This window comes from Dipodomys ordii, unplaced genomic scaffold (assembly GCF_000151885.1).
Source record: "Dipodomys ordii isolate 6190 unplaced genomic scaffold, Dord_2.0 Scaffold20, whole genome shotgun sequence".
NCBI lineage: Eukaryota > Metazoa > Chordata > Mammalia > Rodentia > Heteromyidae > Dipodomys > Dipodomys ordii.
Genome location: NW_012267236.1, coordinates 102,495 through 174,583, shown reverse-complemented (window position 1 = coordinate 174,583; position 72,089 = coordinate 102,495). Strand labels below are relative to the sequence as shown.

The following is a 72,089-nucleotide window of genomic DNA, read 5'->3' as shown; positions in this document are numbered from 1 at the left end:
CCGGAGACACGCCACCGACACGGCCGGAGCCCTCGCCTCTGGCTCCGTGGACCGAAGTGTCTGCGTTCACCGTGCTCCGCGTTTCCGCCTTGTCCGCCGTTACCCTCGCGGGTGGACCCCTGCCACCGAAGGGGTGTGCAGCCGGCGATCGCCGGACCTCGGCCACCCCGGGCGTGGAAGCAGGGTGACCCTGAGGGTCAGCGGGGGGGGGGGTCGCAAGGCTGTCATCCGTGAAGAAAAGCCGTGGTCGCCGCCACCACACATTCTCCCCGTCAACGTTCTGCCCCCCGAAGTACTTAAGTAAAATGCATGGAAGCCTTCGGAGGTACTGTACTCAACCATCGCTGGGCTCTAGGCTTAAAGGTCAAGAGGACAACTTCTGAGAAGAGAAAGAAAATAAATCGAACTGTGCCCCTATTTTTTTTGTACCAACTCATCCATCTTCATAGATACGTGAACATTTGCAGTGAAGAAAGAAGTCGATCAATTGATTGATTGTTAATTGATATTGATTGGTTGATTGATATGATTGATTGCAGTGGTAGGAATTGAACCCAGGGCCTTGTGCATGCTAAACACATACTCCACCACTAACTGCATCTACAAACACTCAGAGAGTAGAATTTTGAAATAAGTTATATTAAAGCTGGGACGGTAAAATTGTGTATGATGTTAATCTACTTGAAAGCTATTTTTAAAAGGACATTTCTGACCTTCACAGGAATTGGAAGCTGTTAATATCCAGCAGCATCTGATTTAGTTTCATTCTTTTTTATGCTGTTACCATTCAATCAATCAGTTATGCATCTTGATTAATGTCAACCCTAGCCATTCTTTTATCATAAGATGGAAAGTAGATTCACTCCTGTATCCTCTTTTTAAAGAACTTCCTTTCTGTCCCTTCACTCTCCTCCTACTTTTTTTCCTTTCAATTCCCAGCAGAAATGTTAGCCTAGCCCAAATATTCTGTTCTTGCAAGATTTCCAGGATCTTGTTGGAGTAGTTTGCAACCAATCTCAGCTCATAATTGACTTCCATTTTCTTTTGGGGTTCTTAAAGAGATGCAGGTACACTTCTTAGAAGTAACTTGTCTAAAGGAATTCAATTGTGATTTTTTTAAACTGAGATTTAAGTATTTGTGTATGAATAAGAATAGATACACATTTACATATATTACACTGCATTGTATTCCTACCATTCTGCTGCTCTTTAAAAATAAAATTGTATTCCCTGCTTTAGTAGGGAACACATTTAAGCATAAGACTATCTTTGTACTTGTAGTAGGTCTCTCGCTTGGCATGAAGGATAGTTTCCACAAGACTTCCATACCTACTTTAAGAGCATTAAAGAGATAAAGATAAAGTTTCATAAGTAATGTATTATATCCTAAAGATAAAATGTGATCTTAATGATCAAGATGGGAAGGAATACTCTGTGGTGATTTTTTTTAATGGAAATAAGAACTTACAATCTTTCCTTTCTTCAGCAGCAATTCTGAAGCTTCTGTCTCCTGTTTACTGCCCCATACTTAATGACGTACGCATAATCTTTCACAGATGTTCCTGAATATAAACAAAGATGGTTGACGCTGTTGTAACTTGAAGATAGCAGAGCTACCGATGCAGATTCCTAAATGCATGATTTGTTAAGAACCAGCTAGAAAAAGAAATTTCCTTAAACTCCAATTTTGGGTTTTGTTTGTAGAATGTGGTAACTGGAAATGTAATTTGAGTTTCTTTTTCTGTGATCATTGAAATGATATTTGAATGTTTCAACACAGAGTTACTAAAATAAGGGAGACAATGCTTCAGGATCTAGTGTAGACACACTAAGTGTAGTCTTCAGAACATTCTCCTGCTTAGCATAATGCTATATGGCTGTACTCCTAGCACTTAGGAAGCTGGGACAGGAGGCTCAAGGCTGGTCTCACTGTACTCTGAGATCCTATCTCAAATAATAACAACAAGAATAATCCTCACCCTGTCACAGTTTTTAACACCAGACCCTAGTCAGGGTCTCAAGCTATAGTGCTGCAGTTAGTTGGTCTCCTTTTAGTGTAGCTCAGACTGTTACATCTGGTAACACATTCATGATAGTTACGTACATCACTGTCTTTGATTTGCAGGCTGTGAGTAATTGTTCTGTATCTCATAGCCTTTGATAGACAATTCTCATCTAATTTGTTACCTTTCATTGAGTGTACATTAAGATCTACTGGGTTCTCTCTCTCAATTTACCCCCCCCCTTTTCCCCAATGAGTTTGTGGGAAACCATGTCTTGTTTGCATTTACTTATCATGTACCATAGTGCTAAGTAAATTTTTATTGAATTGGTGAATTTTTTTCAATGTATCTTGATTGGACTGGTTAGACTAGTAGTCCTAAACTATTACATGTTGAACTCAGCAACTGCCTACTAGCCTACTAACCATTTTTCTGCTTGGATAGGAAGGCTATGAATAATAGCTGTCATTAGTTGAAAACCAGCCTTGAGTCAGACACAGTTGCTCAGTTTTATACAGCTTTCCCTGTCAATTCTACATAATTTATCTTGTTAAAATTTGCAGTTATTTAGCTGTATATAATTACATTCATTATAATTTAATAACTACATTTTAAATTTGTTATATTTTGTTTCACTTAATTTTTTGTGTAATAACATACCCACATATATATTATATATATGTTGAGCATTTTTTACATATATGTATATATGTCCTACAGAACACATATATGCCACTAACACATATTATATATAAAGTATATAATATATAACACAAAAGGCATATAACATATGCCACACATACTATATATGTGATTATATATATGGTTATATATATGACATAGTCACAAAGGTATGATATGAAATTTTTACTTAAGAAAAAAAGATTTACTTAGGAAAAAAAGATAGAGATTACTGCATATACTCCAGCTAGGATTTAACAAGGTAAAAGTGAACATTCAGGCAACTTGTACTTTTAAAAAATAGGTATCTCTCCTACCATCAATAATTCTTGTTTATCTTTGTGGCGCTGAAATAGGTTTCTCCAGGAAATAGAAAATAATTCATAAATGTGGGTTTAGAATGGTGTTAAAATGGGCGTTTAGAATACCTTTGATCTATGGAGTAATTATCAGGATTATTCAGGATTTCATTTGAATAGTCATTCTAAAATTCTTTTGGAAAATGTAAACTAGTTACATTTTAAAATACAACTGAAACTCCTTGAGAAAAACAGCCTAGATGTCAATGTCATCACTGCAATAAAGTTCCACTGAGTATATTTCAATATGTATCAAACTCATGTGATATTAGTAAATTCATTGACTATTTAAAGCACATTATCTCTGTGCCCTGAACTTGCTCTGAAGGATGACAGCATGGCTGATACCTTTCAAATATACTACATTGCACAAGGACTAAGCAGAGCTAAAGGCATTCAAGACTCAGAGATGCAAAAAGAGATTTCTACCTTGATTTATCTGCCTTAAAACAAAGCAAGATTGCCCTAGGAGGAAGCTGACCCCAGTTTTCCTCCACCTGAACAAGAAAGAGGATGATGGCTCCCATGGGAGGCAAAAGTAACAAGATGAGTTTGGACTAACAGGCCTTACTAGGTCATCCCCATCTTCCATAACTTCATTCACAGATTTCTAATCTTGATATTCAAAGGCAGTTAAACAGAATATATATTTAGTTTAAAGATCTAATTCCCCTCCTGGGCTCATTTCAAAGTTTTCTTGCATGATTAACACACAGGGGACTTTCCTATGCTGGCTCAGGTAAGCTATTGAGATCCTTTTGTAATTGGTTGCTGCAAATCTCCAGATTAGGGAGAAACTGACTGGTTTCAAAGTTTGGTTATATGGTATCAGGTTCTGGCAAGTCCATTACCTTTTGGCTGATTCAAAAAATGGCCCCTATAACTGGTTAACAAGATCAACCCTTTTCCTTATTTCCTACGGCATAAACTGTGGGTTTGTCCAATTCTTTCTTACTCTATCTTTCTGTCCCACCCTTTTCTTTTTTTCCTTTCCTTTCCCTTTTCCCTTTCCTTTCCTGTCCTTCCTTCCATCTTTTCCTTCCTTCCTCCTTCCCTCCCTCCCTCCATCTCTCCTTTCCTCCTTCCCTCTGTCCCTTCCACCTTCCCCTTCCTTCCTTCCTTTCTTCCTTCCTTCCTTCTTTCCTCCCTCCCTCCCTTCCTTCCTTCCTTCCTTCTTTTTCTTCCTTTTTGAGACAGAGTCTTCCTCTGGAACCCTCCTCTTGCCTAGGCTTCCTGAGTGTTTGGATTATAGTCATACACTGACTAACCTATTGTACTTGACTAACTTCAAAACTTCAAATGCCTCCTGAAAAAATTCTGACTATATTAGACTTGAAGTTGTCTCAGTTTTTTGATGGTGGCTAATTTAGCTGAAGTCTAATTGAGTTTAATTTAGCTCATTTGTTTTCTCCCACTCCTTGGATTCCTCTTGAGACTTTTTACAGTCTTTGATTTATTGATTCCCTAAACATTTCTGAGAGGTATTTTTCCTCTCAAATATTTGTGCAAGGCATTTGTTGGAATGTACGGGTGAAACAACTCTTGTTCTCAGGAGCATAAACGTTACTAAGATATGAAAAAACCTATAATATATGGAAGAGTAAAAAAATAAGTAGGAGGCAAAACAAAGGGCTAAATAATATCAGAGAATTGTATCTTGTGTTTGTGACTATGTTGGTGTCAACAAATCTATTGCTTTGTGAGTTCTATAAAAGTATAGAAAATTTAGTCATTTACAGTCTATAATACTTGAATGATAAATGATTACTCTGTATTTGCTACACTATTTAACTCTTTCCTTGTTTACTGGTGCTGAGGATTAAACCTAAGGCCTCATACAAGTAAGTACATGTGCTACCATTGAACTTTACTCCTAATTCTCACTGTATATGTTAATTTAGAGTGTACTTCTACTTATTAAAAAAAGTTTACTGTAAAAGTATGTATTGTTTCACTAACAGTAATCTCACACATCTCATATTTACAGTCTCTCAATGGTGTAGTTTTCTCTTGAGTTTCATTTCATCGCCTATTATTTTGTTCATTATAGCCCTAGAGTCTATACCAAATCTATCCCATATAAGCTAAACATGTAATAGGCTTTACTACCTACTTGTGTAGGTACTCTATGACATTTGTACAATGACAAAATTGCCTAATTCTAGAATGCATCCTCCTCATTAAACAACACAGAATTATATTTATATGCTTAAGATATATGTGTTCAGTGAGACCAAAGGCGGGTAGTCTTAGGAGAGGATCACAAAGTCCCAATAGCTATGCGCATATGATCATATAAAATGACGTTTAGCAAAATGAACTCCAAGAAATAGAAATGAGGTTTTTTTGTTATTTTACTTTTGTGGATTTATTTTTGTTGTTTATTTTTTCCCTTTTTGATTTCTGTACATTTTGTCTTATATGTAAGTTTATCTATTTGGGGAGGGTACGAGGAAGCACAGAAATAGTGGGCAAAAGGTGAACTAATTCGGCAGTGATACTCACAAGACACTGTTGAAAATGAACTATGCAACTTGTGGGGGAGGGGGATCAAGAGGAAAAAACTGGGAGAAAAACAGGGAAGAGGTGACACTGTTCAAAAAGAGATATACTCCTTACCTGACCTATGTAATCTAACCCCTCTGTGCATCACCTTTACAATAAAAATAAATTTTAAAAAAGATGTGCATGCTATATAAAGTAATAGTATTTTGCAACTAGCTGCATGATTTCATAGTCACATGAGTTGTAGCACACACAGATGTAAGTAGTCAGGTTATAGTTTAGCCACAATTCCACATTTCCCCCTCTTTTCAGTCTTTAAAAGTACTAAATAAAGCCAGGCGCCAGTGGCTCATGCCTGTAATCCTAGCTACTCAGGAGGCTGAGATCTGAGGATTCAAAGCCAGCCCAGGCAAGAAACTCTGTGAGACTCTTATCTCCAATAAACCACTCAGAAGACCAGAAGTGGCGCTGTGGCTCAAGTGGTAGGTAGAGCGCTCCCCTTGAGCTGAAGAGCTGAGGGACAGTACCCAAGCTCAGAGTTCAAGCCCCATGACTGACAAAAAAAAAAAGTACTGAATGATATCTTTTATTAAATCTTCTATGTATAGATTGTTCATGGGTGGCATCCATTTTTCTGTCTAAGCTACTACTTTGTTTTCTTGTTCAGGTTCATTTTTTTCTAAAAGAAGTATCAAAAGGAGACTATTTTGCTTTTTTTCATTTAAATTTTATTGTAAAGGTGATATACAGAGGGGTTACAGTTAGGTGAGTAAGGTAATGAGTACATTTCTTTTTGAACAGTGCTACCCCCTCCCTGACCCCCTCCTCCCGCAAGCTGTAAAGTTCATTTCCAACGTAGCATATTTGGCTTTAGAGTAGAATGAAGATGCCTGTGGTGCAACATGCCTTTCATAGCCGGGCGCTGGTGGCTCACGCCTGTAATCCTAGCTACTCAGGAGGCTGAGATCTGAAGATCGCGGTTCAAAGCCAGCCCGGGCAGGAGAGACCATGAGACTCCTATCTCCAATAAACCACCAGAAAACCGGAAGTGGCGCTGTAGCTCAAGTGGTAGAGCGCTCGCCTTGAGCTGAAGCGCTGAGGGACAGCGCCCAGGCCCAGAGTTCAAGCCCCACGACTGACAAAAAACAAAAAACAAAACAAAACAAAAACATGCCTTTCATCCCAGATACTTAGGAGGCAGAGACATGAAGATCATGAGTTCAAAGCTGGCTGGGGCAAGGTTATTGAGACCTTATCTCATCAACAAAATAAAACAACCAAAACAGATGGAGCCATAGCTCAAGTGATGAGCACTTGCTTAGCAATTAAGAGTGTCTGTGTATAAGCTTTGTGAGGCTACCATTGGCAAAACATAATATATCACTTAACATTAAACTTTTAATATATGTGTATTTATATATTATATACAAATGTGTATATAATATACATTTAAAATATAGTTATATAAATATATTTATATGCAAATTTATGTACATATTTGTGGACATGTGAATTATTTCTGTAACATATTTACATATACATAAATATATTCATATAAAGTTATATACATATATTTTGTGCTTACATATATACATATATATGAATGCATTCTACAATATTACTGGTTCAATTCCCTGCACTGTGATTTAAAGAAAATAAGCACAGTTTTTCTATGATTATTCCCTTTTGTGTATGAAATTTCCTCCTAGATACTTCTTAAAATTACTGTCTTCCTGATTCGCAACACAGGTATAACTCTTTTAGAGGGATTTTCCTGGAAGACCAAAGATATATATTATGAAATGCAACTAATCAACTTCTTTTTTGCTGTGTCACAGATCTCTAAATTCCAACTGTTGTGTTCCCCTTTAATAGGTAAGTGACTTACTGAATAAAAATCATCAAAGACCAAACATTGGCTAGTAACAGAAGGGGATTAATCTTGATAAAACTGTATGCTGAAATTTAAGCTTCTTTTTCAGTGGGGAAAATTCAGGCACACTCTTGTTGATGATGATATCAACTGAAATGCCTTTTTAGACATTAAAATTGAAGATGGATTAGTTCATCTAAGTCATTAAATGAGTAATGGGAGTGTATCTAAACTGAAAGGAATTTTTTATGACCCCATTCTGCTGTTTTAGTATTACTAAAACACTCAAAATACTTTACTATTTTTTCAGATATATAAACAAAATAAACAGCATAAAGTTAGCCTAAATTTAAATCTATCTTAAATCTTTGTATCATCTATTTATATATGAACAGATATGGTTAGAGGCAGAATTTGCGTTATGGAATTATGTTGCAAATTTCTAACTCATTATTATTAGTAGTAGGTATGTGTAACATAGCCAACGTTTTTAAAAATAACTTTTGCTATTTTCTGTGAATTCCTGATATTTTTGTTTGTTTGTTTGGTGGTAAGGATTGAGCCAAGGGCCTCAGACAGGCTAAACATGTGCTTTACCACTGAGCTACACTCTTAACCCATATTTATTTGCTTGCTTAATATTCTATTTTTGCACCTTGTGGAAAGAGAGGTTTAGAGCCTTTCTTCCTCTTTCACCTGAGATGTCTCAGCCTAACATACATCTTAAAAACAAGCATTTTGGCTTGGTGCTGGTAGCTCATGCCTGTATTCCTAGCTACTCAGGAGGCTGAGGTCTGAGGATTCAGGTTCAAAGCCAACCTGGGCAGGAAAGTCTGTGAGACTCATATCTTCAGTTAACCACCAGGAAACCAGAAGTGGTGCTATGACTCAAGTGGTAGAGCACTAGCCTTGAGCTGAAGAGCTGAGGGACAGCACCCAGGCCCAGAGTTCAAGCCCCATGACCGCCAAAAACAAAAAAAAAAACAAAAAACAAAAAACAAAAATTGAGCATTGGGATGGAGGTGGAGTTATGATTTCAAAATTATACTTAGAGTGATCTTTTAGAAAGTTACTAATTAACAATCATAGTTTATATCAATCCAAGATTACAAGATTGAGAGAGAGACCATTTTTGCAGTAAAAAACTTCACAATTAGAACATAGATAAATAGGATATAATACTTAGAAAATTTGCAAATGATTCCAAGGCAAAAGAACTGAATGCCTCAGTATTGTCTCTAGATAACGTTAATTTATAGTTTGGTATTATTTTGAAAAAAATCTTTCCCTTTCCTTATACACTTGATGGACATCTGATTAAAGGAAAGCACACAATGAAAAAGGGAATATTCTGCTAAGAATCTGGAAATAAAATCAGTTCAGAAGTATCTAGTTTTCCCTTTAGTGAAAACTTACCATAGCATATTGGACTTTAGATTTTAAGGGCTACTTAGAATTCTCCCTTAAAACTATAAATAGCTATAGAATTGCTTTGGTTTGTCCCCACAAGGGTTCACGTATTGGAATTTTGGTCACCAGCGGGCAATATGAGTCTTGGTAGAAGATGATAAAGGTCATTGAGAGGAGTACTCTGGGGAGGAATTAATGTGATCAGGGTAGAGTCTTGTTTGTTTTTTGTTTGGTGCTTTTGAATGTGATCTGTCTTTCAGGTAAGCTTCTACTATGAAGGCAATCAACATGATGTAATGAAGTTAGGTGGAGGGCCCTACCACCAGCTCCATTGGACTATGAGTTAAACTCACTAACTTCAGCTTTCTTTATGAGCTAGATTCAGGTATTTTGTTATAGCAATGGAAAACAGCCTAAAAGTAGAGTTAAATCAGCTTTGTTTGGCCCTTGACATATTACTTAATTTCCTTTGCCTTAATTTTATTGTCATTGACAATGATGATAATGTTACTAATATACTAATGCATAGAATTAAAGTCTTTAGAAACACACTATTATTGACACACTCAATTTTCCTGATAAGATTTTCAATCACCTCATAAAACTTTTGCTTATAATTCTAAATGGACAATATTCTTGAAATAACTCAGTTTGTCTTTCAGGTACTAACATAAATCTATTACAGAAATTGATGCTTTGTCATTTTATTTATTTATTTATTTTTGTGCTAGAATTGGGGCTTGAAATCAGGACCGGGAGCTATCCTTTAGTTTTTCCACTCAAAGCTGGTGCTCTACCACTTGAGCCACTCACCATTTCTGGCTTTTAGGTCGTTATTTGCAGATAGAAGTCTTATAGGCTTTCCAGCTGGGGTTGGCTTCAAACCTTGATCTGCAAATGTCAGCCATCTGAATAGCTAGGATTACGGAAGTGAGCTATTAGCTCTTGGTTCTGTCATTTGATCTCAAAAGATTAAAAAAAAATCGTAACAATATAGGTGGAATTTCTTAACTGAAAAGTCAGCATGCATATACATAGATGTATATACACATACTTAGACTAGTGTGTAAGTGTGTGTGTGTGTGTGTGTACTTAGACTATGTGTATGCTTATTCCTTATACACAGTTGATTGAAATTTCACATACAGTCATTTTTGTTGCATAGTTCAGAACAGTCTAGTCTTCAAATAGTGAGGCTTTTCTTTGCTTCTTCATCTTTGATCTTTCTGTGCCCATCTCCTTGAGTGCAGAGATATTTGGCTCCTGAATTTTTTTTTGTTTTTACAGAACTCTCAGAGAAAAACTGATTTTATTTTAGAAAAAAAACCAACAACAACAGTACAAAATTAGTAAAGGGGTAAAAGGTTCATGTTGGTGAAAGGAACCAGACTGTACCTTTCTCTCCCTGAGAAGAGAGTGAGTATTATTCTAAAAGGCTGAGAAGGAAGAAGGCCAGAAACATCAAAGGAGTAAAGGAGACTTTCTCCCCCCTAACCTTATTGCCATTTAATCTAACCTCTAGTCATATGAAAGGAGTTGGGAAAATTTATAGGAAATCTGGATTCCTGCGATTAAAAAAAAAATCTGTAGGAGCAAACCTTTTTAATTTTTCACATCATTTTTTAAAAGAGTGGCAGGCAGATTTGGACAGGGATAAACTGGGAGTCTCTAATTTTCTGTGAATAATAAATGAGCAAAGGGTAGGATGTGTCAGTTTCAGGCTTGCAGGGGCAAAATTAGGCAGGGAAAGTAGAGGATTATGTAAAGAGTTTTCAATCTAAGCTGCTTAAAAATTTGTCTAGTACTGGCCCACTCTCCTGATCTTTTTACTCTTACTCTCAGGGCCTTACAAAATAACTACCAAGCGACAAGATGACTGATGTTATCCGTAATCTGATTATATGACTTTCACTAATGCATTTCTCACAGTATGTGGCTTACTACAGTGGTTCTTAGTTTTGGCTTCACATTAGAATCACCTGGGGAGCTTTTAAGCAATCCAGTATGCAGACCACACAGAAGACATCTTTATTGTTTAAAAAAGCTTTTAAATAATTCCAATGTGTATCTATAGCTAGAGCCATCAGCATAATCTATTACATCTCCTAGGTAAACGAGATTTAACAAAGCTTTTCTCAAATGTTGTGGTCTTAGGACTCTACATTAATGATCATTATTCAGGATCGCTATTAACTTTCATTTATGTGGATTATATCTGTCTATATATTGTACTGAAAATAAAAAGCACTTTATAAATATTTAATTATTGATTTATTTAAAAATCAGTAAATAGATGGGGTTCGGAAAGATGGGTAAGAAAGACAGGAGAGATGACACTGACGAGATACATTGAACTTACAAACTGATTTGTTGAGTTGAATCCCCTTTGTACAACTACAGATATGAAGAAAAATCAATAAATGCATTTCACATTGTTAATGAAAACATGACTTCTTTCTTTTTCTTTTTGTGATATTGGGATTTGAACTAAGGCTCTCATTCTTTCTAGGCAGGTGCTCTAACATGTGAGCTATGTCCCCAGCTCTGTTTTGCTTTAGTTGGTTTTTAGTCTCGAATTTTTGCCTTGACTGGCCTCAGATCTCAATCTTCCTATCTGTACCTTCTATGTTGCTGGAATTACAAGTATGAACCACCTATTACACTCAGTTACTGATTGAAGCCTAGGTAAGTTTTTCTTCTGGCTGGCCTCAAACTTTAATCCTCCCCATGTTTTCCTCTCTACTAGCTCGGATTACATAATTGAGCTACCATCTTCAGCCCTGAAAACACTAAATTTTTGTTTGTTTGTTTCCCGTTGTGGGGCCTGAACTCTGGGCCTGGGCGCTGTCCCTCAGCTCTTTAGCTCAAGGCTAGCGCTCTACCACTTGAGCCATAACGCCACTTCCGGCTTTTTTCTTTTTGCTTATGTGGTGCTGAGGAATTGAACCCAGGGCCTCATGCATGCAAGGCAAGCGCTCTACCACTGAGCCACCTTCCCAGCCCCTAAAATTTTTTTTAAATAAAAAGATTTCCATAAAAACATTGGCACTGTTGCCTATTTTTTTTAAAGTTCTTTAATGTCTAACTTCTTAGAAGACAACTAGATACTCACTCATACATTTGGTCTATTATAATGTTATTTTTATTTAAGTATATAAATAAAAGTTGGCCTCACACAGACATCTAGTAGGATAAGGGGACAGCCCTTTCACATTATTGTTGATCATCTTTGTTATCAAATTAAAACACATAATATATTAGTGTCCTAAGTGTCAGTTGAATTTAGAGTCTAAAACCATGTGAGTAAATGCTTTTACTCCATCACATTAAAATCATAGTATTGCATGAAAAGTATTCTCACATATACTTTGAGTGGATCTTTTTTCTTTGTGTTTTTGTATCATAAAGAATTGAGAATTAGGGGCTGGGAAGGTGGCTCAGTGGTAGAGCACTTGCCTTGCATGCATGAGGCCCTGGGTTCGATTCCTCAGCACCACATAAGCAAAAAAAGAAAAAAGCCGGAAGTGACGCTATGGCTCAAGTGGTAGAGCACTAGCCTTGAGCTGAAGAGCTGAGGGACAGCGCCCAGGCCCAGAGTTCAGGTCCCACGACCGGACCCCCCCCCCAAAAAAAGAATTGAGAATTTGAAAAATGTCATATCACTGAATTATTCAGATATTCCAGATGTTGGATGCTTTATTACATATAATAGTCACATTTATTAACACCATTTATTTCATCAGGGAAAAAATACTATTTAATGGGAAACTATCGAGTTTATAGTAGAACATACAGGTTTACCAAATCCAATTTTCCCTGAAAAGATCCAATTTTATCATTGGCAACAAAAGTTGTCATTTTCCTTGAAGGCATAGACACAGTCTATTCATTCTCAAATAAATGTCTGCCAGACATCCAAGTCTGAATACCCATCTTCTATCAGCTTTGGTTCTTTTAATAAAAAGTTGAGTTTCATGAACAACAAATAGTTTTCCCCACAACTCAAAGCATGGAACACCTGCTTTCCCATGAGACGACAATTGTCCTTTCGTGTTTGGCAGCAGACCCCTATTTGTTCCTCTCTTTAGTAATTTCAAACAGAAAAAAACCACACACTATCACTTTAAGCTTCCAGTTAAGATCAATCTTGATAAGCTTTTCATCCTTCAAAAAATTATCTGAAGTGATATGCAGCTATTGGAAGGCGTGTGTCTCAGGAGACTCATGACAAAAGGAAAAGAAAGGAAAGGAGCCCGATGTCCCCTTAGCTCACTTTGCTGAGAGAGTCCAGGAGGCAGAGAGGTTTGGGGGATTCCAGGGAATACCACATGGTTTCCATAAGATGAAGACAGTTGAAAACATGGGAAGGTCAGAAGAAAGTTAGAAGAGAGTTCCATGGAGACAGACAGACAGACACACACACACACACACACACTTACACACACACACACACACACACACACACACAGAGACAGAGAGAAAGAGCTTTAGAAATCAGTGAGATTACATGTCTCCAGCCTATCACTGACCAACACATTTGAGGATGCTGCTGAAGTACAGAAAGAGCTATGAAAAAGGAGCAGAAATAACCAGTGTTGGAACACAGATAGTGTTGGGAATATTTTATTTCCATCTGTCATAGTGAAAAACGGAAAGGGCAAATATTGAAATTCTCAGGACAGTATTACTCTCAGTAGTGGACCAGTTTAGTTCTGGATTACAGGCAGTTCTGCCATAGCCTAGCAGAAATTAAAAGCCAATTTCCCAAGGATAAAACTGTTTCTAGCTCAATCAACTCTGTCTCATTTGAAAATTAAGGGTACTAGAGGAACACACAAAAAATTCCCCAGTACTCATTCACAGTGTGTGATATGTATTAAAAAGCTACCCGATACGCAAAGAAACAGGAATGTAAAGCCCACAAAGAGGAGAAAAACAATCAGTAGAGAAAAAGATATAGACCCCAAAGACTCCATCTCTAAGCTCCTTAGAGCTTCTTGATAACTATGGCAAAGTAGCAGGATACAAAATTGACCCACAAAAAATCAGTAGCCTTTCTATACCAACAGCACACAAGCAGAGAGGGAAATCTGGAAAACAATTACATTTGCAATAGCCTAAAAAATATCTAGGAATAAACCTAACTAAAGAAGCAAAAGACTTTTATAGCAAAAACTATACAAATTTGAACAAGCCAGGCACCAGTGGCTCATGCCTATAATCCTAGCTACTCAGGAGGCTGAGATCTGAGGATCACGGTTCAAAGCCAGCCGGGGCAAGAACATCCGTGAGTTTCTTTTGTAGCTTTTTTTTTTTTTTCCCAGGGCCGGACGGGAGCCCTTCTGCTGGGCTAAACCCCAAGCTCCCCGTGAGACTCTTATCTCCAATTAACCACCAGAAAACCGGAAGTGGCACTATGGCTCAAGTGGTAGAATGCTAGTGTGAAGAGCTGAGGGACAGTGTCAGGCTCAGAGTTCAAGCCCCAAAACTGAAAAACACAAGAATGACATCAGGAAATGGAAAGGCCCGTTCACAGATAGGCAGAACACAAGAATGACATCAGGAAATGGAAAGGCCCGTTCACAGATAGGCAGAATTAATATTGTAAAAATGGCCATAGTGACAAAAATGATCTACAAATTTAATGCAATCCCCATAAAAATCCTGATGAAGTTCTTTTCTGAGATAGAGAAAACAAGCCAAAAATTCATATGGAACAACAAAAGACCTCGAATAGCCAAAACAATTCTAGACAAAAAGAAAGAAAGAAAGAAATGCAGGTAGTATCATAATCCCTAACCTCAAACCCTACTATTGAGCTACAGTAACAGAAACAGGTATTGGCACAAAAATAGACCTGAAAGTCAATGTAACAGACTAGAAGACCCAGAAATAAAACCATTTATCTGATAGTTAAAACCAGTTATCTGATATTGGATAAGGGAGCCAAAGACACACAATAATTGGTGTTAGGAAAACTGGGCATCCATATGCAGAAAGCTAAAAGTGGATTCCTGTTTGTCACCATGAACACATATCAACTCAAAGTAGATCAAAGTCAGATCTGAAACTTTGAAATTAATCTAAGAGGAAGCAACATTAGAATTCATAGGCAAAGGCAGAAACTTTTTGAAAAGGGTCCCAGGCACAGCAGAGAGAGAGAGATGGAATTACACTAAATTAAAAAGTTTCTGTACACCAAAGGACATAGTTACTAAATTAGAGAACAGCCAACAGTCTGGGAGATCTTTACCAACAATACATCAGACAAAGGAATAATGTCCAAGATACACATAGAGCTCAAGAAGACAACCATTCCCCAAACTAATAAACCAATTACTAACCGGACAAAAGAGCTAAGGAGAGACTTCTCAGAGGAAGAGGTAAGAATGGCAAAGACACACATAAGGAAATGTTCATCATCCCTGGCCATGAAAGAAATGCAAGTCTAAGTAATTCTTAGATTCCACTTCACCTCAGTTAGATTGGCCAACATTGTGAATTTGAACAGCAGGGGATGTGGTAGAAAAAGAATCCCATTGCACCTTTGGTGGACATGTAAACTATTACTACCACTCTGGTCAGCAGTCTGGAGGTTCCTCAAAAACATGAAGGGGCTGGGAAGGTGGCTCAGTGGTAGAGTGCTTGCCTTGCATGCATGAGGCCCTGGGTGCAATTCCTCAGCCCCACATAAGCAGAAAAAGCCAGAAGTGGTGCTGTGGCTCAAGTGGTAGAGTGCTAGCCTTGAGCTGAAAAGCTGGGGGACAGCACCCAGGCCGAGAGTTCAGGCCCCACAACCAAAAAAATCAACCAAACAAAAAACTAACTAATCATAGATCCTCTATATGACCCCACCACCGCTCCGGGGCATGTACCCAGAACATCACAAGCCAGGAAACCATGAAGAAACCTGCACATCCATGTTCATTGCTGCACTATTCACAATAGCCAAGATATGGAAACAGCCCAGATGCCCTAAAATAGATGAATGGATCCAAAAAACGTGGTACCTATATACAATGGAATTTTACACAGCCATTAGAAAGAATATTATTATGTCATATGCAGGGAAATGGATGGACCTAGAACAGGTCTTGTTCAGTGAGGTAAGCCAAGCTCAGGGAGACAAACAGCACCTGGTTTTGCTCATGTGTGGAAACTGGATCTAAAATATTGGCACAGAACAAATTATACAGGTCTTTCGGGATTCACACATAAGTGAGACCGAAGGAGGATACTCTTAGGAAAGGAACACAAAGTCTATGTGCAGCTGATCATGATGATCAGCACCACACTGGTGAAGGGGAAAGCACAGTTTTGAGCCAACAAATCTCAATATAGCTTGACAAGAGCACAGCAGTCCTATAACTCCTTGGTAGAGATCCATGGAAAAAAATAAAGGCTGGTACATCCCCACCCTCAAAGGAAGATGTCGAATCCTGGAGCGTTACCCCTTCCCTCCTTCCCCAGGCACCAGTAGGCCAATTACCTTTGAATGCTATATTTGGAGCTCATGATGCCTCTGTGGTTCCCCCCCGCCCCCCTGCCCCGCCTCATTTTTCTCCGACATGATAGCTCTGCCTATTGCGGGACAATGATGACTATTCTAAACAAAACAGAACGGTTTCAAGACTGACTACAGACCAACCAACCACCTTACTTGAACCTTTCTAGCAGGTATTCTTACAAAGAAACACTGGAGCCTCCTTATATTGCTGGGAACACAACTGTGCTCCAGACTACAGCCTCCTTACCCATCCTATGGATTTTTAATTTATTTTCTCTGATTTCATGTATACTGCTTCTGTTGGTTACAGCATAAGATGGATGTGTATGATAAAAATGTGTCATTGGGAAAACAATTACAGTTTGTTAATTTGAAAAGATGACTGACATGAACTCCAGGAAATGAAAACAGAAGGTTTTCTTTTTTGTCTTTTTTGCTGTTTTTTTCCTTTATTTTTTGGTTTGTTTGTTTATGTCTTTGGGAGTGTAAGGGGAAGTGGAGAATTAGAAGGACAAAGGGTGAACAATGCAGCAACGGTACTCTCTGCACACTAAAGTGAACTATACAACTTGTGGGTGGAAATGGGAAGGAAAAACAGAGAGAGAGCAAAGGAAGGGGCGACCTCATCCAAAAGAAATGTACTCATTATCTGACTTATGTAACTGTAATCCCTCTGTGTATCACCTTTCTAATAACAAAAAGTAATTTAAAAAAGAAAAAGACAAAGAAATGGCAAAGATGATAAATGAGAAGACAAGGAAAAACAGTTGTTGGAAACATAGATATGCAGGGAAAAACAAACTATATAAATAAGATCTAAATAAAACATGTAAAACCATATCTGTGAGGGAAAGAATTGTGGCTAATAAAAGATTAGGTTCTGCTCATTTCCTTACTTATGTAACTGTAGCCCCTCTGTACATCACCTTTACCACAAAGAAAGAATTTAAAAATTAAAAAAGGTTAGGTTCTGCAAAAAAAAAAGGTAAACTTAAAGACCTAGAAATAACATATAAATGAAAGAGACAAATAAAAAATAAAAAGTAAACAGAGACCAGTGCCCTACAGGAAAACTGCAAACACCTTAATATGCACGCATTTGGAGTCCTCAAAAGAATGCATGTATGAAGGGAGGGACAATGAGGAGAGTAAATATTTAAAGAAGCTGGTCACAACAGCTCAAATATGTAGTCCTAGTTATTTGGGAGGCAAAGAAAGGGGATTGATTTAGTCTAGATAAAAGCAGTTCTTGAGATACATCTTGACTAATGGCTGGGTACCATGGCATGCTGCTGTCATCTTGGTGACTCAGGGAAGCACCAAAAGGAGAATTGCAGTTCAGGCTGGCTCAGACATAAAACAAGACCCTATTTTGAAATTAACAAGTGCAAAAAAGTGCTGTCAGTGTGGCTCAAGTGGTAGAGCACTTGCCTAGCAAGTGCCTGCCTAGTCAGCACAAGTCCCTGAGTTCAAAGCCTAGTACCAACAACAAAAAAGTTGGAGTTTTAATTAATTACATTAGTGTGAGAAGAAAGTCAAAATGTTAGAGGAAATTATGCTTCAAAACAAGAATACAACCAAGTACAAATAGAACTGTTTTATAATTGCAAAGGGATCAATGATTTTTCAAAGCACATGTGCTCTGATCTCTTAAGTTGGGTTCTTTTTTACATTGCAGTCTTAAACATTTATACACTTATTAAGAAAGCTTAGAGATAATATGAAAATTGATTGAAATAAAAGTTTTTTTATGATTATAATTAGAGATTCCAGGGGCTGGGAAGGTGGCTCAGTGGTAGAGCGCTTGCCTTGCATGCATGAGACCCTGGGTTCGATTCCTCAGCACCACATAAGCAAAAAGAAAAAAGCCGGAAGTGGTGCTGTGGCTCAAGTGGTAGAGTGCTAGCCTTGAGCTGAAGAGCTGAGGGACAGCACCCAGGCCCAGAGTCCAGGCCACATGACCGGACCCAAAAAAAAAAATAATTAGAGATTCCAATACTACCTTTGTAATCAATAGAATGAATAGTCAGAAGATCAATTTTTTTAAATGGAAGATCCAGACAACACTATTTGCCACCTTGACCTATTTGACACAGAGCACTTCACCTAATAACAATAGAATATACTTGCTTTCCACATGCACAGGGAACATATACCAAGATGAATTATATTTTGAGAATAAGATAATTCTCAAAAAAAATGGATAAAGGCTCATCTTTGCAAGGCCTGACCATTACAGAATTAAATTTGAAACCAGTAACAAAAAGTTAGGGAAATCCTCAATTGTCTGAAAAATAAATAATATAATATAAATAATGAATGGGTAAAAGAAGAAACTAAAAGAAAACTGGAAGCTAGAAGGAAAGCTTACAAAGGAAAAAAACATTGGAGGTTGCAAATATATTCATTTTTTTTATTGTGGCTTCATAAGTATTTATGTGTGTTTAAATTCATCGTGTCATGTACTTAAATATGCATCATTAAATGTATATGGATTATAGCTCAATGAAGCTATTACAAATATCTGCCTCAGGGTCTGAGAATTTATAAAAATATTTTCATTACTGTATCAACTAATTCTTAAGTGGAATTGGCTGTTTTTATTTTCTTTTTCTTCAGTGCATGAAGAATACATAGCCACAAGTGTCCCTGACTCTCTCTTTCTCTCTCACACACATATACAAAACAACAACAACAAAAAACAAAACCAGAGTGTTGTTATCCCTCATTGCTTCTGCAGCATTAGTGAAATGTCAATATGGCCAGAAAACAAGACATATATATATATATATATATATATATATATATATATATATTATGTATCATTTTTGGGGGGGGTTATTGCTCATGGGTCTTGAACTCAAGGCCTGGGCACTGTCCTTGGGCTTTTTTGCTCAAGACTAGCACTCCACCATTTTGAGTCACAGTGCCACATCCAGTTTTTTGGTGGTTAATTGGACTTTCCTGCCTGGTCTGGCTTTGAACCATGATCCTTAGATCTTAGCCTCCTGAGTAAGCTAGTATTACAGGCAGGAGCCACCAAGGCCCAGCTTACTTTGAATTTGGTTTTGTTTTGGTGATACTGGAATTTGAACTCAGGGCCTTGATACTCCTTCAGCTTGTTTATTCAGCTACCTCTCTACCATTTGCGGCATACCTCCAGCCCAGCTTTTTGTTGACCATTTTGAAGATGGAGTCTTTTCTGTTTTTCTGCCCAGACTGGCTTTAAACCTCAGTTTCATGAGGAGCTAGGATTACAGGCGTGAGCCAATGGCACTTGGCTTGTTTTGATTTATTATAAAAATTAATTTGATTTTGGAGACATCCTCAAGGGCATCAGGAAATCCCCAGAGGTTCCACGGCCCACACTTTGAGAACTGCTTGTTTAATAGCACCTTTGGGTCATTCTTGCTTTAGAGTTACAATGTCATTTTCAAGATGGAAGTGTGCTTCAAGTCATGGGAGCTTGATGGGGAATGACTTTTTATTTTGGTAGGTTGGTCCATCATGCCTTTTATACTACTGTATTGAATTCATACTATACTGAAGTGTCATGGGTGTCATACCCACACTTTTGTGATCCATATTATTATTGCATATACAACTGCCTTCTTGCTCTATGATTAAAATTAAGTCTGGAACTTGAATTAAAATGCGAAAGTTATTAGTAATCTTCCATAGGAAGACTTGAGGGAAAGAAAGTAGAAGATGGATATTTAACGGATCAGGAAAATGTGAGTAAGGAAGATAAGGATACTTGTATTGTCCTAGACTTGTAGATTTATAGAAGTTGTTACAAAATCCCATATGGAATTAAAAAATAAAAAATGGATTTAAATAAGCTTCACTATGTGAAGTGTTTTGGGTTTGAATGAGATTTGTCCTGTATGATAGGTACAGACAGAGATATGCTGGTCAGATCTCCCTTCAGGAAAGAACTGTTGGAGTACAGGCCATTTGTAGGAAGTCCTTGCATCAAGGTGGGGGGAGGGAGTGAAGGGGAGAAGGGATAAAGGCCCAGTAATTCTGGACAATCATAGGATAACTATGACAGCTATTTCAGCTCCAAGGCTCCCTACGGGGCTTTGTGAGGCTGTGGATCCCACTTCTCAGCTAACTTCTCCCTCAGCCAGGTCCGGTTTCTTCTTCCCACAGGGCCTAGTCCCAAGGGCACTCCCTAATACACATCCTGCTTGCTAAACTGTCTGAGTCTGCTTCCTGTCCATGTCAAACTGCAACAGCATTTTTCTGACTGAAATATAACTGAAAATGGAGACCTTTAGGGGATGAAAACCATTATGTGTTAGCATGTTACCTTACGCATTCCTATATTTGTTATTTTAAATTGCTCATACTTAACATGATAATATAGCTCACCTATTTAGTTTTTTTTTTCACTCTCTTTTCTTACAGGAGTCCTATTGTGAAAATACAAAAAGATAACAGGGTAAGAAAACATTCTTTATTACTTAGCCACCCAGGAGCCTCAGCATTTCAAGGCTGGCTCAGCAGGAAGAAAAGAGATACATAGGGTCACGTGAGAGCTGTTCTTTTTTCTTTCTGTCTATTGAATCAATAGAAATTTTTGAACTGGCAAGATTATCAGAATAGTATCTGGAGTAATAAAATAAGCTATTTAACATTTAACCCTGGATAGTTTAGTTGTTATTCAATAATTGTCAGACAGGAGAGCAAGCAATTTTAAACAGAAGCACAAGAGAAACTTCCATCTTGTCTTTCCTTGTGGCTCCAGAGGGGGGCAGAACAGTGAGTCCCTAGGCCAGCCCTGACTCTTAATAAGTTGCTAGGCTTGTAGCTAGGACTGTAAGAGTGGGTAGGCTTTCTGGCAGATTCTATCCATTACCTTCAAATTTGATCCTTAGGAAATGGTTCTGTTTCACTGTCCTTGTTGTGACTTTCCTGGGAACTCTATTACTAGGAGATGACTCAGGACAGATCAAGGAACGTAAAAGAAGATGATGAAGTATTTGTCAGGTCAGACACCTACAGATAAATTGCTTTTCTATTTTTGTGGTTCTAGGACTAGAGCCCCAGGCCTTGTATATGCTAGGCAAATACTCTATCACTGAACAACATCCACAGCTCTGTTTTTTAAAAATAGGCTATCTGCATAACACTAACTGTGTTGTAACAAGTACACTCAGTATTTGTAGAGGATTGGTTCCACGTCATCTTCTCCATACCAAAACTCATGGATGCCCAACTCCCTTAGCATAAAATGACGTAACATCTCCAAATGACTTATATACATCCTCCCATACACTTTAAATAATCTATGAATTAGTTATAATATCTAATGTGATACAAATACTGTGCAAGTAGTTGTTACATACTATTGTTGAAGGATTTTTGACAAAAGTCTGGGTATGTTCAGTACAGATTCAGCTTTTTTCTTTCTTTGGTGGTACTGGGTTTTTGAACTCAGGGTTTCACATGAGCTATGCAGCCCCTCTGAGCCGCACTCCTGCCTTTTTTTTTTTTTTTTTTTTTTACAGAAGGACTTTCCTTTTGCCTGGTCTGCTTGGACTTTGATTCTCTTAATTTAGCCACCTCCACTAGTAGTAGGATGACAAGGGTGAGCCACCATACCCCATTTTTTATTCTGCATATTTTCCAAGTGTGGTTGGTTGACTTCCAGAGATACAGAATCCATGGACATAAAGGACCAACTGGATGTTTGTTTTTGCTTTTCCTTTTGGAGGCATGCATTAGAGAATCACTGCGATATTTTAGATCTCATTTATTTCAGATTAACAACTTCAACCATATTTCTCAATCTGAGAGTCTCTTAGAAACCAAGACCAACTAGTTGTGAGAAAAGAGGAAAAAAATGAAAGCATGCACTGTGAACAGAGGGAACAGTGGGCTGTGTAGTCCAGGCTTTCTCTAGGGGAGCTGTTTCCTCATCTGGCAAATGGGATTAGTAGACTAAACAAGGGGGGGCATCACTAGGTCAGAGCTTGGTGCAGAGTATTTCAGCAAAATTGACTCTGGGACCATCTTTTTTTAAATCGCTTTGGGAAAACACTGCATAACCACCCCACCCCCACCCTCCCAACCCTGGAGTCTGATGAACCTCCCCATCCCGTTCCCAACTCCCTGTCATGGCCCTGGAGATCATTGTGAAAATGATCTTCCTTCCTTCCTTCCTTCCTTCCTTCCTTCCTTCCTTCCTTCCTTCCTCTCCAAGACAAGGAAGTGACCGTCTTTGTTGTCTGGGAAGCTTGAGTCACCCTGGGCAGCACAGTCCCACCTTCCGGGGCTGCTGAGACGTGTGAGAGGAGGGGAGGGGGTGGCGGCTGCGGCCTGTGCCCCGCCGGCCGCTGGCGGCGAGGGGGAGGCGGGCGCAGTCCACCCAAGGGTGGAGAAGGGAGCCGGCGACAGGCGCGCGTTCCCGGGCTCGTGACCGCCGCCGGCCCCGGGAACCGGCGCCCGCAGGACCTGGCGGAGATGGCAGGCGGCGGGGACCGGCGCGTCGTGGGCACCGTCCACCTGCTGCTGCTGCTGCTGCTGCGGCTGCTCCTGGCAGCCGCCCCAGCCGCGGCAGCCCAGAGTCAGGATCGGGACTCCTGGATGGAGGCGAAGGTGAGGGGCTGCTTCTGTGCGCGCGGTACCTGAGCGGCGCTGGGTGGGTGCGGGGACCCCGGGCTGTGCTCAGCCCCCGGGGACCCGGCTGCCATCCCCGGCCCGGGCGCCCCAGGAATCTGGGCTTTGCTTTGTCGCCTGGATGCCTCGCTGGCCTCCGGCTGCTCGGCCGAGTCCTGGGGGCCGGGTGATGTCACCAGGCTCCGTCCGGGTGGTGACCGCAGCGGTGGCAGTCCGCGCGCTCCCGGGGAGCCCGCGTGCGTGCGGGGCGCGCCCTGGGGGAGGGGGTGCCGGTAGCATCCGAGGATGCTCTCTGGGCTTGAGGTTTTCCGGCCATCTCAGGACCGACGTGGGTGATTGGTTTCTGGATATTTTTCCCCCCAAAGCGAAGTAGCTGGAGACTTGGAACCTTCACTGGAGTCCCGCTTTAATTTGAAAAAAAAGAAAGAAAAAGGAAATCCCTCGTTAAAAAGGCAGAGTGCATTTTCAGAGATGCATTTACAGAGGAACTTTCCCAGGAGGAATTTAGGATTAAAAAAAAAAAGATTTGCAAATGCTCGGTGAAGTAAATAGATTCACAATGACTTTCTTTTTTTGTGCAACAGTTTTGAAATCATGAAGTTGCTAAGGGCTGTGCTAAGGAGTAAAATGGTGTGCTTTGAACACACACACACACACACACACACGACCACAACTAAGACAAGGAGCAAAGTCCAGGGATATATAAGTTTCTGAGCAGGTCTTCTGAAAGCTGTCAGCACATCCCAGTTTACTGAACCACTTGTTGTGCAGGGCTCATGGTTGAATGGGCACACCCACTCAGCGACATGCATATGAAATGAATATCCCACTGAAGTTCTGAGGATCTGGCTTAACCAGCTTCTTCTTCTGGGTCCAAGATGACATCTCTTTCCTCCTTGCCTCCCCGCTCTCCCTCCCAACCATTCCTATAGGGGAAGCTGATTAGTGGAGGAGAGGGAAACCAAATCCAAGTCATTTCCTGGTAGAAAACAATTCCCATAGGTTCAGTGGGATGGTGGCTAAGAAGAAGATTGGATTACAGGCCAGATCCTCTGTCTTGAAATATCTTCCTGGTTAGATATTAGGAAGGGGTTATTAAAATCAGAATGTGACAGCCACATGAATGAATGTGTCTTTAAGATACATCTAAATGAATGGGAATAAGTGAAATGGAAATTGCTCCATTAAGGCTGTCTGAAGGGATTCTTGGCAAGCATGTTTTGTAAAGAGATGGTATCTCTGAGTGAGGAAAGTCTTGTGATTCTCTGTCACTCTGTCTGTCTCTGTCTCTGTTTGTCTGTCTTCCCCCCCACCCCCAACCTGGGCATGAACTCTGGACTTGGGCACTGTCCCTTATCTCTTTCATTCAAAGATGATGCTCCACCACTTGAGCCACAGCGCTACTTTTGACTTTTGACTGGTTAATAGACGATAAAGTGTCTCAAAGCCTTTCCTGCCAAGGCTGGCTTTGAATTGCAGTCCTCAGATCTCAGCTTCCTGAGTAGCTAAGATTATAGGTCAAGCCAGCTTTGGAACCCAGCTTTAAAACAATGAGAATTTAATTTCTGAGGAATGTTCTTAAGGAGGTTTGAAGGAGGTTCTAATCACTGTTCCCTTGGGAAGCTGAATACCTTTGAATAGCATCTGAAAATGAAGCAAATGGCCTAAGTCAGTGACAACAGCCATCACATTTCCTGATTGCTCTCCCACCCCACCCCCTTCTATAGACCTTCATAAAACTCATCCAGGCAGACAGCTATACCTGGCAGGCTGGGAGATGAATCAGTACACACTAAAATAGATGCCTTCCTTCATTTTATGACTCCAGTATTTTAATCTTGTGAGTATAAGATGTGCTTCTGGTACATAAGTCTGCCAGTCCAGAGGCATAGCAAAGAAAACATGGATTTTGCAATCCATTTCCTTTGTTCTGAAATAAAGGTGTGTCTTCCTCAGTTGCAACGAATACACAAAAACAGATTAATGCCTGTAAACCTAACTACTCTGGAAACTGAGATCTAAGGATTACAGTTAGAAGCCAGCCTGGGTAGTAAAGTCTATGAGACTCCTATCTCCAATAAACTACTCAGAAAAAAACCCAAGTGGCCCTGTGGCTCAAGTGGTAGAGTGCTAGCTTTGAGCAAAAGAGGCTCAGGGACTTGGGTGCCCAGGCCCTGAGTTCAAGCCTCAGGACCACACACACACAAAAGCAGATCAACCCTAGTTTATGGTTGTGTTTAGAGATGACAATGATTTGGTTTTGTAAAACCTTGAAACAAAATTTCCATAGAAAAATAAACTATTAGACTCTCAGATGGGCTCACAATATGCATTTATGTATATATGGGGTTTGATCCATATCTGAAAGTACTTTTCCTGAATTCTGTTCCCCTTCTCCAGCTTTAGTACAGGCTCTTTCTTATCTACCAGTTGTTAAACTCTCATTAAATCAGTTCTCCCTTGGGTGTGAGGGGCTACTGGCTTTTGAAAAGGCTTTCATTGGTTTAAAAGATATGAATGCCAATAAACTTAAAAAGGGTTGCTTCTTTTAAAGTTTCCTAAGAATGAAGTCAACATGTGCCCATTTTAGAAAATTTTAAAAATGAAGAAAAATATATTAAAAAGAAAACTAATACCTCACATAATCCTATTCAGTGATAATTGCTTTGACTTTTTTTGGTTTCTTTCTTTCTCTCTCTCTCTCTCTCTCTCTCTCTCATGGTACTAGGGTTTAAACTCAGGGACTTAACATTCTACCATTTGAGCCACATCCTTGGTCCTTGATGCTTTTTGTTTTTCAAGTACAGTCTTGGGCAGCCTGGACTGATCTCCCATTTATACATTATATGGGATAAGAGGTGCATCGCCAGGTTCAGCATCTTATTGATTGAGGTTGAGTCTCTTTAACTAATTTTTTTTGGCCTGGTTGGATTGAGAGTAGGTAGAATTATAGACATGAGCCAGACTGCCTGGCTTTTTTTTTTCCATTTTATTTACTCTATGTCTCTCTCTCTTCCTTTTTCTCTCATTTTATAGGTAATAATTATACAAATCTTAGGTGGTTTTTCTGTGTGTGTGTGTGTGTGTGTGTGTGTGCTTTAAAAAAATTTTTTTTTGGTGGCTGTCCTAGGGCTTGAACTCAGACATGGCCACTGTCTCTGAGCTTTTTGGCCAAGGCTAGCACTCTACCACTTGAGCCACAGCTACACTTCTGGCCTTTGTGGTACTTAATTGGAGATAAGAGTTTTATGGCCTTTCCTGCCCAGGATGGCTTCAAGCTGTGATCCTCAGATCTCAGTCTCCTGAGTAGCTAGGATTACAGGCATGAGCCACTGGAAACAGTTTAATCTTGTTTCTATGAGGAATGAGTGAGACTATGCACGTAAAACATAGTATAGTGTTGAATTGTGGTAAAGGCTCAATGATTTTAGTTATTTTAAAATAAATATACACAAATGTTTAATCCTGGAATTTGTATTGTAGATATAAATGTATAGGTTCCTATGATAATTAATAGTTTATTATGAATATTACCTTAAGCCAATAAGATTCATTGAACATATGAAATTGCCATTGGTCTATTATTGGAACTGTTCATTATTCTTAAATACTTTGGTTGCTTCCACATCTTCTCCCTTATAAAGCTGAGACCCAGTATATTTTAATTGGAAGAATTTTTCTTCATTATAACAGTTGAAGTAGAAAAATTCATCTTATTAGGGATGGTGGGGAAGACTTGAAGAGAGGAACCACAAACAGGAGACTTGGCTTTAGCCTAGGGATTCTTTTTCAGGGTGAGAAGTCTCTGTCTGCTCTCTCCAGCATTTCATATTTGTCTGCTTCTGGAATCATGTGTATTCTAAAATTCACCTCCTTCATTGTTCTAAGTTATCAGCCATCTTCTCTCCCAGCTGTGTGATTGTGTTGTGTGGGAATTTAGTCACAAGAAAACAGAGAAGCCATATTTTGAGAGATCAAATTGGGAGTCTTTATTGGAAAGTGGGCAACTTCAGGTGGACTCTTGTCACAAAGACCTGCAGCCACCTTGAATACACTTAACATTGTTAGAAAACTGAGCCCTGAGAGGAAAAGAGGAGAAAAAGAGCAGAAAAACAATTCCAGCAAACCGGATCAGCTCCCGACTGGAGTTGGAGTTGATCCACTTCAGTGGGGAGCTGAAGTGGGACACCATGGCGATTCAAGGAGAACCAGAAACATGAAGCATGGTGTAATGGCACCTGAGCGGGTCTGGTCTTAAATAGGGTGTGTGTGTGGGCGGGGTCACAGGAAACTTGAGAGTCTCACTGAGTTCAAGACACAGGACTGACAAGTCCAGTAACCTATCATCCAAGTCCTCACCCCTACCTCTAGTAATTCAGACATGCTCATCACCTGGGGGTGGAACTTCCCTGCCTCTACCAGTTCCCTACCACCCACTACATGGCCAAGTGGCTCCAGTTAGACCCAGTCTCCTTATTTCAATTGTTCTGAACTCAATAATGAAGACTCCAACCTAATACACAGGGAGGTCAGTGGTGGGCTCAATGCTGGTATAGGGTGTGAGAAAAACTGTCTTTTCTATTAAAGTGTGTTGCTTGAAAGTTTCTTTTTTGGCCTGGTGACTGGACTCTAGTTAAAGAAAAGAGGAACTGCTTTGGGATAAGATGGAATCAAGACATACCTCAGGGGCTGGGAAGGTGGCTTAGTGGTAGAGTGCCTGCCTAGCATGCATAAAGCCCTGGGTTCAATTCCTTGGTAGCACATACACAGAAAAGGCCAGAAGTGTCACTGTCACTCATGTGGTAGAGTGCTAGCCTTGAGCAAAAGAACCTCAGGGACAGTGCCCAAGCCCTGAGTTCAAACCCCAGGACTGACAAAACAAAGAGACATACTTCATATTGTTCAAGAAATAGCATACATAGATGCAGGTATATTTTGAGATTACTTGTATACTTTCAATCTTATTTCAAAGTCACCTTATGTAAATACATTTTACCCTGTTCAAGCTGGCCAATCACAAGCAGATTGTGACTCTGAGCTCAGACAGTTAGAGCAGGGGAATAGGGCCAGCTGCAATAGGGGATAAATAGGGAAGCAGCCTGCCTGCTCTGTGTGCTTGCTTGCCAGATTTCTGGCTGGTGGATCATCCTTCCTTGTTGAGAGATATTCTTTATTTTCATGTTTATGGTTGTGACTTCAATGATTTTTGGAGAGCTATTTATAATAAAGGAGAAAAGCAAAAAGTACTATGATATCCATTAGGATATCCACATTAGGAACCTCTTTTTCAAAACAGCTAGTAAATAAAGAAGCTGGGATTGGATGCCAGATTGCTTTTAAAGCTTGGTCTGCTCTGATTTTAAGGACAGCTTGCATTTGAAAAAGACATCAGATTATTCTGTTTCCAACTCTTTTCCAGTTGCATTAGTAATGTCAGTGGAATCTGACACACAGACTTTCAGTGAATACTGGTTGAATTTACTGAATTTGCATGGTAGGAGAGGTGTTAATCTGAGGACTGTCTGGTATGTTCCTGTAGGGTGGAAACTTGAATTGGCTGCACTTCTACATGATCTTTTCTTAATTCAATGGGTTTTGAACCTCAGCTCTTTCTGCAAGCTTGGCCAACTCCCCAAATTATGTAACTAAAAACCCCTCTGGCCTGGCACTGTGTGATTAGATGAGAGGAGATGCAGGGCTGGGAAGGTGGCTCAGTGGTAGAGTGCTTGCCTTGCATGCCTGAGGCCCTGGGTTCAATTCCTCAGCACCACATAAGCAAAAAGAAAGCTGGAACTGGCGCTGTGGCTCAAGTGGTAGAGCGCTAGCCTTGAGCTGAAGAGCTGAGGGACAGCGCCCAGGCCCAGAGTTCAGGCCCCACAACGGACCAAAAAAAAAAAAAGCAGATGAGAGGAGATGCTTCTGGTTCACACATTTTTAGCTGAAAGATTCTTGTCACCCAGAGCAGACTTATTGTCCTTTCTGCCTGGGTGAAAAGAGAAGGCCAGGCCTGTAACAGTCTCATTCCTCTGAGAATCCCTACTCCAAGAGAAACGGTCTCATGCCTTTTAACAGAAATAAGCCTGCAATAATTTGGGGGTTGCTTTTTAACCATTGGGCTCAACACTTTTGGCTCAGTTGCCATTTTTCAAGTCTCTCCTCTTAGTACTTGGTTCTCTAATCTCCATATAGAATTTTATATTTGAGTTATGAGAGCAAGAATCCTTTATAATTGAGTGCATGCTGTTTAAGATGGGGAAGTCAAATGCTTTTCCATATAAAATAGAAGGGCTTAGGTAAATAATGGAGTGCAGTCTTCCCTTATTATTATTGGCTGGGAAGCTTGTGTCTCTGTGATTTTGTTGGGCTTTTTTTTTCCCTTTCAGATTGGGAGTGATGAGCCTTTTTAGTGAAATGTGTGAATGAAATGATCAAGCCCAGGAGGTTAAGAAGCAGCAGCAGCAGCAGATACAAGTGTCTGTGTTCATGAGCATCCATGGACCTTTCTGCTGAACTTTCTCTCTCTCTCTCTCGGTGCTATTTTTTAACCAGGTTTCATCTGCAGTATCTATGATATTTAAAGATGTTGGAGGAATATTACTTTTGTTCTTGTTTTGTCTTAAGTTTTGTGGTGTGTGTGTGTGTGTGTGTGTGTGTGCATGCATGTGTATGCACACACATGCACTCATGAATGTGTATGTATGTGTACTGGGACTTAAAATCAGGCCAAATAAATCACTTCCTTTAGTCACAGCTCCACTTCTGGCTTTTTTTTTCCTGGTTAATTGGAGATAAGAGTCTAAGAATCTGCTGCTCAGGCTGACTTCACACTGCCATCTTTAGATTCAGGCTAGTGAGTAGCTAGCATTATAGCCAATGACACCCAGCTTTGTCTTAAATTTTTAATAAACTTTCTCAAACTTCCAGAAACCACTCATTTAAACATGAGCTTCATTTCATTTTTTTTTTTTTTTTTTTGGGTCTGGTCGTGGGGCCTGAACTCTGGGCCTGGGTGCTGTCCCTCAGCTCTTCAGCTCAAGGCTAGCACTCTACCACTTGAGCCACAGTGCCACTTCCGGCTTTTTTCTTTTTTCTTATGTGGCTGAGGAATCGAACCCAGGGCCTCAGGCATGCAAGGTGAGCGTTCTAGCACTGAGCCACTTTCCCAGCCTGAGCTTCATTTCTTTTACAGGACGTAAGTGACCAGTTAGATTTCTGGGATATAATAATGGACAATAAATAGGAAAGGAGCTACAGCTGGATACAATAGTTGTTGATTGCTACTATGACTGTTCTGAGCCAACCCAGCTCTCAATAGAAGCAATGGAAAGCGCAGAGATTCAAGAAGAATGAAGTCTACGCACATTGAACCAGGACACCTCTTGGACCCTGTAGCAGGCAGTCACCTATCATTTCTATTGTTATATTTGCTTATGCATGTAAATAGTCTGGTATTGATGTCAAAAATGCAAATTTTACTTTGTTCTATAGATACTATCTTAGCAAAGACAGTTTTAGAAAGATATTCATCTGTTGATGCCTTATTTGATGAATTTGTCCAATATTACTGACTGTTCAATCAGAACCAGGCCCAATATAGCTCTGGAGAGAGAGAGAAAGAAGCAGGAGAGAGCTTCAAAACTTAGCAACAGACACCTTATGTGAAAAACAGACATTAAATAATTATTTAATGTCTTAACCATGCAAGTCTGAAACCTCTGGTCTCCATTCTCACATTTCTACTGTTGTATCTTTTAGCTTAAACTTTCTTTAGTCAAGGGCTGTTTTAAGATGTAAGCACTTAGACCTTGGAGGTACAGGGCATTAAAGATGTCAGTGACAAATTTATTAGGGAGATATACTTTAAAATGTACCACCAATAAACAAACAGAAACTTAAATATATCCAGGCACAGCATCAATGGCCAACAGTAAGCTGGAAGTACAGAGATAAGGCAGGGTAGAAGTAGTGCCGCATAGAGAACCCACAGAGCAGGAATCTTTTCATGGATTTCCCTGGAACTCTCCTACAGCTTTGGGAAATAGCTTGTTTCCATAAACCTTGGTTTGCACTAATATAAATTAAGAGGTTGTGCTAAGAATCTTTTCTAGGTCTGACACTCTATAACTCTTTAGTGGTTGACAAAGGAAATAATAGAACTAACACGGAATATTTAACATGGCAATTTATACATAGTAGCTCATTTAGGTCTGATTATCTTGGATCCTGTAAACTTCATTTTGCAGATGAGGAGAGGCAGCTTTAGTGAAGTTAGCCTGGACAGATGGGTGCTGACTTGAAAGCTGAGTTGAGAGGGTCCAGCAGCCTATGCTTTTTGCACAGTATGTATTAGACAGTGATATAGGGCCAATCTGAAAGGGGAGAAGAATATGAGTAATCAAGCAATAAACATATTCTCATTTCACCATGTAGATAAAGTGGCTTACATATTAGTGGAACTACCTGCATGATTTATTTAAATATGCACAATTTGCACTAGTCCCAAAAGGAACTGTAAGGCAGACAAGGCTTCCTCATTTCTTGAGTTCTTTGCATTCCAAAGAACTCAAAGCCCTCATGTCACCAGTATCATTCACCTTAAGGAAGAAGTCATCTGATGAACCATTCATTTCCCCTTAAGGAGTGATACAGTCCATCAATGAGTCAATGAGTATCTAATAAACATGTAATGAGTGAATGATTCATCATTTCTGGTATCCTGAGCTGAACATTGGTAACTCCTGCTTGTAGTCCGAGCTATTCAGGAGACTGAAATCTGAGGATTGAGGTTCAAGTCACTGTGGTAGAAAAGCTGGACTGGAGGCATGGCTCAAGTGGTAGAATATCAGTCATAAGCAGAAAAAGAATATATACTATAATATGTATTATATAATATTTAAATGCAAATTCAAATGTTAGATTTATTTAGTTTTTAAAATTTTCCATTAATATATATGTACCTAAGAATCTAAAGATTAATATAATATTAATACTTTATTGCTAAGATTAATATAATATTAGGTGAAGATAAAAACTTTTGCTTTATAGCTGGTTTTACAGAATCATCCAAGTCCAGTTGCAAGAAATGGCAACAATTGTCTGGGTCAGTGCTGTCCAGCAGAAATAGATAATACAATAAGGCGATTTAAAATTTTCTAGTAAGTATGGTATTTTAAATTTTTTAGTAGGTTTGAAGGCATGGTCTAAGCAACAGTATATCTACTTAGAAAATTGGAAGCCCTGATTTCAAATCCCTGTACAATTAAAAAATTAAATAGGTGAAATTAATTTTAATGGTATATTTTATTTAACATAATAGAGAAATATTAGATGCAGATCAAATTTATTTATCAGTTTTTCTGGGGAAATGTGAAGTTAACAGACCTACCCAAGGGCATGGAGCAACTATAAGCCTTGAATCCAGCTAGTCTTACTCTCTGACAGTGGTGCTCATTCATTTAAAGCAGCACCACACTGCCCTCTTAAAGCAATCTACTACTAATGTAGTAGATTGTTTTGTTGGTGGCTGTGTTTTAAATATTAGGGTTTTTTTTTTTTTAGATAAAGGACCCAACACTGTTACTTTTTTTCCTTCTGGTCCTGAGCTATGGCTCAGGTTTTGCTCAACGTTGACACTCTACTACTTGAGTCACACCTCCACTTCCAACTTTTTGCTGGTTAATTAGCACTAAAACTCCGAATTTGCCCATCTGGGCTAGCTTTGAATGAAGATCATCAGATCTCAGCTTCCTGAGCAGCTAGGATTATGGGCATGAGCCACTGGTGCCTGGCCTGACTGTTACTTTTTAAACATCAATTCTGAGTGCTCTATATAGTTTTTTTTTTTTTTTTGTCGGTTGTGGGGCCTGAACTCTGGGCCTGGGCGCTGTCCCTCAGCTCTTCAACTCAAGGTGAGCGCTCTACCACTTGAGCCACAGCGCCACTTCCTAAACATCAATTCTATAAAAGCTGTTCACAAAAGTCATTGAAAGTTACACAGGTAATACAAATATTAATTCTCACATTGAAAGCCTTGGTAATTTTTCTTTTTAAAATAATTTGCCTGAGTTTTTGTTTAGCTAGCTAGATATATGGGACCATTTTTATAGTTTGATATAGAAGTTTAATTTACTTCATATGACATAAAAGTTAATTCTTTATTTTTAGATTTAAGGTATTATGAATGCGTCAGGCTAAGTCTTACATGTATTATAAAGTTACAGATAAATAATCTTATTTAATTCTTAGAATTATCACCAACCAGCTATTCTGAATTCATCATCTCTTCGGCAAATTGCAGAAGGTACCAGTATTTCTGATATGTGGCAACATGACTTACGACCCTTGCTGATAGAGCGATACCCAGGATCCCCAGGGAGCTATGCTGCTCGTCAGGTGAGAATAAAACCCATAAACCTAAAGATTATTGAATAGTTTGCTTTACTTTGAGGGATGTCCTAGCTGAAGCTCATAGATGTCTAACTTTCAGATAGACCATGTTGTTACTCATTGTCTTAAGAGACCAAGAAAGTCATATGCCTGAAAATAAATGTCTATTCTGATGTAAGTATACCAGTTAATCTAAACTACTTTTTGTGTGAAAGTGCTGTCTGGGGTACAACATCAGAAAGGGTACTAAGTCTCACCCTTTCAATAACACATTCCTGGACTCCTAATCAAGTTTTCTTTGCCCCTAACACCTCAACATCAATGGCATTTGACAATTGTTAGTTGGAAGTTCAAGAGTCACTGTACAGTGGCCTTCATTCTCCTTTGAGAAATTGTGTTCTCCACCTAACTCAATAACAATTAGCCTAGTGTACTTAGTTCAAGGCAGTGCTTAAACTTCTGTGTCTCATGCACTGTAAAATTATATTTTATATTCTAGAACATGGAATTGTATATTCTCAAGCCAGCCTCCTGAGCTGGCTTTCATACTTATGTATAATGGAACCAAGAAAACATACCCTGAAGTCCACAATAGCAGTGGTCAGCCTCCTGACCAGAGTGTATTTGTAAACAGTACAAATAATAGAGAACCTGTTTCTTCCAAACAACCCTGATCTACTGGTTTCACGCTTCTCAGAATCTGGAAATTAGAATTTAAGTTTAGTTGAATTCAACCCAGGATCATTCACTAATGTTAACCTAGAATAACGCTCCCAACTTAACTGGTATACCCAGAAGTGGAGTCACATGGGTTGCTCCAACCCCCCTCTCTGTCAGCCTTTTGTCCCATGGAGTCAGGGAAGCATAGCTGCTTTGCCCTTGAGGGCCATACTAGTGATCCGAGAAATGTTTTACAGACCTTCCTTTGGAGACTGGTAGTGGGAATTTGCAGTCTCAATCTGAAAGCCAAAAGCACAACAACAAGAGGTCCTGGTGACCTAATTAGATTTTGCAGCCAGTTCCATTGTTTATAAAGATTATTTATCTTAGTTGCTAAGATAAATAAAAAAATGAATATAAAAAGCCTACTTCAGGAAGAACTCTTTTGGGGATACTTGCTAATTTTTTTGTGGATGTTTGTGTGCACGTAGACATCAGAAATTATGGCCAAGATCTTGTTAGTAATTGAGAAATAAGTATGTGTGAAACTTCTGAGTAATGCTAACAGATAAGCTTTTAAAATCCTCATTTATTCTGCAGGCTACTAGTAGTTAAGCCATTTGATGAAGTATCTCATCATCTGGATAACAGATGTTTTGGAGTATTTGCTACTTTTTTTAAGATCACTCTTTTATGGAAAAAATTTTAACAGTCCAGAATAACTGATTTTTCACATTGGTCAGAAAAGCTTAAGATGCAGTGATTTCTCTCGACTCACAGGCCTAATATTCCATATTGTATAGCTTTATATACTCTTTGCATATCACCCCATATATACCATCACAATCAACCAATATTTACTGACAATCTGCAGGGAGCAGAGTTCTAAGAACTGTGGAGAATAACAAAATAGATTAAAAAATGGGCAAGGTAGGAATGTTGACTTCCAAAAGGTCATAAATATTTCTTCTGATGATATGAAAAGACAAATATGTAAACCAGTATTGGAAAAGAAAGATAAGGTACAGCATATACAATGTGATGCTGGCTAAAGTCTACCTAATTTAAAAAACTTTTGTACTTTTGGCTTTTCATGATTGATTGTAGACTCAGTGTCCTGTTCATTCCCCCCTCCCCCCCAACGTTTCCTGCTATAGTTTTTCTAAGCTCCCCCCCACCTTTTTTTTTTTGCCTACGTGTCATGTCACATTAACAAGCTGCAGGCCACACAAGTCTTGGCTAGGATAGAAAATCCTGTATTTCCTTGGGAGGAGAGGGAAAAAAATCCCCATTTGTTTCCAGCTATTGTAAGTTATTTGTTCATCATTGCAAGGTCCATCCTTGTTGGATATTACTTGCAGGATAAATTGCCAATTTATTTGATTGTTAGTTTCTGATTTGAGTTAAAAGACAATTTACAGAGACCCACATGATAGTTGAGAGAAGAAAAGAAAAACAAGGTCAAGAAAAAGTAAGGATGAGCAGGGCAAAAGAAACAGCAGTGAACTCACCTATATCTTTTCATACCATGAAGATTAGGTACTTAAGGGAGATACATCCAGTCCCTGAAGTCTTTCTTCTACTTACTGCTTCCTTCCAGAAGCATTGTTTTGCCCAAAGGCTTCAGGTAGATTATTTTTAAGCCTTTTTTTTTTTTAAAAAACAAGCATTAGCAGTGGATTTAGACCTGCCTTGGATGCAGAGAAAGTTTCTTGATATGTAATATGGATCAGAGTGGGCAGGGACTATAAACATCCCCCATTTGTCCTCTTGTTTTGGAACCTTTATTCACTGTCCTTAGCTGGTCATGTTAGTATCTTCTGTTAGTGTTTAGCACATGTGAACAATTTGTAGGACTTCTTAGGCATTTGGCTCAAAAAGAGCTGCTGTTAGTGGTTCTTTGCTCTGAAGAGCTTAGAGTATATCTGATTTCTTAAGCATTCCATTTTAACATCTTAGAAATATCAAAAGTAGGATGTTTTCCTAAAAATGCACACTTATTTGCCAAATATATTATGTGTTTCTATGCTAATATAGATTTCTCTAAGCAAAAAGGAAAGATCTACATCAAACTATTAGCACTGATTAATATTAAAAATTGACTGGGATAGGTTGGTAGGAGGAAGGTTAGTTTTTCCTTTTAATACAAAGATTCCTGTTAATTAAAAATGATAATAGAAAATTATTACTATTAATAAGTATAATAAGCATGCACTATAACAATTTTTATTAGCATAAATTAATTACATAGAGGAGTTTCATTGTGATATTTCTGTACATGCATTCTGTACATGCTGTACATCTTAACTTGAAAGGCATCACATAAACTTTTAGAAACACAAGGCCAAATGTGATGGTGTATGCCTGTAATTCTAGCAGGAGGATCATAAATGCAAGGCCAGCCTGGGTTATATAAAAGTTTTGGGTCAGCCTGGAATACATAGCAATACTTGGTCTTAAAAGAAAAAAAAATAGTTAATGAATGCAAAGCTTGCTTGGATCTGAAACTTTGGTTTTTGTTTGATCAGCACATCATGCAGCGCCTTCAGAAACTTCAGGCTGACTGGATTTTGGAAGTAGACACCTTCTTGAGTAGGACACCCTATGGGTACCGGTCTTTCTCAAATATCATCAGCACCCTCAATCCCACTGCCAAACGACACCTGGTCCTCGCCTGCCACTATGACTCCAAGTACTTTCCTCGTTGGGACAACAGGGTGTTTGTAGGAGCCACTGATTCAGCTGTGCCGTGTGCCATGCTGTTGGAATTAGCTCGTGCCTTAGACAAACAACTCCTTTCCTTGAAGGTATCTGCTTTTTTTTTGTTGTTGACTCTTAAGATAAAATACCTGAACACTAACTCAGAGTGAGTCTTGGAATCCTTAGGGGAGGCTATGAAGGCCATTTAGAAACCAAAGCATTGTGGTTCATTTTTGCAAATTTGTAATTTGTTATAAAATAAGAGGAAAATTTATTGGAAGATTGCACGATTTGAAATTTCATAAGCACTCAACCTAAACAAATGGCAGTGAATTCATTAATTGACACCTGGTTAGTCAGCCTTGAATAGGTATTGGATTAAATGTATCATTTCCTTCCAAATGAAGAAGCAAAGTTGGTGCAGGCCTGAGGTTGAAAAACAGTGCTATTTCTTCTTGTTTATATAGTCATGAAACATCATGACCTTCTGATGTGAGAGATAATGACTTGAGTTGAGGAGAGGGAGCCACAGGAAAAGTGGCTCCAAAGTAGAGAGTGGGTAATTCAGACATATCAAGATGAAAAGCTTGACACAGAAATGCATTATTGTTATTATCTGTCAATCTCAGCTCAATTTTATGTAGCAGAGCAGAGCTTTTGTTCTGTTCTCAGCTCAAAATACTTCTGGGACTCTCAGATGTTATTTCAGTGTCTGTGTTCTTAAGGGTATATTGGGGGGAAAAGTGCTAAACTAGATGAAGACATTTTGTGCTGATACCACTCATAACCAAGCAAACAAGACAAAGCAAAAACAAAACATTTTGTTCGTAGGCAACAAATAGCCACCCTCTTGTGGGCTTTTTGAAAGTTTAGCTTGTAATGGAAGTAATAGAGATATTTGGTTCTATTTTTTTGCTGGATATGTTAACTTGAAGAAAGCAAGAATTGTTTTTCCCCCTCTCAATATCCTTTTCACTGTTTTTTTTCTGTTTTGTGAATTTTGTTTCCTGAGCCTTCTATAATGCCTTTGTCCCATGCCCTGCTTCTACCGTTCACAGTTCCCTAGCTGTTGGGTGACGGGAAACTGATACATCATCTTAATTTTTCATCTTTATATTGCTAGTATAAGCATGAAACAAAATGAAGTATAACTTAAAGGCACAATTTTGTGTAGCTAGTGTGTCTTCTCTTGGTGAACTGCTTTCTCTATGGAAAGAAGTATTTCTGGTAGCCAGAAACAGAAAGGGCTGAATGAATTTTGGGGTGGGATCCTTAATTAGACAATCTGAGATCTCAATTAGAGATGTATGTTCTCTTAATTTACCTGCTAGAGGTAAGTGACAACATGAATAATTTTTTTAAAATGGACTCTTTTTGAATGCAAATTTGCAGAGTATCAGATTTCTTCTTACAATTTTATATATATATATATATATATATTTTAAAATAAGTTTTTTTATTGTGAGAATACTGTACAGAGGAGGGGTTACAGTCACATGAGCAAGGTACTGAGTACATTTCTTATCAAGCATTGTTGTCTCTTCCTTTGTTTTTCCACTACCATCCCTTCCCTTCCATCTCCACAACTACACTCCTCCCTTCCCTCCTGCAATTATATTTTAACTAAATTGGTAGTAAAACTTATTTTCTTCAGCCATCATGAGTGGAATAGGTGGTGGTGGAAAGTACCCTAGGAGAGGGCTGGACAGTAGCCTGGATTATTGTTCTAACTCTTCTAGTCCTTTCCCTCTTCTCTTTGTTAGTAGAACTGTGTCTACACACCCGTATCTTTTTGCCTTATAACTTTGTTGTGCACTCACATTAGAGTCAGCTGTGTTCCCTCAACCATTGACTCTGGACTTTGCTATTTATTTTGCCTGGGCCAATGTGTGGTTAGTAAATGTGACATGAAGCTGGAAATGTGTTTACTGAATTGTGTCTTTGCCATCACCATGAGAAGGGCATGCGCTGGCTGGTCTGTCAGTCCCAGCAGGAAGATAAGAGACAAGTGGAATCGAGCCAACCTCACTGACTGCAGAGTGAAGCAGAGCCAAGCTCAGCCTAGGTCTATTGTCCCCCAGTTGACCCATAGAGGCTATGTATTCCAGGAGCTTTATTACTGTGCCATTCTCTGACCTTGTATCAAGAAAGATGGCAGACAATTCATGGACAGACTATGTAAACCCTGATAACAGGCATTTATACTATTACCGCAAAGACCTTCACAGATTAGGCTACACAGATTCTTCTAGGTTCAAAGTACAAGCCTGAGTTACTAGAAATTGAAGGCTGTATTTGTTTTCCTGCCAATTCTGAAAAACAAAAAACCCTAAAGAGCAAGTTGCCTCAGGAGACTCTGGATCAGTATCTACAGCAGTCCATTCCTCTCTAAATGAACTGGTGTTAAGAGAAGAGAATGAAAGAAAGTAAGTATAATTGATAATTGGAGTCACCCAGCTGTTGAAATTTCAGTGAGGCACCCTAAAACTTAAAGCTGTAGAAGTTAAAAATGCCATTCTTTTGCCTCTACACTAGCACGGGCAGAATGCCTCTGGTCCCAATAGTCTCATTCTGTCCTCACATCCTATGATTATACTGTCTGATTTCAAGCTAGACCTTTGGAAGCATTAAGGGATCTTAAAAGCTTAGATTGTCTACACTGAAGTATTCACCTTGCATCCTTGATAATGAGGAAATCTGTTTAACTGCTTAATACAGAGTTAATCCTGGGTGTGCACCTGCTGTACAGGTATATCTTTTGCTTCATGCTCTCTTAAGTCATTGGAGATTCAAAGTAGAATGAGCTGTCTTTATAAATTAAAAAGCTATCTCAATACAATTAAAACACTTGCCTAATTAAAAAAACAAAATAAAAATGAACAGAGCAGCATACATCATTCAATGGTAGAGTACTTACCTAGCAAGTGTAAGGCACTGAATTCAAACCACAGAACTAACTGCAAAGACGTGGGCAAATGAAAGAAAGAAAAATAAGAATAATTATTTTTATTGTTGTTGCTGTTGGTCATAGGGTTTGAACTCAGGGTCCAGGCACTGTCCCTGAGCTTTTCTTCTCAAGGCTAGCACTATATCACTGTAAGCCACAGTGCCACTTCTGGTTTTCTGGTGACTCGGAGCTATAATCCTTAGATCTCAGCCTCCTGAGTAGCTAGGATTAGAGGTATGAGCCACTGGCACCTTGTAAGAATCACTATGTAGAGAAATTAAAGATGACCTAAAAGGGCTGGTAGAGTGCTTGCCTTACATGCATGAGGTCTTGGGTTCAATTCCTCAGCAACACATATGCAGGAAAAGCTGGAAGTGGTGCTGTGGCTCAAGTTGAGTGTTACCCTTGAGCTGAAGAACTAAGGGATAGAGCCCAGGCCCAGAGTTCAGACCCCATGACTGACAAAAAAAAAAAGATCTAAAATATGGAGAGATATCCAGTGTTCATGGATCAAAACACTTGATATTAAAATAGTAGATGTTAATTCTCTGTCTAGAGACATAGTATTAAGCATAGTATACAAAAATAGCTTTGTTTCAGATGATAAAAGCCTTTTTTATCTGTGCTAGTCCTGGGGTTTGAACTCAGGGCCTGGGTATTATTATTTCACTCTAGGCTGGTGCTGTATCACTTGAGCCAGAGCTCTACTTTTAACTTTTTGGTAATTAATTGGAGATAAGAGTTTCATAGACTTTCCTCCCTAGGCTGGCCATCTCCAGTTGTCAGCCTCCTGAGTAGCTAGGATTACAGATGTGAGCCACCAGCACTTGGCATTTTTCTCCCTTCCCTTCCCTTCCCTTCCCTTCCCTTCCCTTCCCTTCCCTTCCCTTCCCTCCCTCCTTTCTTTCTTCCTTCCTTCCTTCCTTCTTTCCTTCCTGTCTCTTTCTTTCTTTCTTTCTTTCCTCCCTCCCTCCCTCCCTCTCTCTCTCTCTTTCTCTCTTTCTTTCTTTCTCCCCTTCCTCCCTTCCTTCCTTTCTCCCTCTTTCCTTATTTCCTCCTTATTTCCCTCCCTCCTTTCCTTCCTTCCCTTTCAAAATGATATCACCCCAAAAGAATCAGGGAAGCTTCATCTTTGAATAAATGAAGGTGCATGTGTTAATGAGAACCACAATATGCAAACAGTAGTAGATGGAGAAAGCAAATGACCTACTAGCATGGATAGAAGTCATATTTCCTGGTGAAGTATGTGAGAATGAAAGAGGCCATCAGGTCTCCTGACAAAATCCTGGAAAGGCCCAGGGACTAGATGAATGACGTACTTAGAAAGGCAGAAGTGAGGCAGGGAGCAGGCATGAGGGGTTAGAAGTCTGCATAGGGGATTAGGCATGGCTCTATAAAGCTGGTATCCAGCTACACTAGAAATGTAGATAAGAGGATCTTGGCCCAAGATTGGTGACAGACAAAAACGTAAGAATGACCCTCCAAAATAACTAAAGCAAAAAAGTCCTGGGAGTGTGGAGTAAGGGGGTAGAGAGTCAGCTTAGCAAGTGTAAAGTCTTGAGTTCAAACTCTAGTCCTGTACCCCATTGCCACAAGTCTGTATAAGAAATACTTATATAGATTCCTAATCCATGCCAGACTCTATTGAAATTTCTAGAGAAATTGAACAATGTTGTTCTGGACTTTGGGACCAGTTATGAAAAAAAGAGCCTTAAGGAGATGTTCATGTAAATTAGGGAGATTAGGTAGAAGTCTACACAGTGAACACTGAAATCTTTGGTATGTTATATCATTTCTAGCAGCAGAAAGACAACAATAATCGTATACCCATTTGATAGGGAACTGAAGGATCTTTGTCCAGAGAGCTTGAGCCATGTCAGAGAAAAGATTGCAGGAAGGGAACACTGAGAGATCCTCAAAGAAAATGCTGAATGAGCACTAGATTTACAAGTAGCAAAAGCAATGAACTTATTATGTCTAATCAGTATATTTGGACCTTCTTCTTTAACATGAGTGAACTCAGGTATGACCAGACATTGGAGAACAGTCTCCATCATGAAAGAAAGCAAGCAAACAAATGAGACAAATTGAACAATGGAGTTCGAGGAAATAGAATAGTACAAGGAGCAGAAGATAACTTGGTAGTATTTTAAATATCTTTAGAGAAATCAGAGGAGCAATTACATTCATGAAACAAAAATAAGAGTATTCAGAAAGAGTAACCACAGTATGAGAAAGAGCTCTTGGAAGTTAGAAATAAAAAAAACCCCACTTATAAGAGGGCTGAATTCTAAAGTGGAAAAAGTATCTTTTCCAGAAAAAGGAATAAAAACAGCATAGTCATTCTAGGAATTCTAACAGGCATGAAAAAAAATACTGAGAATAAAAATGACACTAGATTTCTCAATAGAAACTTTGGATGTGTAGAAAACAATACAATTGTGCCTTAAGTATTTAAAATAAATAATGATCTTGGAATCCCCATACACAGTTGAATTAAATATAAGACCAGAATGATGATGCTTTCAGGTACAGGTATCAATAATGTTCACTTTCATGCATGGCTTCACTTTAGATGTTGCTTAGCTATGCCTCAGCAAAATTCAAGTAAAAATACAGAAAGGGGATCTGGGATGTGGTCACTGGGACTCCCACAGAGAAGAGGTAGAGGGAGTCTCTAAAGTGATAGTGAAAGGAGACCTGAGAAGACAGGTGGGCAGCAGGCCAAGTGAGCAAGTCAAAGGAAAGGGCTCTGGGAAGGGCACAAACACGAGAAACAGTCAGTCAAGACACACAAGGCACAAAAGCATCTGGAAAGTTTGATCACATAACTCTGGAGATATACGAGGGTTAAAAAAAAGGAATGAAATGAAAAAAGGCATGGAGTGAGGATCAGTTAGGAAATAGGTTTGCAAAGACAAGATGACCTAGATTGTGTGTGTGTGTGTGTGTGTGTGTGTGTGCATGTGTGTGTGCGTAAGAAGCATCCATGGAGGAAATCCTCCATGGCTTTTAAAAAAAATCTGAGTAACTGCAAGGATGATGTTAACAACAAATTATTTGGGGAAGACTGTTGGTAATGATCCTTTCAGGAAGAATATCAGAAATTGAGTTTTGACACATTATATTTGACATGTCTGTTAAACATCTGTGTGGAGATGTTCATTTGGCAATTGGGTATCAGGACTGAGACCAAACAACGAGCTATGTACTTTGGAATTACTGACATGTGTGGGTATGCATATGTTATACATACATACACATTTTGTAAAGACTCAGAGATAGATATTAACAACAACAAAGAGCACCAAGCAACAAGCTTTATGGCCTTTAACATTAAGAGGGAAAAGAGATGAAGGGAATCAACAGTGCTGGCTAGGGTAGAAGGGCTGTGTTGTCCTAGGAGCTGAATGAGGAAAATATCTGCAGATGGGAGCTATCAGTCTTGTCAGCTGCTCCCAACAAGTCAAGAAAGATGAAGATTTTGAGTTAACCTTTGAATTTAGCAATGTAGAGGTGACCATGACAACAACAATTTCAGTGGATAGAGATGATGAAATAGGACCAGAATAGGTTGAAGAACAAGACTTGGAGACCGAACAGACAATTCTTGCAAGTTTTTCTATAGGTGGAATTTAAAAAAGAAGCAGTAGCTCGTGGAGATAATGGAGTAAACATTTTAACACAAGAGAAGTAACAGCATATTTGTAGGTGATGATAAGAAAAAATGGTGTTTATTAGAGTAGTGTCCTTGAGCAGATCAGAGGAGAAGGGATTTAGAGCACATAGAGGCTGGCAGCTAATGAGCATGGCATGAAGAAATCAAGGTCATCATTTGGGAGGGAGATAACTGAGGTGCGGAATTTTAGAAAGAGGAAGAACATGAAATACCAGAAGAGTTTGCAAGTGAATGGATCCAGAAAATACAGTGTGACTCCCAGTTAACATAGAAGGCCAGCTTAAGGTTTGTGGTCATGAATGTTTAAGCAAGGTCAAACAGGGTGGTGGTTTATTTTCTCTAGCTAGGTTCTCCACAAGAATAGGCACAAGGCTGGATGACTTCATGTTTGTTTTTGATATAAGGAATGAGTGTGTGTGTTGTGTGTGTGTATGTGTTGTGTGTGTGTGTGTGTGTTGGTTATTTTCAAGACTGAGCTCTTGCTTTTATGCCCTGATCTGTAATCCTCTTATTTTTGCTTCCCTGAGAAGCTTGGATGACAGGGATGTGCCTCTATCCAGCTATTGGTTAAACTTCTTTTTTTTTGGCCTAGGTAGGCCTTGAAACATGTTCCCATAATTCCCTACCTCCCTTGTAGCTAGGGTCATAGAGTTAGCCATGGCCCTTGACCTGATGAGGCAGAGGGCAAGTAAGTTGAGGGTGTATATAAGAAAGTAATTAGTATTAGTATGATTGCCTGGAACTAAACAGGACACAGAGAGAAGCTAGGTTATTATGGAGGTGGAGAACTGTGAAAAAGTGAAGGGACTTGACAGACCAGGAATTAGGGTGGGCTCAAGAACTGTGGGGTTTTAGAGTAGCAGAAGAAGTAATGTAAAATATTGGAAGTTAAAAGTGGAAAGTTTAAAACTGATCAGAATCTAATTTCCCTTCTCAGTTTCTTGTCAGATGCTTTCTCTCTCTCATGCAGCTTTTGATGCCCCAGAGATTCACCCCTTCTTCTGTACAGTTTCCAAAGAACATGGGTTGCATATGTGAACCCTGGCACATTTTTTTTTCTGTGCTCATGTACATGTGTTTTGTCTTTCCTAGCCCAACTGAAGTGTAGTCTCTTTCAAGTAAGCTGCTATAATTATTCTCCTTTGTATCTCTGTGGCACTCCTAGGGCAGATTCTTAAACTGAGATTCAATGAAAAATGTCAGACTTAAATCAGGTGAGGGGCAAGAAAGATCGTCAGTTGTTTCAGATTGGTTTCCTGATGAAGAGCATCACCTGATGAAGACCATTCAGGTCAGTTAGCGGGGAGCAGCCTTGGATCAACACTTCTGGCTGGAGGAAGAGAGAAACGGGATTAGACAGAGGGAGAGGTTGAGCTATACTGGGGATAGTCTCAGCCACGCTGTGGGGAGCTCTGGAAGGCCAGTATCCCTTTAGATAGCCTCTAGTGTCTGTGGACAGGTCGTGGGATGTGGGAGAGGCAGCTGGCACAAACCTGGAAGTGGTTGACACTCTCCCAGATGCTGGGCACACACATCCTCCTGAGGGGAATGTTGGGTGGCATGTTACAGTGTCTATCACAACACTTCTATACTTACAAATTTTCTAGGATTAGGTAGGTGGCTTTTGCCTGAAAAACTTGCTACTCAGGAGTCTGAGATCTGAGCATCAAGGTTCAAGGTGAGCCAGGGGAGGAAAGTCTATGAGCCCAAAGCGGATGTGGCTCAAGTGGTAGAGCGCGAGCCTTGAGCAGAAGAAGCCAAGAAAGAACAAAGAGACTCTGAATTCAAGCCCCACTAATGGAATACAGATACAACAAAAAAAGAGTGAACAAATAGAAAGCATCTATTTTTAGAGGCAGTAGGAGAAGGTGAGATTTATTTGAGTGATGATTGTGGGAGGAGAGGTGATTTTTGAAGAGGAAGTGGTGTGGAATAAATTTTGGTATGGTTTCATTTGCTTTGGTATCTTCCTTTCTAAGCTTTTGGTGCTTATTTTCCTTTTATTCATCATAGCATTAAAATAAGTGTTCTTTTTTTACTAGGATGTCTCAGGCTCCAAGTCAGATCTCTCACTGAAGCTAATTTTTTTTGATGGAGAAGAGGCTTTCCTTCACTGGTCTCCTCAGGACTCCCTGTATGGGTCTCGGCACTTAGCTACGAAGATGGCGTCGACCACACACCCACCTGGAGCCAGGGGCACCAACCAACTGCATGGCATGGTTAGTCTGAGGAATTTTGATGGCTCTGTAGCTTCCAAAGAGAAGGGTGCTAAAGCTGAGACCTAGCGGTGTCACAAAATCTTCAGAATGGTGTTTATAATAGAACATTCCTTGGCAGGCACTGGGCTTTTGAGGAATCCCAGAGCTCAAAAGAATGATTCTGGGTTAGAAGCCATGTTTGGATGAGTTTAATTAAAGTACTGTGAAATCTGATTAAGGAGCCATCAGATTCAGTTTGGCTCCGTGGAGAACATTTATTTCCACAGGTAGTGTGTGAAGGTAGAAGTTCGAATCTTTCCCTCCATCCCTCCCGCTCTTCCTTCCTTTCTTCTTTCCCTCCCTCTTTTCTTTTTCTTTCTTCTCTTCTTCACATCCTGAGGTCTGAAATCAGGGTTTGGGTGTTGTCTCTGAGCTTCATTTTGCTTAAGGCTAGCGCTCTACCACTTGAGCCACAGTTCTACTTCTGACTTTTTTTCTGAGCAGGAGAGAAGAATCTCAAGGACTTTCCTGCCTGGGTTGGCTTCAAACCGTGTTGTTCAGATCTCAACCTTCCGAGTAGCTAGGATTATAGGCATGAGTTGAATCTTTTTTTTGAAGGCATTACAAAAGCAGAGGAGGATAGGATACTCGGAAATGGAGTAAGAGGGCGTGCGACTGAGGGATTTTTCTTAGGGTATTGTAATTATAATGCTTTACAACTGAAGAATTATGCTGACTCCAGTGTGTACTTGATATTTTGCTGTGTTGTTGGTTTGAGATGACAGTTTTCACATGAGGGTGGAGAAGTTCACATGCTGTCTTCAAATCCTACCACTATTACTAAATGTGAGTGTAACACCCAGCCTCAATTACATCCCTGTTTCTGGGCCCAAACCCATCACTAATCCTTTAACCTACCTGAGAGTCTCCTCCTGCCTCTCCCTCTCCATGTTTTGTCTTTATTCAGTCCTTACATCTTCTCTTCTTTAAGCTTAGAACCTGGAGCTCAAGCTTTGAACATTCCTTTTCTTTCCTGTTCTTCCTTTACTTCTGACCCTCTTCATTTGTAAACTGATCAATAGTTCCCTCACTCCACCTTCACTCATCTCTGAGCTTTGCCCTGTTATAGACCTTTGCCCTGGGAGTCAAATGGGTGAATGATTTTGTCTAACAGACCTTGTGTTAGAATTTCCCTTCCATCTCTGTCCCCTCTCCATTGCAGCTGATCCTGGCGGGGAGCGGGGACTTATGGACAGCACTTATTCATTCACTTGAGCCAAAGTGGCTGAAAAGGGTTCAGAGAAGGAGGAGAGACCTGGTTGGCTAGTACTGTAGTACCCCCCTCCTTCCTCCATTCTTCTCTCCCTCCATCTCTCCCTTCCTTCCTTCCTGTCTTCTCTTTGACTCTCTCTCTCTTGTGGCTCTGGAGTTTGAACTCAGGATCATGTGCTTGACCTTCTACACTTGAGCCAGACTGTCAACCCTTTTGGCATTTATTTTTTTAATGGGGCCTTACTTTTTGTCTGGCTTGGACCATGATCATCCTGTTTAAGCTTTCTGTATAGCTGGGTGCACCACTGTGTCCAGCTTTGTATTGGTTGTAAATGGGCACATATGAACTTTTTGGCTGGAATGGCCTTGAGCTTCAACCCTCCCCATTTCAGCCTCCTTAATAACTAAGACTACTGGGCTTGTCTCCAGTGTTGTTTTTGAGATCGTGTACATCGACTTTTTTCTGAGCTGATCCTGAAAAGCTTTTCCCCTTTCTACCCTTCCTGCATAGCTAGGATTACAAACATGTGTCACCAATCCTGACCCCAAAGATTCCTTTCTAGTTTATTCCTAGTAGTATTCGTTTGGAGTAATAAGGAATTAACACTGTAATTCATTCACATTTTTAAAAAGTACTTCACCTTACTGGCCGCCGGTGGCTCATGCCTGTAGTCCTAGCCACTTAGGAGGCTGAGAGTTGAAAGTCACAGTTTGAAGCCAGCCTGGCTGGGCAGGGGAGTCCATGAAACTCTTTACTTCAGTTAATCACAGAAAAACCCAGAAGTGGTGCTGTGGCTCAAGTGGTAGAACACTAGCTTTGAGGAAAAAATAAAAAAAGAGCTCAAGACAGTGCCCAAGCCCAGAGTTTAAGCCCCACAACAGGCAGGGGGAAAAAAAGGTACTTCAACAATAATTATTATAAATTACTATTAAAAAAACTCTTGTTCATTTATATAGCTCTCTATATTCTTAACTGATTAAATGGATTTAATTTTAATTGTTTATCTCTATTGATGAATATGAAATGTGTTTTTCTCTCTGTGGTTAAACAATGTTTTTCTTCTATAGGATTTAATGGTCTTACTGGATTTAATTGGGGCCCGAAACCCAACATTTCCCAATTTTTTTCCAAACTCTGCCAGATGGTTTGATAGGCTTCAAAAAATTGGTAAGTGCCACAGTTACTAAAAAGGAAAAGTTTTTTTTAAAATTTACTTTATTGTTATTATAGAGATGGTATACAGAGGGATTATAATTACATGAGTCAGGTAATGCGTACATGTCCTTTCATACATTGACTTTCCTTCCCTCACTCTTTCCCAGTCCTTGTCCTTTCCCTGTCTACTCACAAGCTGTATAGTTGACTTTCATCACAGTGTCCGGTGAGTTCCACTGCTGTACTTTTTCACCCTTTTTCCCTTGAGTTCTGAACCTTTCCTCCACCCTCCAGAAGATATTCACTTGAATACACCATACATAAAGAAAAGAAGACAGAATTATCAAAATGTTTCTTTCTACTAACAAGGGTCACCTTTTAAAATTCAAAATTTATGATTTGATAATATACTAGCATTTTGCCCTGTTTATTAACTTGTTATTCCTACTTAATCTTGTTTCGTAGGGTAAGTTTATTTTTCTGCATTCAACTCTGTTTTGAAGTGCAAGCAGAAAATACTATATTTTATGTTTGTATATCCTTAGAAATGGCTTGAAAATATTTTCCTCAGAGTCTTGTGGGAAGCATATGGAACACATTTTTAGGGAAAAGTTGACCTAACAAAACATATTGGCTAAAGATGAATGTTATGTTTTTATAATGATACCCAAAGATATACTTTACATTTCCTTTCTTCACCTGTTTTTTTTTTTTCAATCTTCTATTTTCTACCTTATCCAGACATTCCAAGCTTTCAAAGTGGATCAAGAGTCAAGAGAAAGAGATCTGTAAAGGACCATCTGAAGAAGATATCAAATAAGAGAGTAGATAGACAGGCCAGCCCAGGCTAGGCCAAGCCAAGTACATAGCTATCTGTGGCTTCAGAGAGGCTAGATGGGGCCTCCCCATAAAACCAAACCAAACCAAACCATACATAATAAACCATGTAGGTATTTGAGAAAGATGAAATTGAGATAGACTTTTTTTTTGGTAAACTCCTCCTAAGAGGCTGCTTTTGAGGCAAGAATTTCATGCTAAAAGTTCATTATGAGACATGCATACTTCTTGGAGCAAGATAGAATTGTGCTATTTCTTTTTCTTTTCCAGGCCTGGGCACTGGCCCTGGGATTCTTTTGCTCAAGACTAGCACTCTACCACTTGAGCCACTTCTAGCATTTTCTGTTTATGTGGTGCTGAGGAATGGAACCCAGGGCTTCCTTCATGCTAGACAAACAGTCCACCACTAGGCCACATTCCCAGCCCTAGAGTTGTGCTATTTCTAAGCAGTGTGAAAGCATTCTGCCATCTCACCATATGCTCCTGAGTTTTACCAAACCATTTTCCTTTGATTTCCTCACTTGCAATCTGTCCTGTTGAAGTTGAGATCTCTAAGATTCTCACCTGAAGGCCAGAACATTGCACAATTATTCTCTTTTCCTACTCCAAACTGTACTTGCCCAAGGTTAGCCCTGATTGTTATTGTCATGGTATGACCATGTTCACTGCATATTAAGATTATAATGGCTCCTTGATAAGATTTCAAACTCCTTAAGTAAGAATGCATCCTGAGTCTTGATCAGATGAAAATAAAGGTTCATCTACTATCTAATTGTCATTTGCAGAACAGGAACTCCATGAATTAGGTTTGCTCAAGGATCACTCTTTGGAGAGGCGGTATTTCCAGAATTTTGGTTATGGAAATATTATTCAAGATGACCACATTCCATTTTTAAGAAAAGGTAATTATGTGCATGTACCTATTCATGTATATGTTCATTATTACATTATATGTACATTTTGATATTTCAAAACTATGTATCACTTACTCACTCCTAAAACTAGACCAGGATCATTGTTCTTAGCCATGGCTTACTCTCAAAATTTATTTAGTTTGCAAGTGACATCCATAGTTTTCTTTAACAGTGAACTTTTCTGGGTCTCTAACTGTTACATACATTCAAGAAGAAAATTAAACATGAATAATAATTGGTGCATCTTGAATCACTAAGACCATCCTTAGGACTGATAACACTAGCTGGGTGATGGATTATGTCTATAAACCTAGCTAATCAGGAGGCTAGGTTTATGGTTTGAAGCCAGCCTGGACAGGCAAGTCCATGAGACTCTAATCTCCAGTTAGCCACCAAAAAAACCCCAAAGGTAGTACTGTGGCTCAAGTGGTAGAGCACTAGCAAACAAACTCAGGGACAGCACTCAGGACCTAAGTTCAAGTCCCAGGACTGGCACACACACACAAAAAGATTGACAGCACTAGACTTATATAGCAATGATATTAGCCAGTCTAAAATATTTTAGATGATTTAATATTAGATAAAATTAATTTGCATAAGGATCAATCTTTAAAAACAAGTATACATATATATATTTATATATATACATACATACACACATAAATAAGCTTTAACCAATATGTGTCTTCTGATTATATGACTTTAAGACAGAAGGTTGATGTTTAAACTAAATTAACTGACAAAGAAGTTTAGAAACTCCCTTACCTGGTCAGTATTGATGCCAGATATGATTCTTATGCAGCATGTAATACTTACTATCCCCTGACAAAGCCTCTCCTGGTTATCAAATAAAACGACAGAGCTACTATTGTTCATTAATATGGAGGATTGAACTGAAAACAACTGCTCCTTTCCAAATTTTGTCTTGTGCTGTAATGGTCTGGTTTATACACTTGTTTGGGTTAGACTCCTGGGAGTTGTCCGTATTTCCACACTTTCTCTCTATACCTCACACATTTATTGTAGGTCTTTAAGGTGACAACTAAGCTTAATAGTGATCAGCAGCACTAGGCCTTAGTAATAATTTCTACTACTCCTGATTTGCAATTCTCTAGAAGAGGCAGGAACCATTAAATTTAATTGATTAATTAAAACAGCCATTATATCAACTCATGGCTTCCAAGTGGAAGGATGAGAAACTCATTCTAAATCCTTTGGAGTACTTTTATTTTTCTTGATAAGTAGAATTTTTTGTGTGTGTGGGCCAATTCTGGGGCTTGAACCCAGGGTCTGGGCAATGTCCCTAAGCTCATTTTTGCTCAAGACCAGTGCTCTACCATTTGAGCCACATCTCCACTTCCAGCTTTTTCATGGTTAATTGGAGTCACATGGTCTTTTCTGCTCAGGCTGGCTTTGAATCATGATCCTCAATACACAGCTTCCTGAGTAGCTAGGATTACAGGTATGAGCCACCAGCTCTTGGCTGTAGAATATTTTTGAAAGTCTGTATCCTGCTGACATTCTTCTGTCTAATTCATGGAATTAGATTGTGTTCTTGCCTTTGTGTAGCTCTGATTTTATCTGGAAAATTCCTGTGTCAACATAGTGGAAGTTCAGCCTGGTGCTAGTGGCTCACACCTGTAATTCTAGCTAATCAGGAAGCTGAAATCTGAGGATTACAGTTCAAAGTCAGCCTAGGCAGCAAAGTCTGTAAGCCTTTTATTTCCAATTAATCACCAAAAAGCTGGAGGTGATGCTTAGGGACCTTTTTACTATGACTTGAACTCTAAGAGTCATAATTGGTAGGCAGTAGGTGCCTTATGATTATTTACTGAATTTATTAATGTTTTTTTTTATGACTCAATGCTTTTGAAGTACAAAGGTAAGATATAAAGACATGCACCGGAGGTGATGAGTTATCAGGTATCTTCCTATACAATAGCATTCCTTCTACATGAAGAATGTCATTTTCTAGTTAACTGAATGGAGAGATGTACTGAATTACAAGGTAATTCTTTTTCATTAGGTGTCCCAATTCTGCATCTGATAACTTCTCCTTTCCCTGAAGTCTGGCACACTATGGATGACAATGAAGAAAATCTGGATGAGTCAACCATTGATAATTTAAACAAAATCATTCAAGTCTTTGTGTTGGAGTATCTTCATCTGTAATATTCTAATTTAGTCATAGTAATGACTTCTATACCAAATTCAGAAGATATGACATTATGTAAAATATCTGATTCCAGATAAATTCAAGGTGGACACCTTCATCTTATAGATTCATTCTGTAGGGGTCTTTGAGTACATGATCAGTGAATCCTTCTACCATAGCTTGTCCTCAATTATACATTGATTTTTATCTAGAGATAATATCATACTTTTAAACATTAACAAGATTCAGTATAAAAATATAAAAATTGCATATGGTTTCATGATTTTTTTCATTTTAGTTTTATGATTTTTTTCATATTTGTAAATCTATTATGTAATACAAAGCAAAGATGTATTTGAAGTTTTCCAAAATTCTTTGAGAAATCTTTCTAGGGTTAATTTTCTGGAAACTAAAATCTGAATTAAATGTCTTATTATTTTCTTTTTACTTTATATATACATAAAAACAAGGAAGTATCTCATTCAATGTATGACCCAATTTTTATAGGATTTCAAAAATTTAATATTTGATTGTAATATTTGATTGTCATTAAATAAATCCATTGGAAAAGGTATATGAAAAAAGGAAGATTTAATACCATTATACTAACAGAATCATCATTGGCTCTTGAGTTTTTTTTTTATTGTAGATTTTTCTTATGTAGATATAATAAAACTGCATCTATAATTTTTGGCTACTCTTTCTGTTAATTTAACTACAAAGTATTTATTTTCTGCTTTGGTCTTGTGTTGAGATGAGACAGAAAAATCCTGTTGTGTGTGGCCTCTTGAATCAATTTTAAGAAAATATGATAGGAACCCACTAGTTATGGATTTGTGGGGGGGCATTCAAATATGGTCAATTACTTATTGAAATTTTTTCTGGAAAAGCACAGGCATCAAGCATTCATTGATAGAAAGCAATTATATAGAAACAAGCTCAATCCAATAAACAATTTGAGAAGTCAATCCTGTCATGTAAATGAAGTTAGTCAGAGCCACTGTTCTCTGTGTCCTTGATCAGGGAAGATACTGAGTCAATGCTTATTGACTTATTCTTCCAAGGACAGGTAGAGAGTGAGACAGACCCACGGGGTGGGGAAGGAATGTCAGTTTTGAATGTAAACAATGGAAGTCATTGAGAAAGTACCCATTAAGATACACTTTCCAGGTAAGAAAAGATACGTTTCTTTTTTTGTGATCTAATAATATTAAGAGCTAACACTCACTGAGTGCAAATTAAGTGCCAGACAATACTGGAAGTGCTTTATGTACCTTTACCAATGTAAAGTGCTTTCTGTACCTTTACTACAGCAGTCCTGTGAGGTAGGTGATACCACTATTCTCATTTTAGGATGCTCAGTGGTCAAGTGTTTTCTTCCAAGATTGAATAGCTGGTACGTGACAACAGTGGGTTTTGAATCCAAGTAATCTGGTAGTAAAGGTCATGTTTGCTGGATTACTGTAGAATATTGCCTCAGTACCTCTGTGTGTGTGTGTGTGTGTGTGTGTGTGTGTGTGTGTGTGTGTGTATTTAGGGGGGACAGTACTAGAGTGTGAACAAAGAGCCTCATATTTGCGAGGCTCGTGTTCTACTACTTGAGCCATGTCACCATTTCAGCTTTTTGTAGATGGAATCTACAAGCTTTTCTTTTTGGGATGTTCTTGAACCACGGTCCTCATCAGCTGTCTGTGTAGCTAGGATTATAAATGTGAACCACTGGCTCCAGGATCTAGAATAGTCTTCTGTTTTGTTTGGTGCTGGTACTGGGCTTGAACTCAAGGCCTTGTGTTCTCCTTAGCTTTTTCCACTCAGGGCTGGCCCTCTATCACTTGAGCCACACCTCCACTTCTGGTTCTTTTGGATGGTTAATTGGAGATAAGAGTCTCTTGGATTTGTCTTTCCTGACTGGCTTTGAACTGATTTATTTAGGTTTCCTGAATAGCTAGGATTACAGGTATGAGCCACGAGCATCTGACATCCTAGAATATTCTTAATATCAAAATGCAAAGCAGCAATTGTATCTGGAAATTTTTATAGGTCATTTTATCAGTCTGAAGAAGTGTTCATAAAATTTGTTGCTATAAGTCACCTGTCAAATTGTTAGGCATCAAAAGTACATGGATTAAGCCGAATTATTTCTCTGCTTTAGCAATGGCTGTTTTTACATTTCTGTGGCTATGAAAAAAAAAGCTATGTAAGTGGTTCCAGGGCTAGAGAATCTAAGCCACCAAGCAGGATTAAAGGGAGCTGAGATTTTGAGATTAATTTTTGGGATGGAAAAAAAAACATTGAGAGGGGTTCAGTTCCCTGACATTCTTTTTAATACCGAAAAAGAGCTGGTTTCACTAATGATAAGTGATTGAACTGATGATAAACAGCAAGTATGAGAGTAAGTTTTAATGATTAACCTAAACATTAGTGGACAGAACTACGTATATAATTACAGGCTGAAATGTTAAGCTCTTTTTAAGGCAGAATGCAATTAATAGGAGATCTACTATAATCTGTTGAGTTGGCATGGGTCGAATTATGTTTAAAGGAGGTCGGAGGATATGTTGAAATGGGATAAAGGGAAAAGTAAAAACCAAAGCAGCTTAATCCAATGAAGGTTCTCTTGCTTTGGAATTGCATACAAAATTCTGCTCATTAAAAGTGTGCACTAATATGAGAAAAGCAATCATGGTCATAAAGGGGGACATTTTATGGCATTAATTTTGATATTAATCTCTGAAATATGTTCTGAATAATTCATGCCAATCAGAAATATTACTTTTTGAAAATTATAGCTGCAAAAGGCAGTGTTCCATAAACATTATGTTGTATTTAGAATTTTTTTGTATGTGCATTTTGGAACATTTTACTGCTCCTAGGAGAACAATTTGTATGTTCTGCCTATTACTGTCAACCCTGCAATACATAGGGCTATTTTTCTTTTGCAAGAGAGAAGCAAGTTCAAAGCAAAATATTAATAAAAGAGTATTCATAACCTTGGCATCTAAGAAAAATCATGGGCCTGTTATTGTAGCTGGAGGGCTGGGGCTGGAAGAGAAAAGACAGAGCCTTCAAAATGGAGAAATGTTTTAGATAGCGAACTCAATTGTCAAAAGAACAAAGCAGCGCATGTTTCCAGCTCCAAATCCTTAAACAGTTTATTTCACGAAGCATCTTTCTTCCATCAAAGAAATACGTTCATTATGGTGCTGCATCAAAGTCATGTGAAGATGGGACATTTGCCACATCCACTTGACCCAGCTGGAGGTGATTACTTTACATCAAGGGAGGGTGGACAAGACTGGATACTTCCATGTCTGTGTTCAGATGGCCATACGTGAGGGTCATTATCTATTCTGCCGACCCTCACATCTCAGTTTTTAAAAAATAAGATCTAAGTTTGAGGAGATAAAGGAAATAAAAAGAAGATGAAGAAGACTAGAAGCGGCAATCATTTAAAACAAAGCCAAAGGAAGAAATGACTTCCTTAAATAGCCATGACATTTGCTCTTCACAAAGGCATGGTTTTTCTTTGTAGCCACCCTTTCTGTTACTTTTTTTCTCTTTTTTATTGACAAAGTGATGTCAGAGGGGTTTCAGTCTGTCAAATTTTTGACTTCACAGATGAAAGTAAGAAAGGCTGAGAGTTCCCCATTTTGTTTCAAGAATATTTCCCCCCCTTTTTTGCTGTTTTTTTTATTAGCACACATTATTTTTTATAACCTATACAAGTGGGGTAGATTGCACAGTGACATTTCCACACCTGTATACAATGTTTTACAATCAGTCTCTCCTTCAGGGAAACTTTGTATTCATCTTGGAACTCTTAAAGTGGTTTTGAAGTGGTTTGGCTTCCTCCCCTTCCTTCCTCCTTCTGCTTCACTTCTCTGACATCGACGGTCTTTTTCAGCCTTCAGATTACAAAAAAAATGATTGCATTGTTGCAAGGGGGCAGATGTCATGATGTAAAGCCACTGCTTTGGAGAGAGCGGTTAGCTAGTTGTGTGAGTGGGGTGGATTTTGAAGATACCCCTCAAATCCTACACATGAAAATTGGCCCCAGACTCCTGGCAATAGATCCAGCAGCAATAATTTATGACAGTGTGGAAGAGAGCTGGGATGAAAGGACTGTCTGTGTCATGACTGGATCCCTCAGTCTGAATTTGGTTGGCTTGCTCACGCAAAGTGAAGTCATCTTATTGTGCTCATATTTCAAAGGCAATTCATGGAACTCAGCCCATTCTCCTGGCATATCCAAATTTGCTAGTGGGGAATTTAGACCATTTGTCTGAGAACTAATAGTAAGAGCACATAGTTGCCAAGAGGGAAAAGCAACACGGTTTAAAGTAAAAAAAAATACACTGAAGTTCACAAAGATTACATAGGTAACATAAAAATAGATTTAAAAGCAGACAAATTATAAATAGCATAGGAAACCTCATTCTACCTCCTTAGCACTGTGGGAACACAAGGTACATTCAGGGATTAATATTTGTGGTTTTGGCTAACATAGAATGATGTATAGTAAATTATGCACAGAAGCATGGAGAAGTCAATGAGCGTTGCTGACTCCCAGCCATCAATTTCACATTGTTCTGTAGCTGGTTGTGTGGGAATATTTGGATGCGTTTTCTTGTAAAAATGAGCCACATAGTCCTTAAGCCAATGGATCTTGCTGGAGTCATAATTAAAGAAGTCTAGAAAAATAATGACTGCAGAGGGCTATGAAGATGATCTTAATACTTTATTGATAGAAGAGTAAGGATATGAAAAGATCACTTAACATTTCTGTTATATTTCCCTCTAGCCTTTTTAATGGGGAAAATGATATGCAACCATGGCATCCCAAAACGTTCAGGATATTTCCCTTGGGAAGGGAAGAATCCATTTTCAGTTATGCTAGACTTGTTCCATATAAAGTAATTTATGGCAATAATCTTTTGATTAATTTAGCCATAATGTTACATTATGTATATGAATAGCTTCATTTTTCAAAGAAATGAAATGCAGAAATTAAATTATTCCCAGTTGATAATGTACTCATTACCTTACTCATGTAACTGTAACCCCTCTGTACAGTATTTTTACAATAAAAACACACATATATATATATATATATATATATTCATATATAAAAGAAGAATCTAGGGAGGTTAAGTTTTTGTATACAACATGGCTAATTTCAACTTGATTATAAAGGTTTTAGAGGCTTTCTAGTTTATTGGTTTTCATGTAGGAGTACAACCATTCCACTTGGAATTTCCATTTGGAAATTGAATATGTGTGTGTGTGTGTGTGTGTGTGTGTGTGTGTGTGGTGTTTGAATGGACTAGGTACCTGACTATGTGAAGACTGAATTATGTTTCTTACATTTTATAACAAGAGCAAAACCCCAAATGAGAATTGGCATCTTTATGAGAAATATTGTAGAGTTTCAGCATCCTTATTTTAGAGGTTTATATACCCAGATTCAGAAAGGATGAGTCATTTAAGAATCTTTTTGTTATTAGGGACAAAACAAAAATAAAGGTAAACTAAAACTAAGACAATTTAAACTGATCTGAGCAAAATGGAAAGTTGATTTCATATCTTTGGCTTTGGATACAGCTAAATTCAAAATCCTATCTCTTCTTAGCCATTTGCTCTGCTTTCCTTGGAGTAAGTTCCAAACTTAGTCAATAATTTTCCTGCAGGCAAGATGGATGCTAGTAACCCCAGGTTCATAACCCTGTAGCTTTTTTTTTTCTTTGTAGGGCTAGGAATCTTTATAAACCACGAGGTGAATGCTCTCCACTATTGGGACAGTGAAGAACAGCAGCCAAACTCTCAGCAGGGTTTTTAAGGGATAAACAAGCCACATGTAGGTGGCAGTGTAAATGATAGCAAGCTGGTGTGGAGGAGCAGAACTAGCAGTTAGCAATTACAGTTTCAATCAAAGCAAAAACCACATTCCTGGTTCCCCCTTTGTTTCATTCCTGATGAAGGTTTAGCTGGCATTTCCCAATAAAGGTTTAGCTGGCATTATCGGAACACATTCCTAACTTCTTACTTATCACACCCAAAATCAAACCACCTTCCAGGATTCCTGGCTCTTTCTCAGTTTCACTGTTATTTACTATACTTGTTCAACTCCCTAATTTGCTCTGAGTCTCTACCCCTGCGAATTTCCTTTTAATAATTAACCTGGAGTTTCTCTCTACAAATAGGTTCTGCTTTAAATGTTTTGCCCTATTTCTGCTAACTACATTGAATTTTCCCCTTTTCTGATTTTTCTTGGTTCTAGCACATTAAAGCTGAAGGACAGTGCCAAGCCCTGAGTTCAAGCCCCAAGTCTCACACCAAAACAACAATTAAGCAAAAAATAGTGCAAAATAGGAGCTTTGGCTCAGTAGTATAGTGCCTGCCTAGGCCTTGAGTTCAAACCTTAGTGTGGTCAAAAATCTATATTTTTTAATATGATAGTTTCCCTGAAATCATTTACCACTAATTTCACAGCAGAGTTTATTTCAAATTTTATAAATACTTGTATCTGGAAGGATGTAAGTCAGATTTATATTACCAGGAACAAAGTCATGCTAAGATGACTTTTTTTTTTGCCTTTAAAATGAGTTGGCTTAATTTCAAGATGATACAGAATGCAAGAGTAGAACAAAGAGCAGACTCCGGCAGGAATCTAAGCTGGGTTTACTTGACACAATGGCTCACAACTAAAGACTGAGCCACTGTAGGATTTTCTTTTTTAAAAAAGCTCTTAGTGTTCAGAGCTAAAGTTCATTCTACCTACAGGTGGCAGAGATGTTATGACAGGAAATGCAGATGTTGAATGGGAATGGAATCAAGGGTCTCCATCATCCCAGGGACAAGGAACAGATTACTGTTTTGCCAGATTTCTTAATTCCACCTGTGGCCAGGGGTCTCTTCCCCACAGCCTTCTCTTTCTGTTCCTCGAGTTTCTTCTGCTCCTTCTTCTGTTTCTGCTTGAAGGCCTTCTCTTCCTCATCCATCTCCTTGGCCTGCTTCTTGGGCTGTTTGAGGGGCTTCTTCGCACCTTCGCAGCCGGACATGATGCCAGCCGCACCTTTGCCCAGACCCTCGCTAAGATGACTTTTGGCCACTAGCTTGAGGGTCTTAAGGGACCCTTTCAAGAGGCAAATCGCTTCCTGACTGTACTCTGAAAGCCAATGTCATTAATATCCATGATCTCATGTCCAGCCAGTAGCTTGTCCACAGTTGGGGCTTTACTGCCTTCTTCCGTCAAGGAGATGTTCTTTTGAAGTTAAAGGCAGAGCCACAGCCTCTATTTGGAAAGCTGAAACGGAGCACCCCAGCGAGGAGCAGAGCACTTTCATAAGGCAGAAGATCAAAGCAGGTTGCACTCAACCTGGGATGCTGGCAGAATTACCTGGAGTCCTTAAAAAGGTGCTGGCGTGTAGCTAAGGTCTCCTTGGTAATGACTAGAGGCTCTCCATGCTCGCGGCCCTCCATCTCAGTCTCCACCTCTGCCGGGCCCAGTGGGGCGAATAATCCTGTAGCTTTAGTGTTAAAGAGAGTACCCAGCCCCTAAGCAACATCTACACAAAGTCAACATGAGTTCGGAGTTCCATTCTGTCCCAGGGGATTGCATGCACTTATCAACTTTGGCTTGTGACTCATACCCACTGGGGGGAAGGATCGGCCTCATTCAAGCCCAGGAATGAAGGTAGGGAGCAATGGATTTAGAGATGCTCTACAAACAAGAGCAATGAATGGTCACTACAGTAGACAACTGAGTTGGATGACTTATGTAGATATTGTAGTGTGATATCACACTGCCCTTCTTTTACTTTTATTTTACAAACTATATGATATAATGATGTCTTTGAATGGATACATACTTGCTTCTTCATCAAAACTCATAAAGCATAGCATCATTATCTTAGAAAACCATGGGAGTTATAAGGAACACTATGGCTTGGGATTTAAAAATATGAGTTAAAGATTCCTAAATTCAGCAGCTCATGCTTTATTTCTTGCAGTGAAACAAGTCTATGAGAGGAAATCAGAGTTTCTTCAACTAGACTCAGATTTTCTGCATGATCATTGTCCCTTTTCTCAGCGTTATGTGCAAGTTAAAAGAGCTAAGGAAGTTTTATCTCAGGGAAGGAAACCTGTTGTTAACATTTCCTCTGACAGAAGGCAGAGATGATTATATCAGAAATCAAAGCAAAGTTAGGATGCAAAGGAATGGACCATGAAAGGTAAACTTCTCTGCTACAGAAGGCTGGCAAGACCTTGTCTAGATGCAGGTGGCTTTACACATTTGCATGTCAGTCCCATTCTGTCTCCAATGCTACCTGTCTTCATTGAGGTATTCCAAAAGCATCTGAGATGAAGAAATGCAAAACTCAGTGCATGGCTCCATTTATTCCCCCAATTTTGTCCTTTTTATCTTTGTAAGTAGAAGTTCATTAGCCTACGTAGCCACCCTACTCTCTCAGTTTAGGACTTTGGCAAATCCTATTGGTGTTTTAATACTGACTGCTGCATTTGTTCAGACTGCTGCTGCCAGTCTGGGCCAAGTTATCATTGTCTCTCTTTGCCACTGGCTCCTTTTTGCTTCCTTAGACTCTCTACACAGCATATGAAGCGGTCATCCTTTTAATTATAATCAGTGCAAGACTTACCAATGACTTCTCTCAGAACAGGATTCATGCTGTAACCATGGCCTCTTTCTACTACTTGCTTCCTCACTTGCTTCACTCAGCCTGCTCACACTGTTATTTCTTGTTTTCTCCAAACCAACTGACCATGGATCTAGATCAAGGATTTTATGCTAGCTTTTCCCTCTGCCATACTTCATCTGGCTCTCTGCTTAATCAAAGTCTGTATAGAGCAATCTTTCTTAACCCCTTTCATCCTGTCCCCTGAGCCTATTGCCTGTCTCAAAATCTAGAGGGGCCTTAATGACAACCTACTCTGTGAATGTCCCCACCATCACTTCATCTTCTAATACCACCAGTTGCCTCTATTTCCCTAGAGATGACAGTTGGTCTTAGGCATGTCTTTTATATCATTTACTCTGAAAGGAGTTGTAGCAGATTGCTCCCAGTTTTGACCCAAAGGAGCTTGAGGAAGCTTTGGCCAGTGGTTGCCCAGAGGGACAAGGTGACACAACCTTCAAATAACATGACAGTTAGACTGTAGAGTAGACTTAAAACAGATGAACTATGGGATATAGGAAGACATCAAAGTCTAGTTGCTCATCCTTCCTCTCTCTCTACCATCCTGTTCTGAGATGCAATGTTTTCATGACTGTCTTTTGGAGAGAGATGGAGGACATGGTTGGTGTTTGTTGCAAAGCTGGTCATCTTGATAATCAGCTCTTTTATTTGTTTTCCTGCCTTCCATACCTCAGTTCCTACATTCTTTCACTTTTACTTCCCTGAAATTGCACCTTTCGTGGCAAAGCACTTCCTTGTAAGAGACTCTGATTTCTAGGGAACCCACCCCTGTTAGCCAGTCCCCCTACTCCCAGCCCCTTCTGTATTTGTGTTATTTGCTTCTTTGTAGATTATTTCTCTCCCTTCTGGAATGCGAACTCACAGGAAGAGCAGAGATTTTGTTTCACTTTTAGAGCCTCCCTAAACCGCCCTGTATTTGGCACATAGGGGATGCCTATTAAATACTTGTTGAATGAAGCTCACACCTGAGGAAGCTCATCTTTCCTAATCCTGGACTTTCATCAGGATGATCCACTTGTAAGTCACGTCGTCAGCACAAATGAAACTCTGGTCTCATTGTGGTAATCATCTTGACACATCCTGATTTAATCTGCCCTTGCTCTTGTTCTCTGCTCCCTCCTCTGTCAACTGGAGTGAGACAGCAGCCTGCCATCAGATCCCTGCAGCCATCTGTCCTTTGTGCAACAACCAGAGAAACCTTTGAAACACATGCATTTCCTTCTGATGGCATCCCATTGTGCACAAGGCAACTCATCTTCTTATTGCCTTGCCACTGATTGCATATGGCAGATTTTAAATGTTTCGTGGATTCAACCAACCTGTAGGTATTGATCCAACTTCCAATTCTTTGGCTTCAGGACTTTGCTCAAATGTCTTTTTTTTTATCAGAGAGATCTTCTGTAGCCACTCTAGGTAAAATATAATATTGTATTTTCTGGCTTTGGCCTTGATTTTGGTAAGAAATTCCCTATGGTTAGACTGGTCTTGGTGTTCTGTAAGAACACCTCTGTTGTCCTCTGTTGTTGGGTTCTATGGCTCCAGGGCTCATGGCCCCTGTTCTCATTCAAGGCCTTTCCTACCTCGTGGCAGGAAAAAGATGAGTCAAGCACACAAAAAGAGTTAAAGTTAACTTCCTCAAGTTTATACAATATGATGATTTGGGACCAGAGGTCAGATTTTTGGATTCCCATACAGTTTAACCCTTTCTCACTGTATTAAGTAATGTTTTATTTCCATTTCAAATCAGATGACTCACTTTGCAGTTTCAGATGGGCACTCCAGATGTTATGGAGGACATGATTCTTAGAAGTTTTGACAAAGCTCATGATATCACATAGTTACCAAGGATCAAATCTACCCACAGGGCTGGAATTAGGCACAGGGGAGAGGAGGATAGCCATAGATGGAGGCTCTCACCTGTAGACAGACACTGGGCTGGGAGCTGGTTTTTGCTATCTTCCAGCCCCAGCCCCTGCCAAGGAGAAGCTTTGAGCTCAGGCTGGGGATCTAGTCTTCAGTTTCCAGTATGTTCTGAGAGTACTGCCTTGTAAAAGTATCTACTTAAAATGGGACAGCGAAGGGATCAGATGGACTGGAGAATTCCCTAGCTCTGTCTCTTGCTTCCTCTCACCTAAGAATTTAAAAAAATCCAAGGGGCAAGAAATGAAAAATATAGATACAAAATAAAGTGGAAAGAAGAACCATAATAGTACTGAGTGTTTTTATCTTAGCACTAGTAAAGGGTTTGTATGAGTCACACACTTGGGCAGGAAGCAAAAGACTAAGAAATTGGTCAAAGGAGGGAGGAGAATGGAGAAAATGCTGAAGCTCCTTCAGGTTTTAAGCCAGAAATCAGCTCCAGGACCCTTAGAACAGGCACTCTGGCTCTCCTTTTGGCGTCTGTGTGCCAGCAAGGCCTTTGGGTTTAGGGTGTCTCCTCTAGTAGCTGTAAGAACCAAAATATTTCCAGTCAGAAGTCATTGGTTCCTTTCTGTCAACCTTGTAAACTTCAGTTTGAAACAAAAAGCTATTTTAATTAAGCAAAAGCCTGTTAGTTACATCTTGTTTCCTGAATTGGCCAGGTGATTGGGCCCCTGCTGATTGTATTTTGGCCCTTATTCCTTTTTTTTCATTTTTCAATTTTATTGTAAAGGTGATACAGAGCCTGTTCCTGTTAATTACAGCCACAGCTTGTTAATTTTTTCACATATAATTTTATTGTAAAAATACTGTACAGAGGGGTTACAGGTACATGAGTAGAGTAATGAGTACATGTCCTATGAACATTGTTACCTCCTCCTTTGTTTCTCCCCTACCATTCCTTCCCTCCCCACTCCCCAACTCCTCTCCCCCCAGTTGTAAAGTGTGTTTTCAACATAGTACCTTGTACATCTCATTGTTAAAATGGATCAATCTGTATCCTTATTTAAGCATTTTGTTATATCCCTTCCCCTCCCCAAATTATAAAAATGTATATATAAGATGCAGTACACCAGGATCAAATACAGTGAAAACAGGGATTATACCATGGGGGAAGAACATACAAAAGAAATAAAAGAATCACATAGTGCATTATAAGTACATTAAAAACAATAGCAAGAAGGAAAAAATCATTTGTGTCCCTGTCTTGGGGTTTTGTTAACCTTTTTGACCCTCTTCAAACTAGCCAGGCTAAATTGTGAAACTAAGTTCTAACAACCAGAATGAGGGGCAGTACTGTGTTAGGGATAAAATCTGCAGTTTCCTGTCCAGTGGGTTTACATACTTGGATTCTTGTCAGTGATACGACCTTCTGCACAAGTGAACTTTGTCTTGTCAACCTCCTTTCAACATGATGTCTTCATTCTGATGTGGCAGAGACATTTCCAACAATCTGGGGGATCCTCTGGGATATTTCACACCTCCAAGGGGCTCTCTAAGAGCCCATCCTTTGAAGGAGACCCATCATGCCTCTGTATATCACCTTTATGATAAATATTAAAAGAAAGAGAGATATTCTTTTCCAAAGCCAAATAGTACTGAAGAAAGGGAAGGACAAAACATGTTTCTTTGTTTTCTAGGATCTAAAAACTTAAGCTCCTGGAACAAAGAGAAAAAAACTGGCATAATAAAAAAGAGTCGTGAATCATAAGAATTTAATCTTTGAAACAAAAAGTTGTTTTAATTAATCTTGTTACCTTAGTTACATCTATTTTCTACTTTGTCCAGGCAGCCTGACTCCTGTATTTTAGTTACATCTTGGTCTTGTTAATTCAGTTACATACTGTTACACTTTTGACTCTCTTCATACTTGCCAATTGGGCAAGATTGTGAACCTAAGTTTTGACCAATCAGCATGAGGAACAGTGCTCTGTTAAGGTAAAACCTGGAGCAGACTGTAGCATGCCCTTCTGCAGAAGTAAACTTTGCCTTGTCAAGTTCATTTCAGTTGATATCCTAGTCCTACCTGACATGAGACATTTCCAATATAACAAAGAAGAACCAAGAATATTTGCATTGTTAAAATCTTAGGGAGTTTCTGATTCATCTTCGTGACTCTCGCCTATGTTTTTCAACAAGAAATACCAAGGGTAGAGGTTATACTTCCTACTTCTCTGTTAAGGACCGTTTTCCTTCCTGGGAGGTGGGATGGAAGAGGAGGGGATTTTCTCCATTCTCATTGTGCAATGCCCTCCTCTTTAGCTTCCTCTCTGTGAAGCTCTATATGCCCACTTGGGACTGAGAGATAGCAGATCTTATTTTAACACCCCCCCCACCTTTTTTTACATTTGCCATCAAGATATTTAACTCTGGTTAAATATCTGGTGATATTTAACTGGCACTGGTGATTCATACCTGAGAACCCAGCTACTCAGGAGGCTGAGATCTGAGGATCAGGGTTGAAAGCCAACCCAGTCAGGAAAGTCCATGAGACGCTTATTTCCAATTAACCACCAGAAAACTGGAAGTGGTGCTGTGGCTCAAGTGTTAGAGCATTCACCTTGAGCTGAAGAGTTCAGAGACATCACCCAGGTGGATTTCAGGCCCCACAATCCAGAAAAAAAAAAGATTTTTAACTCTGATAATGGTGAAATTGTAACTCACAAATTAGATTGTAGACATGAAGCTTTGAAAAGATTTGTGTTCTCAGAACTATAGAAATCAATTCCTACCTAGGCACTAGTGGCTTAAACCTTGAATCCTAGCTATTCAGGAGAGGGAGAGAAGGATTGCAAGTTGGAAGCAATCCTCCTTATAGTGGCTTGTTTGACTAGGTGATCTGTCTCCCAACAACCCTCTCACTTTATCATCTGTGCCTGCCTTCCACGTTTCTCACTCTGCTCTAGCTGCTTTCTGTTTCTTAAATACCTTAGGCTTGGTCTTACCATAAGAACTTTGCACAGGATATATTCTCTCTTTCAAGTAACTCCTCCTCTACCCCAAAATTTCTTTATGACTAATTTTTTGCCTTCTTCACTTTTATTTTCTCATGTTTTTAAATTAGCATCAACTAGTTGCACAAGGGGGAGGGGTTCCTTTGGACACATCTATATCTCCATACAGAGGACCTTGGTCAGATTAAGCCCTTGTATCTTAGTTTATTTACATTCTTCTAATTTGTACTAAAATGTAATTTTGCAGTGAAATCTTTCTTGATCCTTCTATTTAAAATTCTCATCTTAGTCTCTTTATGCTGTATTATTTCTCTTACCACATAATGTACTGTATAATTTATTTAATATTTGTGCTTTTAGTTGTCGGCCTTCTCTCAAAATATAAGGACCACAAAGATATGATTTTTTTTTCATTTGAGCAATGACTAGAAAATGATGGCTTGCTAAATGAATGAATGAATAGCAATAGATTCAGGACTCAAACAAAGGGTAGACAATAGAATCCCAGAACATAGGACTTGAGGTTGTGAAATTCTAGTTGGTAATTGCAGCTGAGATTCCAACGACATAACAGACAATTTGGTAGCTTTCTGAAGTCTGGTACATCATCATGGAAGATAAATCAATTTCATAGAGGGTGATATTCTAGCTAGACCCCAGGTGGTATGTATAATTTAGATTATTTTTTTGTCCTTTCTTCTGATTATTGTGAGATGGCATTATATTTTATGATGCAAAGGGTTAAGGGATCCTTGATTATGCTTTTCTTCTTCTATGAAAGCATAAAAAAGAGAAGAAGGGTGACAAATTTCAGAGGGAAATAATGTAGTCACAGAGCTGGAGCTGGGGTGAGGTGTGGAGGTGGGATGAGTCAAATGGGAAAAGGCTTTGCGATGAATTCTGTCACTGTAACATATCTGGCATATAACTTGACTTTAAATTCTTAATGAACGTTGCATATAAGCGAGTCACTTTTATTCCTGCCTATTGCCAAGGCACCACACCCAAGAAGGGGGATCTAGGTACAGATGAAGAACAAACCATGGATGAGTTCAGTATTCCAATCTTCAGGGATGCTCAAACCCTGCTTCATTTTTCTGTTTATGGACTCGGAACCTTTGGCTTAAGTTCTAGTACTACCTCTTCTCCTTGCTGGCTTCTTCAACTTTGTGCTCAGACAATCACCTTACGGATGTGGTGACTGTAATAACCATACTATATTTAAGGGTCAGCTTGTCTGGAGATCCCAGACAATCTTTCTTGGTTGTGGCCTCTGTGCTCCCCACTTCCCTGCTCCAGACCTTTCTCTGTTCCAGTTCTCATCTCTCTACCCCCCCGTCTCCATCATTTTTGCCTCACCCCCATCCCTTTTCTCTAGTTCACTGGCTTTATCATTGGTGAAATTATGATTGTGTGGCAGTTCACTTTCCCCAGAAGTTCAAAGGTTCACTCAGTTCAGTTCAGAATGTGTAATTTGGTCAGTGAGTAACAGTGGATTCCAAGTCTCTGGTTACCAGCAATAGGGAAGTGGTGCTAAATGAGAAGAGAAACTCAGCCCACTCGGCTGAAACCAGGAACCACACTAACTGAAAGATTTTTAGAGTGGAACTTACTACCCTGTGAAACAAAGTTTGTAATGATTTTTGGTGGTAATCATGTGGGCAAATCCTGTCCTGTTTCTGGGCCTGGATGCAACCTAATGATATACAGGGTCCCTTTGACCACTAGGATCCAATGCAGTCATACAGGATATTAAGACCTTTATGTTTGGAATTAGAACTGAATTCAAATTCTGCTCCTGTAATACAAAACTTATTCAATTCTGAACAAAGTTCTGATTCAGGTAATATTCTCTCGCAGAATGATTAAAGAAGAAAACATGTAAGCAAAAACCTTGGGAAAATATCTACCACCTACTCACTCCTAAAGGATGTGGGTTATTGCAAACTTGCAGGGGATTTGAACAAGATTGCCAAATTGACAATGGTGGGAGGTTAGTTGAGTGGCTGCTATCATCTCTACCAATAGGAAGAATGAAGGGCAGGGAAGTCAATTGATATCCCTTTAGCCACAAGCTATTGTGATTGAGCCAAGACTTTGCCAAACATGCTTGGGAGCGGGTGGGTGGGTGGGAGGATGAGAGGTGCCATCAATCAAATATTCATTGAGGACATAACATTTGTAGCTGCCTATCCAGTGGGCGGTCAATGATCATTTAGTCACAGCTACTTTTACATAAGAGCATTCTCTAGAAGTAATTCAAAGGAGAGACTGTTGTGTCTGCTGATTAGGTCAGGGGAAGTAAAACAATGCATGCAAGTGCTCCAGCCTTTTATTAGAACCTAGTTTTGGAGATAGAGCCTTACTAACTTTGGCCTGTTGGCCTCCAACTCACAATCCTCGCAGTTTCTACCTCCATAATAGCTTATAGGCATACAGTATACAGGTCTGGATGTCTGTTCCTTTTCCCCAGTGTTCTGCCACATAGGATCTGATGCTGCGAATGCATCATGAGGACCTGCCTGCCTCTCAGGAGCCTCTCTGCTCATGGTTCCTGAGATTGAAGTTCCAGCCTTCTACTTCTGAGCTTCACCTTGGCGCTATTGCTACCTGCATTTAAAATGCTGTTGGCATTCTTTCCTTTTGCACAAACTCCATATTTATTGTTTTGCTTTGAGTCTTTAGAATAATTTATTGCAAAAAAGTTGAAGAGAAATGTACATGGAAGGAAATACTAACTTTAGAGACAGTTATTATGAACAGTTTCTATATTTCATTTCAGAATTCTTCCTTTGAGCATACATACACATCGAGTTTTATCCTGGTCAATGATACCATCCATGTTAGAATCATCATCAAGTATTCTTTTTCATGTTTTCTCAGTCACCCTTCTTTCTGTACTTTTTGGCTTAGACACTGTCTTTTAGCTTTTGCACTCAAGGCTGATGCCCTACCACTTGAGCTACAACTCCACTTTCAGCCTTTTGGTGGTTAATTGGAGATAAGAATGTTATGGACTTTCTGCCCAGGCTGGCTTCGAACCGAGAGCCTCAGATCTCAGCCTCTTTAGTAGTTAGGATTACAGGCAAGAGCCACCAGTGTGACTATGTATTTCTGTATGTGTGAGTGTTTCTTCGTGTTATTAAACGTGAAACTGGCTTTTTTTTAGTGATACTGGGCTTCAACACATGGGCTGCATGCTGCTTTATCACTTGAACCAGGCTCCAATCTTCTACTTAAAAAATTTTTATGAGCTGGGCAACAATGTAATCCAAGCTACTCAAGAGGCTGAGATTTGAGGATCATGGTTCAAAGCCAGCCTGGGCAAGGTTAATCTCCAATTAACCACCAGAAAACCAGAAGTAGTGCTGTGTGGCTCAAGTGGTAGAGTACTCGCCTTTAGCTGAAGAGCTCAAGGACAGAACCCAGAGTTCAAGTCCCATGACCAACACCCCTCCCCCCAAAATGTATGCCTTATTTTCTTTTTCTGTAGAGGTTTTGTCCCTGGCCGTGATTCTCTGACCTAGAGGCTGAAAATAGCTTTTTAAGGGCTGCTCCATAGTCCATTGTGCAGACTGCCAAAACATATTTAACTCATTTCCTAATACTGAACACTTTTTTTCAGCAACATTTCACTTTTATAAATAATTCTTGATAAAATGAACCCACAATTCTGCTTATTTACCCTGCATGGCATTTCACATGGAGGGGGTGAAGGGAGGTCTCTTTAGGGATTAATTCAGGTAGCACAGCTGAGCCAGGAGCCTTGTGCAAGGAGCCCTGGGCTGCCAGCAGGTGTCATCTTTGCCTCATGGTTTCTCCTCATGGTTGCTTAACCTATTTTTCCTGGGGATCATTTTTGCATGTGTGGGTATATGCAATTTGTGAATCAGTAGAGCTCTGTTCCAAATGTTGAAATCTCTCACAGGAGTCCCATGTGAGCAGTGCCTGAGGACCTGATTATTTTGCATAGTCTGCCAAGGTGTTTTCCTTCAACTCAGAATTATATTTGCCTGCTGACCTGATTCTGAGGAAAACAGGGTCAGTTTGGACTTCTGGCAAGACTTGATTCTCTGAACCTCCTAGAACACTTTATTCTCTCTGTATATGCTACACTCCCCCCAACTTATCTTCATACTAACCACCAATGCTCCATCACACGCACTGTGTACACACATACACCACACACAAGCATACAGGTAAAGAAATCCTCCTGCTTGCTGAGTGCATCAAGTAATTAAAAGTTAACAATTTCAAGAGATAGTATCAACAATCTTTCTTTTAGATAAAGAAAGTGCAGCTCAGAGATGCTCTTTTTCCAAGACAATGCAACTAGTTCATGGCTAAAAGTGGAATTCAGGCCCAGGTACATCTTTGAAGTCTGTGACATTTAAAAAAAATAAATTTTTCCATGTTTGTTTAAACAACTGGAGATTCTATGCTGAGTGTAATAGCTCACACCTGTAATCTCAGCTACGTGAAAGGCAGAGAGGGAAGGATCCTCTAAAAATATAAACGAGATGCTGTGGTACACACCTATAATCCCAGTAACTCAGGAAGTGGAGACAGGAGAACCAAAGTTAGTCATCAACTCAATCCTATTGTAGAACATTTCCTTCACTCTAAATGGTTCCTTTAGTGACTGTTTGTAATTAGTCATCCTTTATTCCCACTCCCTGACAACCAGTGATCTCCTTTCTGCTGCTACATATGTTCCATTTCTGACATTTCATAGAAATGACTTCATAAACTCTGTAATCTTTAATGTCTAGCATTTTTCTTTTTGGTGGTACAGTGGTTTGAACTCAGGGCTTCTAGCTTGCTAGGCAAGCTGAGCCACACCTCTAGCCATTTTTAAACTTGTTATTTTTGTGATAGAGTTTTGATTCTTTCCTGGGAGTGCCCTTAGCCCAGGATCTGCCTGTCTTAGACTTTCCTTTGTAACTTGTATGATAGGTGTGTGCCACCACACCCAGCTTCTTTCCATTGAGATGGAACCTGGATTTCTTTTCTGCCCAGGCTAGAGTGGAACCACAATCCTCCCAATCTCTGCAACCCATGAAACTGGATGACAGGTACCTGACACTGTGCTTAGCTATGGTTGAGAAGGGCTCTCCTACATATGTCCAGGCTGGCTTCAAAATATTTATTTTCTTCCCCAATTCAGCCACCCAAACACCTATGATTTACAGAATTGAGCTATTGGTGCCCAGCTAATGTCCTTCTATCTTTGCCTCCTGTGTAGTTGGGAAAACAAGTGTGTGCCACCATGCTCCATTTGTTGGTTGAGTTGGGTTCTTATTGTCTTCATTTCCAAGGCTGGCCTGAATCACAATATTCTCAATCTCTATCTTCCAAATAGAGGTGTCAGCCACCATACTTGGTTTATGGCTAATTTTTGTATATTGATCTTATATCTTGTAACCTTAATGAACTCATTCACTAGTTTTAATGGCTTTTAAAATGGATTTCTCATGATTTGTTTTTTCTTTGTCGGTTGTTGGGCTTGAACTCTGGGCCTGGGCCCTGTCCCTGAGCTCTTCAACTCGAGGTGAGCGCTCTACCACTTGAGCCACAGCGCCACTTCCAGTTTTCTGGTGGTTAATTGGAGATAAGAGTATATGTGAGCTATAGCTTTATTTCTTTTTTTTCTAGTTGAATGCTTTTAGTTTTTTTTTTTCTTGTCTAATTGTTTGGATAGGACCTCCATTACAATGCTGAGTAGAAATCTTGAGAGTAGATACTATTGTCTTTTTCAAATAGTAGGAGGAAAGCATTCATTCCTTATTAAGTGAGAAAGCTGTGAGTTTTTCACAGATTTCCTTTATAAGTTGCACAAGAAATTTCCTTTGTAGTATTTGCTTATTGGGCATTAAACCAATCTTGAAAAGTGTTATTTTATTAATTGTTTTTTGTGTTGACATCTTAAATGTTATTTTATTAATTGCTTTTTGTGTTGACATCTTAACATGTGAATTGTCCTTTTTAAATACATACTTATACTTTTGTTGAAAGCAGAGACTGGGAATCCACATATTTTGTGAAAGGACATCATCTGCAAGCATTAGATCATTCATTTTCTATATTTCTACAAAGTAATAAAAATCACCTCCAAGACATCAAATGACTGAATTATATCTGGAAGTTCTTTAGTCTGTTTAACTCAATATACACAGAAATGGTTGGAAAAGTGTGAATATTGTTGAGATTCATGTGCCTTTGCCAGCCAGGAACAATGTCTAAATCTGTAATCCTAGCTACTTGGAAGGCAGAGATTGGAGAATCATGGATCAAAGCCAGACCAGGCTAAGAAGAAGTTCTTAAGACTCCATCTCAACTGGTGGCTGGATGCAATGGTGCATACTTGTCATCACTAGTAATGTGAGGAAGTACAGAAGGAGGATTGTAATCCAGGCTGGCTGGGCATTAAGTGAGATCCTACCTGGAAAATAACAAAAAATTCCAATCCAAACAACCAGAGATAGAGGAGTGGAGACATGCTCAAGAGGTAGACAGTGAGGCCCTGTATTTAGTACTGCAAAAAAAAAAAAGAAAAAGAAAGATGTAACTTTGCTAGTATAAGATTTTGATAAAAAAAATGCCCTAAATACTTTTTTGTCAGGGTTTTGGAA

At 39.2% G+C, this 72,089-nt stretch overlaps 1 protein-coding gene across 1 annotated transcript; it reads left to right on the top strand.

The window, feature by feature from the left end:
* The first annotated feature begins 21,280 nt into the window (after positions 1-21,280).
* Positions 21,281-52,078, top strand: Qpct (glutaminyl-peptide cyclotransferase). Its single transcript, XM_013013517.1, has 8 exons — positions 21,281-21,333; positions 22,602-22,944; positions 33,211-33,357; positions 36,540-36,818; positions 45,380-45,556; positions 47,876-47,975; positions 49,586-49,702; positions 51,741-52,078. The coding sequence occupies exons 1-8, from the start codon at positions 21,281-21,283 to the stop codon at positions 51,884-51,886; spliced, it is 1,362 nt and encodes a 453-aa protein (XP_012868971.1). The 3' UTR covers positions 51,887-52,078.
* The last annotated feature ends 20,011 nt before the right edge of the window (positions 52,079-72,089 follow it).

What these genes read in the sequence shown, in the direction of transcription:
- Qpct (XM_013013517.1), top strand. Translation starts at nt 21,281, where the DNA reads ATGACTCAGGACAGATCAAGGAACGTAAAAGAAGATGATGAAGTATTT. An exon ending in GATGATGAAGTATTTGTCAG is followed by an intron (nt 21,334 to 22,601) that starts GTCAGACACCTA and finishes CACCCTGGGCAG; the next exon opens with CACAGTCCCACCTTCCGGGG. An exon ending in GGAGCTATGCTGCTCGTCAG is followed by an intron (nt 33,358 to 36,539) that starts GTGAGAATAAAA and finishes TTGTTTGATCAG; the next exon opens with CACATCATGCAGCGCCTTCA.